General features: G+C 32.4%; 5 protein-coding genes across 13 annotated transcripts in view; 1 reads left to right on the top strand and 4 right to left on the bottom strand.

The window, feature by feature from the left end:
* LOC117689620 (leucine-rich repeat-containing protein 24-like) overlaps positions 1-13,536 on the bottom strand; it is a 20,531-nt gene extending 6,995 nt beyond the window's left edge. Inside the window, exons 1-6 of the mRNA XM_066069948.1 lie at positions 13,471-13,536; positions 13,305-13,376; positions 11,478-11,549; positions 10,935-11,006; positions 3,358-3,429; positions 3,019-3,090 (exon numbers count right to left, since the gene is read on the bottom strand). Coding sequence (XP_065926020.1) covers positions 3,019-3,090; positions 3,358-3,429; positions 10,935-11,006; positions 11,478-11,545 — 284 coding nt within the window. The 5' untranslated portion in view covers positions 11,546-11,549; positions 13,305-13,376; positions 13,471-13,536. The remainder of the gene's footprint in view (positions 1-3,018; positions 3,091-3,357; positions 3,430-10,934; positions 11,007-11,477; positions 11,550-13,304; positions 13,377-13,470) is intronic.
* Positions 13,537-19,436: 5,900 nt separating this feature from the next.
* LOC105335681 (A disintegrin and metalloproteinase with thrombospondin motifs 6) lies at positions 19,437-34,102 on the bottom strand. Of its 2 annotated transcripts, none has more exons than XM_066070231.1 (23): positions 34,016-34,102; positions 33,209-33,269; positions 33,041-33,101; positions 32,424-32,640; positions 31,227-31,371; positions 30,867-31,045; positions 30,662-30,748; positions 29,962-30,065; positions 29,668-29,790; positions 29,424-29,564; positions 28,860-28,927; positions 28,056-28,135; positions 27,665-27,772; positions 27,279-27,436; positions 26,958-27,027; positions 26,711-26,846; positions 25,920-26,107; positions 25,340-25,463; positions 24,927-25,016; positions 23,823-23,995; positions 21,784-21,847; positions 21,373-21,441; positions 19,437-19,633 (listed from the first exon to the last, which is right to left on the bottom strand). In XM_066070231.1, the coding sequence occupies exons 1-23, from the start codon at positions 34,070-34,072 to the stop codon at positions 19,473-19,475; spliced, it is 2,664 nt and encodes an 887-aa protein (XP_065926303.1). In that variant the 5' UTR covers positions 34,073-34,102; the 3' UTR covers positions 19,437-19,472. The 2 variants fall into 2 exon arrangements, with proteins under 2 accessions (XP_065926303.1, XP_065926304.1); XM_066070232.1 differs by having other exon boundaries at positions 29,451-29,564.
* Positions 34,103-37,020: 2,918 nt separating this feature from the next.
* LOC105335682 (A disintegrin and metalloproteinase with thrombospondin motifs 6) lies at positions 37,021-49,346 on the top strand. 4 transcript variants are annotated; one of them, XM_066068044.1, is made up of 23 exons: positions 37,021-37,172; positions 40,121-40,181; positions 40,272-40,332; positions 40,748-41,003; positions 41,244-41,391; positions 41,597-41,778; positions 42,382-42,468; positions 43,465-43,568; positions 43,919-44,044; positions 44,308-44,424; positions 44,557-44,642; positions 44,900-44,979; positions 45,114-45,218; positions 45,456-45,613; positions 45,838-45,907; positions 46,305-46,440; positions 46,730-46,908; positions 47,107-47,224; positions 47,308-47,397; positions 48,399-48,568; positions 48,681-48,744; positions 48,840-48,923; positions 49,149-49,346. In XM_066068044.1, the coding sequence occupies exons 1-23, from the start codon at positions 37,116-37,118 to the stop codon at positions 49,301-49,303; spliced, it is 2,694 nt and encodes an 897-aa protein (XP_065924116.1). In that variant the 5' UTR covers positions 37,021-37,115; the 3' UTR covers positions 49,304-49,346. The 4 variants fall into 4 exon arrangements, with proteins under 4 accessions (XP_065924116.1, XP_065924117.1, XP_011438011.3 ...); XM_066068045.1 differs by lacking the exon at positions 37,021-37,172 and adding an exon at positions 38,145-38,215; XM_011439709.4 differs by lacking the exon at positions 37,021-37,172 and adding an exon at positions 38,904-39,037.
* A 180-nt stretch (positions 49,347-49,526) lies between these two features.
* Positions 49,527-59,730, bottom strand: LOC105335684 (protein IWS1 homolog). Of its 4 annotated transcripts, XM_066068046.1 has the most exons (18): positions 59,575-59,730; positions 58,744-58,805; positions 57,474-58,452; positions 57,333-57,369; positions 56,988-57,039; positions 56,692-56,749; positions 56,013-56,124; positions 55,424-55,574; positions 55,129-55,211; positions 54,875-54,926; positions 54,477-54,554; positions 54,186-54,303; positions 53,497-53,605; positions 53,004-53,027; positions 52,355-52,411; positions 51,590-51,704; positions 51,304-51,330; positions 49,527-50,598 (listed from the first exon to the last, which is right to left on the bottom strand). In XM_066068046.1, the coding sequence occupies exons 1-18, from the start codon at positions 59,594-59,596 to the stop codon at positions 50,473-50,475; spliced, it is 2,262 nt and encodes a 753-aa protein (XP_065924118.1). In that variant the 5' UTR covers positions 59,597-59,730; the 3' UTR covers positions 49,527-50,472. The 4 variants fall into 4 exon arrangements, with proteins under 4 accessions (XP_065924118.1, XP_065924119.1, XP_034330013.2 ...); XM_066068047.1 differs by lacking the exon at positions 51,304-51,330 and having other exon boundaries at positions 59,575-59,729; XM_034474122.2 differs by lacking the exon at positions 53,004-53,027 and having other exon boundaries at positions 59,575-59,729.
* A 9,905-nt stretch (positions 59,731-69,635) lies between these two features.
* LOC105335685 (cell division cycle-associated protein 7) overlaps positions 69,636-72,089 on the bottom strand; it is a 15,644-nt gene continuing 13,190 nt past the window's right edge. For both annotated transcript variants that reach the window (XM_011439711.4, XM_011439712.4), the window contains exons 7-10: positions 71,911-71,997; positions 71,337-71,399; positions 70,928-71,064; positions 69,636-69,912 (exon numbers count right to left, since the gene is read on the bottom strand). In XM_011439711.4, the coding sequence (XP_011438013.2) occupies positions 69,894-69,912; positions 70,928-71,064; positions 71,337-71,399; positions 71,911-71,997 (306 nt within the window). In that variant the 3' untranslated portion in view covers positions 69,636-69,893. The remainder of the gene's footprint in view (positions 69,913-70,927; positions 71,065-71,336; positions 71,400-71,910; positions 71,998-72,089) is intronic.

Raw genomic sequence — 72,089 nt, 5'->3', positions numbered from 1 at the left:
TATTTTTTTGGTGGGCTTTCAAATATTTTTTATTCATGTATATCTCTATATACATTTGCTTTGTTTTGTGTCATGAATTAGTTTATTGCAAATGTGCATTGTTTCATTGTTATATTTTTGACTCAGGAAGAGTGATATCTCTTTTTATTTTGTTATTAAAAAATAAAGTTGAACTACATGTAATTGTTTTTCTTATTCATAAAAAATAAACAAAATTCTCATAACAACAAATCTTGCATGGCATCATAAGTGAATGATTCGGACTCTAGATATGTGATAATGCTCTTGCAATTTGAAGTCTTTTGAGTGACCCTCTGTTCATCAAGACCTGGTCGTATTCACCTGCACTGGGCATGACTTGAGGAACTTGTTCATCTGTCATCATATCCTTGAAATCATCATTGTTTAGGATGCATATATTGTGTAATATACACCCTGTCACTATAGTTTTTACCATTAATTTTGTATCATTTTGATCAAGGTACTTTAATCTGGTAAATCGTCCTTTTAGTAAACCAAACGCCCGTTCGACTGTACTGCAAATGCTGCTGTGGGTGTAATTATAATGTGTTTGGACTTCAGTAAGATGCCCATTGTCTCTAAAAGGCGTTAACAACCATGAAAGATTAGGATAAGCTGATTCACCTAACAAATGACCATCTCCACATAACTCGGGTCCATTTTCAAACAATTTTGAATGGCGAAAAACTCGCGCATCATGGACCTTTCCTGGGAAACCAGCAAAAATGTCAATAAAGCGAAGATCTTCTCGTACAACAGCTTGCAGTACTATTGAATAAAAATCTTTACGGTTGTAATTGTCAATTCCCCTTTCTGATGGTCTTTTAATTGGAATATGTGTGCCATCAATGAATCCAATAATGCCAGGAAAACCTTTAAGTTCAAAATACATATCCTTGATTTCTTGCATTTCTGAAGGTGTAGGCCACAGAATAACTGCATCTAATAAATAGTCATTAATAAAAGTTATGAAATTGTGTATTGCGTATTGTGCATATTGAAGAAATTTTCTCTTTCAGACCTTGAACACTCACTCTGTCGACTCTAAAAAAAGTCTTAAATTCATCTAGGTGAAAGTGGGAAACAACGTTTCTGGTATATTTCTTTTGTCTGTGTCTTTCTCTAGGTATATTTTGCCATTTTAATGATGACCTACAACAAGGAATAAAATGTTTAAAAACTGTTGTAGAATGATTGGGGGAGGGGGGGGGGGCTTATGTTAAATTATTATTTTCATTGTTTGTGTGCGCGCGGTGGTGGTCATTATCAAAATAAAAGGAGACCCATAAACAAGAGATTACACCCCACCGTTTTCGAACCACTGTTGTTATTTATCGATTCACAGACATGCAATTCACGTTCACCTGTAATTAGGCGTGTGCGTTCGGGGAGGGGTGCGTGCATCTTTTATACACCATTGCACAAGGAGCAGGACCCTAAGGTTAACCCGGGTTGAAAATACGTTTACTCTATGATACTATTAACCAACAAGTTGATTATATACCTTTCATTTGTCATAGGGAATTTCCTTTGAAGTTCGTAAAATCTACGTTTTGTAACCAGAGACATGTATGTAGTTTCTACCCCTTTATCTGTTTAAGTTTATACTGTTATAAGCTAAATTGCATTTATACTTACGAAGCCAATGACAGTGGATATACGACAAGATCATCTTCCTCACTATCATCACTGTCACTGCTGTCATCAAAGAAGACTGATAAAAAAGCCACTTGTGCTATATATTTTCTGTTTTCCATTTCTCAACCGGAAGTGATTTTACTTCGCTCTCATTTCATTCGCCTGGTACTTTAGCGTAATTTTTACGCATTTCTCATATAATACATTCGACTGGCACTAGACTGATGAGAAACTTCTGATCGCTGCGCATGTGGGCGGAGCCTATTTTTACTCATCAAAAAGTTACCAGTCGAATACGCCAAATGCTTAGTGGAAAGGGGTGCGTAATAACAATTGAAGATTGTCGGTGGGGTGTGTATAAATTTTCATGAACGCGGATGTTTAAGGCGAGTTAACAATTGGATTGATACCTTGGATCAAACAAATCTGATGCAAATAAACACGCATACGCTAGCGTTTTATAATTTCATTTTTATACCATGACAGACATCTTCCCAATTTAAGAGATTCTGATACGCTCCGCTATATATAAACCGATTTTTGAGAAGCGTTGCGGATCAGAAACCCTTGAATTGGGAAGATGCACGACAGATTGGTAGTTAATACTTATACTTAAGTTGTAAACAATGAACGGATTGTGTTCTACGTCTTTACAAATAAATGATGAATGCCGAAAAAGGAAAGTTGAATGAGATAACCCCCTCTCTCCCCAATTGCTTTTTAATTTTGCTCCCCAATTGCTTTAAATTCCTATTTGGGATAGTAATAAAAAATTATAGAGAAATTTGACATTGGAACAAATTGAATATATCATCCATTTCAGTGTGAAATGTTTAAAACCCTGCCAGCTCCTCTAAATATTCAGCCATGGTTTGGATTTTTTATTTTAATTTTAGAGAATATTTTTTAAAAAAAGAATTAAGAAACATTTCGGTCAAAAATGAACAAAAAACACAAAGGAAAAAAAACCTTGATATTAATTATATACATGTACGGTGTTTATTCACACGCTTGCGCGGATGATCTTTTAACTATGCACACATTTAGTTTCATTGGAGTTTTAATATTTCAAAGTTCATTAGGGTATCATTAGGTGTATTTGGGTATCATTGGGGTAACATTGGGGTTCATTGGGGTATCATTGGGGTTCATTGGGGTATCATTGGGGTATCATTGGGGTTCATTGGGGTATCATTGGGGTTCATTGGGGTAAAAAGACGCACCGCTAATATATTGTTTATTCTCGTATAATGAATTATTGATATTCTAAGTTTGCCCACAGAATAAAAGATTTTTTTCTTGCTGCTCAGTATAAATGATTTGCTAACAGAATAATTAGAGTGTTTTACAAATCCTCACAGATACTGTAAAGTCGGAGTCGTCACAAACATATCCATAGTCAAAATCACGATATTGTTTCTTGTCAATGACCTAAGTACACAGTTTATATTCATATACTGATGGCGGTATCTTTTAATCTATATTTCACATGCAATAACTATAAGGGGCATGGTCACAATTTCACAGTTTATATACATATATTGATAGCATTGTCTTATAATTAATATTTAATAAGCATTAAACGTGTCTTGCCAAATGGGTGTTCACTCTACTTTGATAATTAAGGAAGATAGATACTTCAAATTACCATAACAGTAGGTTTTTTAATCCATAACACTAACACATTTCTTAACTTACAATTTTTGTAAGTTCAAAAGTCCTTCGAAAGCATCTTCGTCTAACGTGGCAATTTGGTTTCCATCCAACAATCTGATATATATATATATATATATTTGTTATATTCAGTAGTATATTCTCACTATATATCTCTATATAGACGAATAGTCAATATTTGTAATATTAGCTCGTCCGAAAAATATTGACCGGTCAATATTTTTTTGATATTGACCGGCTGGGAATAATATCTAGTTAACATTCCCTCTATTTCAAATAATCGCTTTTGATTTGTTGATTCGTTAACGATGACGTATATAACTCTTCGCAACTCCAAAACAAGGTGACGTCATAATAGACAGCCAGTCAAGGCAAGTAAACAACGGACGCGCAATGCGACGGTTTGCTATCATAACGGATGTAAGGATATTCGAATTACTGTGAGGTAAAATCAGGTAGCACATCTGTATGTTAATTTTTACGGTCGGCGGAATATCACCAGTGACCGTTTGATGCTGAGGATAATTTGGTAATGAACTTTACACAAAATTGAATTCGTAAATTCTTTGTTGAGATGAGAAAATAACGGTGATCTGTTTTCAATTACTTTCTTAAATTTTGGTTTGTTTCTTCATATAACAAAACAAATGTTGACTGTGTTTTCGGACAACATTGATTACATTAGCCCCCTTGGGACAAAAATATTGCCCTCCGCTTCGCGTTGGGCAATATTTCGTTCCTCAGGGGCTAATATAATCAATGTTGCCCTCAACTCCAGTCAATATTTGTATAATATATATTATACATTTATTTCAGGAACAAGAAATCATTATTTAAGCATAATGAGGTGATAATTTTGGTTGGGGCGTGGTCAAATCCAATAAAGCATGATCAGGGCTTTATTACATTATAGATTTGACCATGCTACGACCAATATTATAACTTCATATTATTCAAATAATAAATCCGTATTACTTATTTTTATATTTTTTTAATTTGTACACCTAAAAACAATATTTTCTGATGTTGCACATGCTATGTATTAATAACCGACGCAGCTAATACCGTTTTTCGGTTATGATGTATGACACGCCCATTTTGTGTCGCTCATTTTTTATGACATTTTTGAGCTATATAGGCCTCAAAATTCATTCATAATGTTATCACAGACAAAGACAGTTGAAAATGTAAATATTTAAGCTTGATGTGTCTCGACACATTGATGTGTTTCTTATGAATCTATCAGTTATCTTTTTGAGTGAAAAAAAAATCACAATTGAAAGATCGATATAAGATCTCTATTATTTAATATCACTTTTATTAATAAATATGAACACTATTCGTAAAAGGCAATGTCCATCACATTTCTCTTTCATCACCGATATCCCTACAACCTCTATAGCAGACCTCTTATCATCAATTCTCTGTAACTACCAAAAATACATGGCCACGCACTATCATAGAATTGAATTTTATCTCTCTGACTTGAAAGAGTGTTCCATATGAAGACTCTCTGTGGGTATATTTTTGACAGTTCATTGTCAGTTTCCATAGCAACGACATTGAAACATTTTGCTTCTGGCCAAAATGACATATAGAGTACCATTATATAAAAAACTCCTATGCTCCCTAAATGCATGTAGGTTTGATAATGACATTGGTTTAATTTTATAAGCAAGTAATCAATGTACTTGTACACATTCATTGTTTTCAGTGAAATGTACAGATAACAATACCATCGGTTTGTGTTTCATAGATTTAGCTTATAAAATAGTGAAAAACAGGCACATTAAATAATATCAATTTAATTTTAAGCAGGCAATTGAAAGCGGGAATAAACATTTTTTTAATAAGATAAGACCTTGGTCTAAGAAATACAACCAAAATTGGCTTGGGTTTATTCACTGGCTTCAACATACAACTATTTGAAGTTACCGCTTTCCACAAAATCCAACTTAACGAGGCCGGGTCTAATTTGTTCTGCCCTAGATTTTTGGATGAAACTTTTTACATGAATTTCTACCGATATAATTATTATTTTAAGATTAAAAAATAAGACATTTACCACACCGTTTGGTTAGGGGGTCATCTCAAAGTTTGTTAATCTTTAACATAGGACCCTATGGGATTTTGCTTGAAATGTATCAATTTTGCATATTTTTTACATTTTTTCAAAACTTCTGCCCTAGGGATTTCCTTTTCTGTTCTACATATTAAAGTTATTGCTAAAAGGCATCAAATGGTCAAATAAAAAAAACCTTTTACCTCCTGGTTTGTTCCACGGGTCTTACCAAAGTTGATTTTTGTATGCCCAATTTCACAGATTCGTCAGATAATGGCTATTTTTATTTGACAAAGGCGGAAAAGGTGATCTATATAGTATTATTAAAACATTCAGACATATTTAAGTAATAAAAAATATATATAATCACATATTAAGGGTCATTAATATAAAATACATGGTAACTGTCTTGAAATATATGAATTGAGCTATATTTAGGCGGGTTAAGAAAACTTGACAGAGGGCTAGGCTTGCTGAACCCTCTTCACGTTTTCGACCCGGGACAAATATAGCTTATACTTCGAGACATTTATGTTTATTCCACAATATAACATTATTTTTACGCATCAAACGAGATATTTTCAACAATTTTCGCTGAATATCTGCAGTTGAAACTATCACGCCATGGCGTCAACCAAGCAAAAAGATGACGTCACAATACAATTAAACGCTGCGCGAAAGCGTGCGTACTCGTTCTGTACTCGGCTTCGTTAAAGTTACTTCCCTTTATTGACTCTTCTGTATTGAAGTACAAAAAAAAGACGTCACAACAACATGGCAAAAGCAGACGTTTAAAAACATAGATCAAATGGGGTGGAGAAAGCATGTGATTTAAGTTTAAGTATATTTAAAGTTAGTCTCTAATCAATTGGTGAATATGACATGAACCATGCTCTATTGGGATTTAGCTTAATTACCGATCTGTGTTGTATTAAAACCTTTTGTAAACACTGCACTTCACTGTCTTGTACAAAATGATCAAGTGAAACGGACAGAGATTTCCTCTACATAAGTTTCGGTAATCTGACATACGAATCCAGCACTCAACCAAGCAAGCGAATGAGCTACCAACCTGCAACACTTATATAGAAGTGCAATACTATTAAACACCCCCGCCCTGAACTGATGGTGTGGTCCAAGATGAAACAAAAAGCAGGTTGTACTCTTCTAGAGTGTCAACCCATGATGAGCATAGTTCTGAGGTACCCACAGCGATTACAGAAATCCATCATTGCCATGCATTTTATATGAAAGTCAGATCTGGTGTCAGTGATGTGGTTTGATTAAATTAACCCCAAAACTCTGGAATATATATGTTTAAAACCTCATGAACAAGCGAAAAAAATAGGATCATAAAAAGGCAGTCTATGGAGATTAGATGCAGTCCATAGCAGTCCTTATTCCAACTGGTCAAGGTATGTATATTCACATCCAAATCAAATAATTTTCAACCAATCTTATAGTCTGTTCAAGCTTCCATGCATCGCTTGTTGATTTTCTCAATGAATACACCTCGGGTCTAAATGTACAGAGTAAATTTTAAAAATCAGGCATCAGATTCCCCTGGCAAACAAAATTACCCCCCCCCCCCTCAAGCACCCTCTCCAATCATTAACAGTATCACCCAGATTCTTCATGTTATTCGCAATGTGAAATTTCAGTGGTTATTATTTTGTTTTTAAATTGATAATTTTAGGTTGTCTGTATATTGATACTTATTAATAAAGTAATAGAAAATACAAATACTCCCCCTCCAAAAAAAATGTTTTTCACCTTTTTGATTTATATTCTTCTTTTGCATCATGTTATATTTCATACCTAAGTTGTTTTGGGCTGGGTTTTTTTTTTTTGCTGATTTGAGCCATCTTGATTAAACAAACAGTGATGGAAATGCAATTTGGAACAGACTACTTAATTTAGATTAATAATATACATGTAAAGATAACAGCATTAAGTAAATGTAAAGGTAAAGGTAATTTGGGAATTTGTTTAAAATGATTTATTTTGTTATAAATTTGCTGTAAATATATTAAAATGCAATTGTAGGATTAAGTGTAAGCTGCAGAAATAAATGAATTTGGCTCTTGTCATCACAACAGCGAGAGTCTGTCAAAAGGGAGATATAGAACAGAAAATGTGAGTTGATGATTTTAAACAAAATTAATCAAAAAGTGATGTCACATATAGATATTCAAATCAGCTGATAGTATATTATCTATCATGCAGGGATCAACAGTTACACTTGTCCAGTTTCTGTGTCCAGCTGATTTTTGCATTTGGACAAGTCAATCTACACAAACACTTGTCTGGTTTACAGTTCATTTTTCTTGAACAATTATGATATGATGATAGACCTCAAAAAATGTCATGAAAAATTAGAACATTTTGTTTTCTTTGTAATGGAACAGATCAAACTCTAAGTATAAAAAAAAAAAGAAATATGAAATTTCAGTGAAGGTTGAAAACCTATATCCAAACTATATAGTAGCTTAGTTACTGAAATAAATGTTCTAAATCTACTTGTCAGTGTCATATCACTAGAACACACCAGCAGATTGAGTAGAATGTTCTTCTTTTGAGTGATATGATATGTTTTAAACCTTAATAATTTATTTTAAATATTAAAAAGATTTTTTTATACTGACCCAGTACTGAGATACACTGCATTTGCTAACAACTACAATAAGGATAATTTTTAATGAAATATTTTGTGACAGTAAATAATATGGAGACCAATCATACCAATACCATACCCTACCTCTTATCAATTTCTATCATTTATTTTATATCCTATTTATAATTTTCCATACTTTTCAATGACAAATTACAATTTAAAATAGCATTTACACAAGTAAGCAACTTGCCCAAAGAACAGTTTAATATTTTAGTCCATGGCGGGCCCTGTTATGCTATATCTAATTCAGTTGCAGCTATTAATTAGTGCATGCAGCTATAGACTAATATTCCAAGTGAAAATAACATTAATCAATATAACTTGAGATAATAATTAAAAGCCATTTCCTCTTTTTCACTTTTGAAATTTTGTACATGTAAACATAAACACATCAGGATTTTTCTTCTTATTTGAAGAAAAAAAAAACATTCAGTCAAATTTTAACATGTCTGTTGTGGTGTTTCATGCGAAATACATACATGTAAATGATTTTATTAAATGATCCATACATGTAATATTTTACTTTTTCAACATTGCAGAATGTTGAGGAAAATGATCAGAACAGTCCAGTGAATACCCAGACCAGCAAGACAGTCAGCCATACAATGCTAGATGAATAAAAAATAAACAAACTCCCTAAAATATTGAGCAATTCAACATTAATTTATTGTCACTGTGTTGTGTATAATATATTATTTTTATAATATTGAATATATTTTGAATATTAATTTGAAGAATTATTTATTAGTTTTTAAGTAAGTGTTGATTTTTATTTCTGGAGTTGCATTGAAAAGATATATCATTTTCCCCTTGTGCTGATATCTGGAGTTATCTGCCCTTTATCATACAAAAAAATCCATTTAAGCCTTCTTAAAGTGGTAAAAATTATAAATATTTTTATCTAATCTATTCAAGCAGTTAACCTATTGCATTAATGGAAATTATCTAAAATCAGAATTTCATTCTATTATTATTTGTTAAGACTCATTAAATAAGGTTTTCTTTCTTGGAGTTATCTGCCGTTTGCGAAAAATATATAGAAACAATTCTTATAAAGCCAAATTTAATTATCCTGATACATTATATATTTAAAATATTTTTGAAATATCTAATCAGTATCTGATTTATTTAAGCATAAAAAGTATTTTAAAGGAGTTTCATGATCAACTTATTGTTTAAAAAATGTTTGATAATTTTTTTAGGGGGTTGGGAAGGTGACAAATTAACAAATTTTGGAAGTAAAATAAACAAAAACGAAAAAGATACCTGCTCTAGTTTTTATAAATAATATTTTATATCAATATGATGTTTTAAAATGTGCAATTGATTTATTTTTTCTTTGCCTGCAAATTTTTAGAGACCTTCAAAAAAACAGGGTGAAAATTGAAATATCAAAATTTAGAAATTTTGGCCATCTTTGAGCCACCAGCTTTAAAATGAACAAGGACATTGAGATTTTTTTTTCTCTTGTTTTTTTTCTCTTGCATCATGTACATCTATATTTGTACTATGTATAGTATGTGTGAGATATCTTGAAAATTTATAAATAAGCCTGTCCTGTGACTTTGAGTTTACCTTATTTTCCAACTCAAAAACTGTGTATTTGGGCTCTAAATGAATGAAATTGGTTACCATGGCAACCAAGGTAATAGGCATTATTTTGATGGTAGATAATGTCATACCTTATGAGTATCAATCACCTCAGAAAGTTTCATAAATATCTGAGATCATGCGTGCCATGACCCTATAGTAAAACTTTGGTTTTTACAGAGAATTGATGTTAACAGTTAAAAGTACTTCGCTGTAGAGGTCTTTTTTTTTGGTGAACCTACATCTTACATCGCCCTGTGACTTGGTCGAAATGAAATTATCAATTTTTTACGTACTTTTCCAAGCCAGGATAATACTAACATCATATGGTAATACGGTCAATGTATTATTTACAAACAGCTCCACAACTGCAACCGAGGTATATATACCGGTCGAAAAAATTACAGTCGGTTGCTTTTCCGATAGAGGCATTAAAGTTACACGGACGTCTAAAGGTATGAATAACTCTTTGTAGTAAAAAGCGTAAGAAAATAAAATCAAAGATGATACGATCAATTAAAAAAAGAACTTCGGTCCCCTGTATACTATATGAACCGCCTTACTTCGCGTGTGTTGTTCATCCAGAATTTATATAACGGTCTGCATCGAATTGTATACTCTGGCAGCACAACACCAAACATAGTGAATAAGCGATAGTAAATCACAGAAAGTAATAACATGATGTAGTTTTTATCAGTTTACTGCACGCTCTATATGCTTTGCACATAAGCGATGATGTAACAGTATGACACATGGAAACGTTCTACAACTATCAAGGATTTTCGAGATATGTGTTCTTGGTTTAATGTGTATTTAATTTGTTTTGTTCTGGATATTCATTATCAGAGCAGTGGTTGTCATCTTTTTTTTTTCAAAACACGTTACTAAAACTTCTTTCTGTTATAAAACGTGTTTGGGTTAATAGAATACCTGAACGCAAAAAAAGCATGAATAGTGCCTTATATATAGGCGGTGTGTACCAATGATTGTAACAATAGAAATGGCAACTAATATGACGGCAGTCGTAAATAAAAGGGAAATGGTTTATGAATTCAGGTCAGATTTAACTATATATGATAGACATGCTTACTGAAAAAAGCTTACATGGGATTTTTTTTTCAAAAACAGGTACTTTTTGCATTAAATATGCCTTAGCTGAGGTATGTGTAGCCCTCTTTTCACACCACATTTAAGCATTTTTGTCGACATATCTAAACGAGTAAGCATCTATGTATAAGCATTTTTTTCTAAATAATTAATAAAAAAATTACTTACAGTTCCATTAGCTTGGGTAGATCCGATAGTATTTTTCCAGTTATTTCTGATAATCTGTTCTCGGATAGATCTCTATAATAATTAAGACAGAGACCAGAAATTAGATATTGTTTGCATGTTGCCTTGAAACCACTAGCCAATTTATATGTATGTATTTTATAATAATACATTTCACTAAGATCATATTATCGGTGCTTAACATTTCATAGGATATGTGAATTTTTGTAATCCAATTCTTTGATTGTCCACTATTCTGTTCAGAATTTTTTCGAAAGTGTACCATTAAAGTATTCTAGGAATGACATTCATTTGATCTCATTTATCCATTTATGGTAAGTTGTAATGTTAAACGGGCATGGTCACGATTTTGGTCAACAAAAAATTCCTGGCTCTCAAACATTTGATCAGTAGAAATGCATTTCTAAAACATTATAAAAAATAAAAACGGAAAGAACGACAAAATCGTGACTATGCCCCTTTAACGCCGAGAAACATCATACCAGAAAAAAAACAATATAATTATTTCACTCTATGTATACGTACAGAATTTCAAGATTTGATAATCCCTCAAAACTATTGATCTCTACCGTGTCAATCTGGTTGTATCTCATAAACCTAAGAAATAATAAATTACATGTTCCTTTTTTTATCATAGGAAATAAATTACAACTGTAAATATACAGCAATAAGTTAATCTTAAAGCAAACATAAATGCATAGTGGTATTTGGTCGCCATATTAGTTTTGATCGTTCCTCAAATGCTACAGGGGTAAAGATATATGCACCGGTCGAGAAAGTTACGGTTTGTCGGTCGCTTTTTAAACAAGCTATTTAGGTTGCACGAGCTTGTCATTGAATGAACTACACTTTGGAGTATAATATTTGAAAAAGAAACAACAATCAATAGATAAAAAGGAGTACGATATTTCAATTGATAAATTGTCAATGTATCTCAAGAGTTGCCCAGCTTCGCGTGAAGATCCAACACGTGCTTGTCATACAGCTGGCATAACGTCTTGTTTAAATTGCAGACCCAAGCTACGTTATATCCAACATAATAGAATAAGCAATATAAATCCAAGGGACAACGTTTTGTCTTTTTTTTTATCAGAAACACTAGTCCGTGCTGTAACCGCACGATCTACAATAGAGTATATTATGGACACAAGTTAGACATAGGAAACCGTTATTAAATGATTTAGTATTTTCGAAAATATGTTTGCCTTGATTTAAGCATGTTTTGTTTTGTCTTTCAGTGGATATTCATTAAAAAGGCAGCTTTAGTTGTCGTAGTTTCTTCAAAACGCGTGTTTACAAATCTTTACGTTCTTTGTAACGTGTTCGAGTGAATGAAATACCTAATATGGTGGTAGAAATAAAAAAGAAATAATCCATATAAATTTATGAATACGTGTCAGCTTCAAACAAGAGTTCGGTTTTTCTTGTTTTTGTTCTGGAGGGGGTTGTATTTACTACCTGGTATGTTTTGATCAGCCAGAAACATTTATATTTTTAATGTTAAAAAACAATTGCAAAGTCTAAAAATAGGAATAACAATAATGTGATCACGAAAGCAATTACGTTTATCGACTCGATTTATCTAGGGAAACTACACATTAACTTCAGAAAATACTTGTATTCCTATTTACACATAACAAATATTTACTTTTCAGAGATTTGATTATCGGCGAAGGATTTTTTTTAACAGAAACCAAAGTGCATGTCATTATATTTATATTGAAATGTAAATAGTAGAATAACAGGTTGTTATGGAGTGTTTTTGATTGTTATTGCAGTTGAATTTATTTTGAACGTTACTACAGGATGCATTTGAAATTCGGCACATCACACAACATTTATTTCTATTTCAGAAAACGATGTAAAGTTTCTTGTTGTTAATCTTAAATCAAGATTATTTTCATCATATATAATCTTCAACAATACATGCAAATCATTTAAACTACTAATATACAGGATTATTTTGAATTGAATAATTATTTTGGTATGCTTCAATACTTTTAAATAAAAATAAATAAATAAAACTTTTAAATATAGCTAACTTCTGATTCACAATTAATATTTGTCTCTATTCTGGCATATAAAGCAATTAATAACAGATGGAAATAGCATATAAACTCTTTACGATTTGAACAGGAAATAAAATCCATTTTTGAATTAAATCAATCATCCGAGCTAATTCTTTTTTAGTAAAGCAGGCAAATCTAATTGTATAAAACATTGCAGATTGCCTTTATTCATCGTTATTGTTTATTAGATTATTTTTAAGAAACAAAACGTGGTTTATTGCATTAAATTTCGTTCATAGACTCATCAATGTTAGTACCATATAAATCAATTTAAATAACTCACAATGCTCTTAGGTTTAGGAGACGATAGAAGGATTTTGTCCCAAGTTCAGATAAGGTGTTTACAGATAAATCCCTGTCAAAAATATTTTGAAAATAAAAGAGGTAATGATTCCGCACATTAATAGTTTAACTGTACGAAGATATGAAAATTCTCTCGCATCACTTACAGTTCCTCAAGCTGTACTTTGTCTTCAAAGGTATAGCTGTCTATACTTTCAATTTGGTTGAAACTAATGTCCCTTAAAACACAATATGTTCACAATATAAATTTGTAAGAGTTGACGCAAACAATCAACGTGTATTTAAAAGGATGGTCTTTAAATTGTTAAAAGGTATGGTACTTATCTTTTAAAAGTTGTTTATGCATACACACCTTGTCTGTATGAAGAATAAAACTGTCAACTTAGGCTCAAAATATCAGCTAGTTTTCCAAAGGTTCTAAAGGTTCGAATGTTGCATACACTGACTGTTAACTAAAGCATGCAAGAGATATATCTTCGTTGCGGACTGAACTGATGCAGAAGTAGTGTAAGCTAATCTCTATATTAATCCCGGGTTTTTTTCCGAAAGCGGTAGTTTAAATAAGGTTAAAATGGTATGGGACATATCCATTTTGTCACGTTTTTCTTACGAAATAAACAATAACCAAAAGTGATGCTTAACAGCGTAGCGCAATTGTTGATTAGAGCGTGAACTACAAATCTATAAGATTAAACCCCGCTAATCTGATATGATTTAAAACGTTTACAAAATTTTTAAAATATATTTTTTGGTTCAAATACTATAAAATCTTAAATTTCTAAACCGGTGGAAATATTTTAATAATAATGAACTTTTATCAACATATATCGATAGGTGGCCCCTGCAACTTAAAGTGAAAAACTTACAGAGCACACGTGTCATTTGGAAAGCCCATAGGAACATTTTTAAGACCTCTCCAAACACAGACTGAACTTGTTCCATTGCCATAGCTACATTTTGCTAGACTGCATTCGCAGCGATCTGGACATCCTTCAATATTAACGTTGGAATCTACTACATTTAGTTGAAACATCAAAACTAGAACATAAATTCCATAAATCAAACAATCCTTTGAACTGCTATCCATGAATGCATACACACATAAACCAGATTGTTCCAAAGAGGTTTTACAAGCTTCTAATGGTGTAATTTTGGTTTCTTAAATTAAATATCACTACATATTGAATTTCACATTTTGGATTATAAGCATTTCCGGGTTTTTTTCCAATGCCATTATATTGTGATATATAAAGAATGAATATACGTACCATTAATATCATTTACCAAGAAAGCGGATGTTTCAATCCTATTCTAGCTTTAGCGGAGACGGGCGGAAGGGTAAGATGTTATTTAAATCCTACTGTGAGACACAAAGACCAGTGGGTATTCACCGAAATAATATGTTTAGTGTCTATGTTTCAATTTCCTCATCACCTAGTGGTAGTTGAAGATATTATTCAACTTTATTTAGCAGTATAGAGACATAACAGATATACAAGTGATTAATATTTTTGAAAAGTATATCTATTTAAAAAAATAAAAGCAGGGTTTTTCTTTCAAAGTCAATTTGACTTTTTTAATTTAGATATCCAAAAACGTAATTGTTAGATGTCATTAACAGAATCTGATCGTTTATCCACGTTGAACAATACCTATACTCTGTCTCAAAGTGTCTGCCTCCACCACTTTTGCTTATTATTTCGATAATCAAAATTACCTTTGTGCCAACGGCTACAATGAAACATTCCACATTTTCTAGAAATGTCCCTCTACCGCCTCAGGTTTCAATACACAACCAAAAATTAAAATGTCTTTTGTACATGGTATTTACATGGTAAACAACATGAAATGTACCCGGATCAGACAAGTAGCATCGACCCCCACTTTTTTATATTAACATGAAGTTCCCTTCATTTTTTTTCTGGCTTGTCAAGATTTTTTAGGAGGAGTCTGCCCCCCCCCCCCTCCCCTCTCCTGAATTTGGAAAGTTCTCTTCTCTTTTTTTTTCGGCTTGTCAAGAATTTTCGGATGAGTCTGCTCAGGCCCCCCCCCCCCCATTTTCTAAAACGATGCTACGTGCCTACAATAACAAGATCAACTTTTTACTTCACCATAATTGATATACATGTAGCAGTGATGCACAACAATTTCACAACACAGTTTCGGTAAGCACCAGTATACAGTGTTTAGGAAAGTAAAAAAGACGACCCTTTATAAGGCCTCATTGTAGCCTACAATAAGGGCAAATAACAAGTTAAAAACTGATCAAACTTATTTTTGAAATAAATAAGTCTGGTAAACATCGCTTTAATTCTTGTTAAATAGATTGTTACTTACAAATTTGATATAAACACTGTAAAATATTTGAGTAGAAAGACAATAAGTATGTATATGCAATTTGTGTAATCATGGATAAATTAGATTATTAAGATTTTGATTAGCCGTTGACTTTAAGTTTCCTCGAAGTGATTTTAAACAATTTTATCTTATTCTTAAAAAAAACGACCTTCTTAATGATTTGTCTAAATCTTAGTTAGAAATTTAAACTGATCATAAACTCACTCTACAATGATTGTTTTTATTCATGTTAACCGACCGGCTTTCAGATTCTACGAGGCGATGCCCTTCAAGTTATGTGTCTTAACCACGCCAAAATATTGATATATCTTTTTAATGTAAATAATAGGTAAATAGATATTATTGAATTTCGGTAAAAAGTGGGAGCTGTATTACATGTATTTGTTATGGCATTATGCGAACACATTTTATAGATAATACTAGTATACTATACGAAAACCTGCATTGCCTAGAGAGGTTATTTCCATGTGTATGTGCATAGATGGGTTCAACAAACAAACTAAATCTTTTAGCTCACCCCCACCCCCGGTAAATGTTCTGTATCAACGCCTGATGTCAGAAGCTGATTAGACTTTCATATATGCGTATCTTTAATGATTATAAAAATAAATCTCTCTCTCTCTCTCTCTCTCTCTCTCTCTCTCTATTTGTCCGAATAAATAGCTAATTTTTTTCAAACAAATAAGCTATTCGTCCAAACAAATATCTAATTTGTTCGAAATTCGTCCGAACAAATATCTTAATCGTCCGAACAAATAAGGTTTATTAATTTTTTTTTATCTGGCCTTTCCACGCCGACGTACGTAATAACTGTCGTTTAATTGAATTACAATTTCGGTAGAAATTATGCAATTCAATGCTTGATGACCATCAGGGGTAAAAAAAAAATGACTTCGAAATATTTCTGTTCGTCCTTATAAAAATTAATTTCTTTTTCTCTACAGTGGTAATTTACGTTGTTGATTGGGATTGGCCAGTGGTTTGACGATTTATTTACAATAAATTCTACGGTCGGATTACGGGGTAAATGGAATCATTTGAACAAAATTAAATCCACACAACCTGAGGATGGTTTTAGTTTCATTCTTTTCGGCTGTATGGTTTCTTGCAAGAATATTTTCATCACTAGAGATTTTTTTTCTAATCGTCCATGTTTTGTAAAAGCTTGAATTTACACTTCCTGAGGAAGATTCAACACAAGTTCACAAGTTTCAGCTTTAATTTATGGCCTCATAGTTTTTGAGATGATTTTTTAAAATACCAACACTATTTCAGTAAATTTACTTTATCTTCTAGTTTAAAAAAAGGCGAGGATTCTTTGCATAAGAGCCAAGATTGGTTGAACTTGACCTAGTTGTTTTGGAGGAAAAGATTTTTAAAAATCTGAAAATTTTAGGAAAACAAAATTATCGACAGACAACTGTCTTGTTGTAAATTTTGAATTTACCCAATCGCAGTAAATACTTTACTATTAAATTTTATATTTACTACCATCCGGTAAATTCCCGATAAGACAACGACCACATTGTGATCAGAAAATTTCATCTCAGCATTTGGCTCTGGTGGAAAAAATGCTTTATGGAGTTTTGCAAAAACGAGGCATATACCGATATTCAATTAAGAACACAGAAGAGCAACATTAGAGAGTTTCAATAAATACTTTTAAAACTCAGGAACATGTCATTAAGATAATTAACAAAAAGGAAAGTAAATTAGAATAAAATGTAAAATTATATTCTTCCCTTTCAAAATATTACCTTTTTCTCAAAAAAGTGGTAATTTAAAAATTAGGACATCCTTTACGTATTTTTTTCTGTGTTCTTCAGATGCATGTAAACATTTATTGTAAAACCTGTATAATAATTTGATATAATATGAAATTGATATATCGAGGTTAGGATTTAAAATGCTTTTATTTTTATTTAAGTTTTAAAAAGAATTGATGATAATTTAACATGTAATTTCTAACACAAATGTTCTTTTTCAATGAGCTATCATTGATAAAAATATAAGTGATTTAACATCAATCGCTTTTTGTATTATTATTTATCTATAATTGAACAATAACGTCAAAAGCTAATAGGGTGTAATCATCAGTACACTCTGTTTTATTGAAATTTTAAGATTTAACTTTTAACACTTTTAACACATCAAAACTGAATGGATAGTAAAATGAGGAAAATCAATATCTTATAACTGTCCAGTAGTCATGAAGGTTACACTACAAAAATAAAATTACAAGTTTTCAAGTGCATTTAATTTATGATGAACATGTGTAATTGTAATCAGCAACATTTACACGGAACGTGAATGACACATATAATTGATTGTTGCGGGGAGGTATGTCGATGTTCAACCCGATATCGACAGCGTCTCTTGTGGTTTATATCCATCAAAATGTGGTACTAGAATGCTTGTACTCTTCTTTCTATGTGATGCATACTTGTTACCCAAAAAGGTAAGGCCATTTTCAAAATAGTACCTTTTTATATCTTAAGTTTAAATACATTTTTTTTTACAAAATATAGAAAATAATACAAAAACACCTAGGAATCTATATTCAGATAAATTTTTTGGCTCATTTGACCTTTTTTGTTTTAAATAATGTTGTCATTGTTGCTCCTACTCGTTTACTCAAAGAATTTACTCTGTTACATGCAACATTTCCGTGGATTGAAATATTTTGTTCGAACGTTCGTCTTCGAAACCCTGTTCGTTTCATATATTCAGTCCGCATTTCAGCATGCTGATCTCTAGATTTTCTCTATATCCTGAAAATGTTGATCACATATACCATTTTTCACTTGAAAGAGTTTTCAGGTTTTTTAGGAACACGCAGCATACAGAGTTCATTCAGTTATTGGTCAAGCTATTTCATGATGAAGGACTACAATGTATAGATACCGCTTCATAACTATATCATCAGTAACAATGTTTTCCCAATTTCAATACTACTTGGAAACATTATCTATATGTAAATGTGTCAACTGACTTCATCAATGCTCAATTTTTGTTAATGTCGGCAGAAAAATTATAGATGTAAAGACAAATAGCTTTGTATAAATTACTTGAATCATTAACAGCGCAAAATGCCTTGCATAATACGCCTCTCAATATTTTTGGTACATGAGTATACAGCTATTCTTTCGTGTATTTGGAAGTATGTAGGTCTACATCGCATCATAGGTTAAACACCAATTTTTTCAGAATGACTTGACTGTTCTTTTTCGGATCATTTTTCTTTTGTCGAGGTAAGAAAAAGTTTGGAACACCTGTATTCCACTCGATATGTGTCATTAACTTACACTTTTGTTAATAGAATCTAACTTTTTATTCAGTTGCATTGTGTATCTTAATATTATCATGTACAAGGAACGGAAAATTGGTAGTGTTAGGGGATTATCATCAAATAATGATTGGGGGGGGGGGGGGACTTGGTAACTTTATTTCCACAAAGTCGAGATTGTTTTGTTAATGAGCCATGAGCGAAGGTCGAAGTGGCCCATCGAACACTACATTGAACTGTGCTTGCTTACATTTCGTGTAAAAATAATTCATAAAGACACAAGAAGAACAATTTTTAATTAATTGACTTTATGATTCTCCTCTTTATTCCATCATGTAATAATTGGCAAAGATTTTTTATACGTGTTATACGGTTTCTTTTTATTTGGATGGTTCTGCTCCAACACACAAGCTACTTCACAAGAATCAAGTTAACTTTCATAGGCAATTGAAGACAAAAAGAAGAGCCAAAGTCTACATTCAAATTTTATTCAGACAATGGTAATTATTCACTTTTTTTCTCCGTGCAGTCTTTCCCGGTATATCCTGTTTCACACTTACAATAACTTCCCGTCTGGTGTTCCTTACACTGGCACGTGCAAGTGGACTCGTCCAATGCCGCGCCATTGAAGCAGTAAATATTACAACGACTGTCACAGTCAGCTCCTGTTAATACAACAGAAATATCAGGTGTCATTATATTTACTTTAAGAAGCTGGATGGGCATCAAATTAAGGTATTCAATATATAACATCCACATTTTGTACCTAATAAATGAATGGCCCTATATTCTTAATTATGGTATCATTTGTGGGTGTTATCAAATAAAATTACTCTACCATAATTTTGAGTATGGTCTAATTAATCACACCTTGAATTTGCACTGAAGTCTATTGGCAAAATATGTTTTATTAAGATATTCTAAAAAGGAACTTAAAATCCGTAAAACTCTTTTGGTTCATACATGCAGAAACTTTTTCTTTATCAAAATGTGAAATAAATCGCAGATAGTTTGACGAATCTAAAAAACAAATAATTCATCTAGAGGAAATTACTTTGTTTTTAAAATTCAACTTCCAAATGACCGGCCTCTTATATGTAGTCAGACATGTGAATTTAGTTTATTTCAATTTCATTGTTATCTAGAAATACATATTTAACTAGTGTAAAATAATTCTCATTGTTCAATATCCCTTCATTATTCATTGAATTCCTTTAAATCTAGACACAGGTGTTTGTGTTTTTAAACCTCTAATTAAGTAACAAAGAATTCATTACATTTTGCCTTCAATTTTGATGATTTTTTGATATTTAAACAAAGCTTATCTTTAAGAGGAAATCAATATGTAAGTTCTCCAAAACCAGGTCCCAGATTTATGAAGCAAACTTAGACTTAAGTGAAAAATTATATCTCTTGATTAAAAATACTGACAAAATTGAAATGCTATTAAAAGTGTCTTGATAATGTTTTGAATTATAAATTTTCATTGTCATTTTATGATAAACCATTATTTTATGACTGGTTGAAATTTTGACTTAAGTCTGAAATTTCTTTATGATCCCGAGGCCTACAACGTTTATCCTACCATCTAACGGTATGCTAATATTTTATGAATAGTTACGATGAAGTGAACTTTTTGGGTTTTAACATTTTTGAGATGCAAATGACAAATTTCTTAAACAGATCTTCTCACATCAATTTTCTGATACCGAATAAAATTTGGATTGAAATTGAATGTTTATTTTGAAAGTTGAATACTTTATATAGGATCTTTCATGATTTGGGTGGGTATATGATTTCTATCTAGCGAGTTGTGTTATTTCTATTCCCGAGGCTTGGTGAGGGGATAGTAAACACAATACGAGTTTGATATAAATCATTAACCTTTGCAGATCATAAGAGATTTTATTACCACATGTTTACTACGTCTCTTGTGAAATCTTATTTTTTTCTGTAAAAATTATTAAATTGTGAGCCCCACAGCATATTTACTGCAAGACGTCAACAACTTTACGCAAATTTTCCTTAACGATTTAACAAAGATACTTTAACATTTTATTTTCGAAACTATTTTTTATCATTTCATGAATAAAACGGCAAAAAATGCTTCACAAGTACAACTCCACACTTTTCAACTAAATAATTTTGGTACTTTTATTTTACGTCCATCAAGAACCATAACCATGAGGTCACATGACGTAAGAAAACACAGTGTAATATCATCAATTAATTACATGAGTGATATCCACCGCAAACTGAGCTAAACATGTGATAAAATTATCTATATAACGTAAAATATGCATCAATGTACAACATACATGGCATCATTCTCGCATATATCCTCTCGTTCTATTTTTGTTGACACAACTGTAAAATAAACAAAATATCCCATATATTTAAATACCGTAAAATCCAGTAGGACAGTCACAAGTACGCAGTTTAAGGTTGTATGTCCCGTTATTCTTACATTCACCTTAAATAAATGTTAAAATAAATCTTGTAGAAATAGTTTTATTTAAAAATACATAGACAATGACCTTTGTCACTCTAAAAAACTTAAACCCTTATTTACTAAATATGTTGTTATCATTCTGTACCGTTAATATTAATAAAGGTTAATAGCAATAAATTGTCTTTTTAACACTTTTATACACGATTTGCAAAGGAAATTTGTTCTACAAATTGATGGATTATATTTTCAAACATGCATTTTAGACAATATAAGATAACGTATTTTATATAATCTTTTATTCCTATTGATTAAAACTAAGAATATAACATAATCATATTGAATCAGCTGTTTATTAAAACTCACCAGTTTTGGGTAAAGAATAAGCGTAATGAATGCCTTTGTTTTCCAAAGCGTTCTTTTGATAAAGCTGAAATCAATAAAAAAAAAATGCAATTACGGACCATTTTCATTTGGTAGAAAAATATTGCTTTGAAGACTTTTTGTAACCGGCTTCGGCCGATCACTGTTGTGTCCATATGAGGCATCCGGCAAATGCGTACACGTGCGCACACATTCCGCTTGCATAAGTAGTTCTTATTTAAAAACTTGAAGCTTTGGTTTAATTTTTATACAAGTTGCTGTCCTTTAAAAAAGGTCTACAATACGTGGACAATTTGCATGTGTTTCCAACGAAAACGTGAAAGCCTTAAGATTATCAGAGATTCCACCGACTCTAGCCCTCTGCTTTTAACCACTAAATTTGTACGGCGTATTACGTATACATGTATGTATATAGCCCTGACTTTTTATCTCAGAATTTTAAGGGTTCATACTCCTAAAATAATCTATCATAGATCTATCTATGAATGAAGTTTGCATGTATTGTATCAGGCATTCGGTGAATTCTACTATTTGCGCACACATTACGATTCGCACTACTTTGTTAACTATGCAGTGACAGCTTTGTGTAAATTAAAAATTTCATATTTTGACGCATTTTTCTTGAGATTTAAACTTTTATACAGTGACATAATTATTCAATCATACTTAAATGCTTTAAAAAAATTTAATCAGGAAGTTATCTAGCCTCGCCTACTATAAAAGTAAAGTTACATATGTATTCGGAAAACAACAAAACATTGCAAATTATGCTATTTGATTCATGATGTAGTTTCGGCATTACATTAACTTATCTCATAATACTGATAATTCATATCACATGCCAATCATTTCTTTAAAAGGAATACTTTGTTTCTGTGCTGTTTACCGACAACTTTACAATTACAGCGCCTTTGAACTTATGTGTGCATATGGCACGGAATCCCGAACCCGATTCAGATAAACGTGTGCTAGCCTGGTTCCCTGAGCTACCCACTACGCACAGGAACCAGGCTAGCTCCTGCGCAGGCTGAATTTTCCACATAGCATCCGGTTTAACCTCGCTTATATATTTTCTGCGTGGACCTCAGGGTCCACGCAATAATATTTCATTCAGGTTTTTTCCTTCATTCATTTACCTTAAGAGATGCAAACATACATTAAATACAGTTCGACCTGTTTATTCACGAATGCACATTTTGTCTCACGCGTAAGAATTTCGATCAAAATTCATTCAGTAATGCGGTTGACCTCGATGAACTGACCTCGATCATAAGAAGATGCTCCATGAACTGACCTCGATCTATTGATGTTGCATAATAGTAGCTTGATTTATAAACAAGGTTACGTTATAATGCGACCTCAATAGCAAGCTATGGTGGCATTCAATGTTTTTTTCAATCGCATTAAATTATTTTATTACAACTCTTTCTTTGTATACGTATTAATGCTCCTTGAAGAGCCCTACTCAGTATTCTAAAGAAGAAGAAGAAGAAGAAGAAGAAGAAGAAGAAGAAGATACATTAACATTTAATAATTACCTTAAAAATATAAAACTACAAGGAGTTTACGAACGGCTTTCCCCAAATTTATTTCAAAATTAAATTTGCTGACGGTTTATAATGATGAAATTATGGTGTACAGATTTCAAATTATCTATATTTTGTAAAAATACTGTACTTTTTTAATTATTTTACATCAAACGGATCATGTTGCTTGCTTCTAGCTATCTATATTTCATTATTTCCGATCATTCCTTTAAAACCTGTTTCAGAGCTTACCTACGTTGATGAATCGAGGTAATCTTATTAAATAATACGTAATGTCTATGACCTAGTTTAATAACCATGCATATTCCCTCAATATTTCTCTTTATAATCACTAATAAATTAATAGAACAAGTTTGTAAAAATTACCATTTCAAAGTTTCTTGTCACATGGTGATGAAATGTTAATGTTTGAAAATTTTAATCAATTTTTGAATGTGGATTAAAGTAAGTAAGTTTTTTTATGTGTAATTCTACCTTGATGATAGCAGGCTCGGAGATAGGTCCCGTTGTATACAAGTACTCAATATATTTATAATGCCAGTAGGTGTTCGCAAAATTGACCGGATTTTTACTCTCATCCGTGTTCCACACCCAGCTGCTTCCAACATGGCTGACGATAACGGGGACGTCATCTTTATCGTACATCTCTTGTGTAATGAAAAAGTCAAACTGTAAGAGAGAGAGAGAGAGAGAGAGAGAGAGAGAGAGAGAGAGAGACGGGGAATACATCGAAATAAAGAGTAAAAGAGAAAGATAAAATTTAAGGGAACGAGTGAGAGAGAGACATAAAGAGAGAGAATGAGAGTTAAAATGATAAGGAATTTAATCATGACTATAAATTGACAATGCCTGGATGTTAGCTTGACATAGTATCTGAGTTGAACATATTTTATTGACTAATGATGCCAAAAGGATTGGACACACTTTCCAGAAACTTAGAGAGTTCTCTCCTTGTACATGATATATTTCAATTACAATTCCATACAATGCCAGTTAACATTTATAACAGTTATAGAACACTTAGTGAAACACAAATAAATCATTAGTTGTGAATGATGTAATACTGTGCGAATCTAGAATTAAAATTAGTATGGGTAAGAAAGTTATGCAAATGATTTAAAAACTTAATATAAGATAAATCTTCCACACTTTAAATATTTTTATATTTTCATACATCATATATTTCAAATATCATCATAAGATAAAGTTTTGTCACCCCAAAGTACATCAATTATATTCAAAAAGTTCAACGATAAAAGATCATACAGAAATGGTTGTCTTAATTCATAATGAATATTTTTTACAAACGAAGAACAAGCAATGAGCATCTTCCAAACTTCCACATAAATGCATTGGGTTGGCTCATATGTTACATCGATAACGATCATAATTGAGAACACAGCTATGCCTTAATTTCGTTTGAATGATATTTTTAAAAAATTTACCAAAAGAGAAAGTATCTTATCCAGCGTTTTCTCTTTTCAAAATCAATAGGTTAATAGCAGGGAAAACTATCAGATTAATAGACCTTTTAGTATAATAACGATGATTATTGACAGTGAATACATCTTTACTTACCTATGAAGTTATTTTCCATTATCCAATAGTTAAGCCAAATTTGTATATTATATGCTCCTTTCGGTATCTCAATCATTAGAGTTCTATTACCTGCAAAAAATTGTTTTTATCTACATTGAAATATTAGTAACCCTTTTTGGAAATTGTGTACAGGATGACAATAATTTTATTATACTTATCAAAACCCATCAAAAAAGACATTAGAGCATTATATCTGGCACTGGTTAAAAGTTTCAATGTTACAATATAGAATGAATTTGTATCCCATTAGATACGGAGTGGATACGTATTAAAACATAGTAACACTTCCGTTAGGGCTGCAGTATTGTTGTTCTATATTTAGGCGGCAATACCGGCATATTTACATGTAATTGTACTACAAAGGTAACGTTAAATGTCGCGAAACAAGTTACCTTCTCCAGGTATACCCGTGAATGTTCCCTGTATGACGTCACATGTGGACCCATCCCCACCACAAACACCACATTCATCAAACTCTTTTGTCCCTCCAAGGAAAGCATCGTCGCACCCAAAGATCTAAACATAAAGATATAACATAAACATGCAAGCATTAAAAGAAAATCTAGAAACAGTGAAACAGAAAGTGAATTTTAAGTACATTTGTATGTGCTCGCAGTGCTAGGTAATATATAGCCTTTTTTTTGCTTTCTAAATTCTATAAGTTTATCATCTCAGGACAAACGTCTCTCCTGGATTTTATTCCTGTTCTAATTCTGCCCTGAGAAGATTCATCGAAAGCAACTTCCAGCTTTTTTATTACGGAAAATTAAATAATCTTTTACTTTGTAAAATCCAAATAAAGTATGAGTTCGAACCAAGAAATAGTTAGTCTTGAATTCAATATTGCTGATGCCTTTTAGCATCAAAAAATGCACGAGTGGTCAGATCCCAATTACTAAAAAAATATCAAAATAATTTCATAAATAGTAGATATCAGTAGAAAACTTAGAGACAAGATTTTTTTTTACTTGCCCTGCAATATCCCTCCAAACAAATAGGAGTGAGGCCCTTCTTTCTTGGCCAAGGTGAGCTCATGAAATCCATGTACTTAATTATTTTGGCATCGCATGGGGTACCGTGCGGCATTAAGCCGAATCTTGTGAAATATGGCGATTTGAAATCACCCATTTCTTTACATCTAACTTCACACACATAATTTCCTAGTAAAAAGGATGAAATGGGTTCTTACAACATAATACACATACCTGTGAAAGAAATAAAATTGAAATCGATGAAAGGGAATATATCCAAGATATCTTCATTGAACAATTATCCCTTTTCACTCATAAAATTTCACAGGAACGAAAACAATTTTCTTACGGAGATTTGTAATGGGAAATGTTTACATCTTTTCTCCATTCGGAATACACTTGGAATAAATAGCGCGATTTTTTAACGTTATCATCCGGGCTTATTAATGGCTGATGCAATGTAAAATGTCCGTAGACTTTCAATTTTAGGATGTGTATTGAAACCTAAAGCGGTAGAGGGGGCGTTTTAAAACAGATAATATGGATATTTTTCATATTAGTGGATGAACGTAGTTTGAGCACAAAGGTATTTACTATTATTGAAATATCAAGCAAAAAGTGGTGGGAGCAAAAACTCGGGACAGAGTACTCAGTATATTCATTCTGAATTATTTTATACCGTTCAAAAACATGGAAAAAATTAAAGTTTATACGACATATTTATATTACAAAAAGAAATGACGAGTAAATACTAATAAAGCATAAATTTAAGCATGCGTGGCTATTTCTCACCAGAATGACTGTATCTTTCCCCTGTTGAATTATACTCTGACGAATTCAACACTTTATTTTCAAGCATTGTAAGACACGTTTCTGAAGCTCTCTGTTTAATCAGATCTGCCTGTTTTGGACTATCATCTGAACACGGCTAGAACAGAAAATAATTCAAATTATTATAGTATTAGTAAATGGTGTCTCTTTGGTTTTCTTTACTGGTTTCTCTATGCATTATAGTGGCAGCTGGAAATGTTACACTAACCTCAGAATTACAAATCTTGGCTTCATTTGCATTGCTATCCCCTCCTTCACAGCCTGGGTGGTTTATTGGGCTGTCAATTTTAGATAATGATGCATTTACATTGGTATAAACCATGTTTTTAGACTATGGAGTTAAATTAAACTTGAAACTTCATGTAGGTAAAAATCTTCTTTACAGTTCATATATATCAAAGTCCAATGATACGCTTCACTGAATTTAATAAACAGTTGATCAAAAGCTAGTCTGAGCTTTTTATATGTTGTAATACTATTTAGCAAATATTTGATAATAAACGTACAGAAAAATGAGTCAAAAAATCACCTTGGATTGTTGCATCTTCGGCGTCTGTATGTTACCCCCACCCCACATGTTCTGGAGCAGGACTGCCACGCTCCCCAAGGACCCCACCCTCCTGGTCTGATGATTTTAGGGGTTTGTCTGGCATCCGCAAACGTGGTACAAGTTAGTTTAAAGCAAATCTATGAAAAACCACCGATGTTTAACCAATACATAATTCTAAACAAGAAAACTAAACAATCTCACGAGATATGAAAGGATGTTCAACATTTTTTCTTTCAAAATCAAATGAAAAGAAGAGTAAGTGAGATCATCTCCGTCCTAAAAAATAGTTTTTTTCATCTTTTAGACGAAAACATAAATTAAATCAAGCTATCATTTTTACAAGTGAATGCTCTGACTCAACGCACTTTTCCTTCGCCACAGTAGGAGCCGGGTATGTCCTGCCATCCATGGTTAAACATCCGGCCGTATAGGGATCCCTCCGTAAGATTCACACAACTGTAAGCCTCGCAGAGCTACCAAAAATGGGCGTATAAAAATTCTATGTTATATATTCTATATGTTTCTTAATTAATCAATCTTCAATTATTAGTAAGGATGGATGGTCAATGAATTAATCATCAGATCTACCTTGTGAAAAATCTTCCTTTTTTGCTTTAAGATTAGAGTTTTTCCCTAAATCTGTAGACAATTTAAAGCCTTTAAAGCCTTTTTAAAAAGAATTGTATAGTGTGATAATGCCAACGACCGTTAAGTCCTCTTAACTGCGTTAAGGATGAAGAGTTTGTTAAGACTTACCGAGTTATACTCAAACTTTCTTAAAAAGAAGTTTGGACCGTATCTATTCTCACAGATGTCATCTGGACTGTATTCCTGACCTAATTTAAGAATGTTTTTACAAAAAGTTAATTATTTACATATCAAGTTTTAAATGTGGTTGTAGGTTTCTTTAGTAAAGGATAAATAAAATCATATTCGTAATAATACAAAATGTAACTACAAAAATAAAAATGATTATTCTGGTATTAATTAAACAGTAGGAAATCATTTTATGAGTATTATGAGGTGATAATTTCAGTCAGAGCGTGATCAAACCAATAAAGCCCGAGGGACTTTATGATAGATTTGACCATGCCCATTTCCCCCTCCACCGAAATTATCACCTCATAATATTCAAAGAATGGTCCCTTATTACTTATATTAATATAATTTTTAGCAACTGTACGATTAAACATAAGAATATTGACATATTAATGTGATGTCTTTTAATTTTGCAAACCCTGTTGCGTGCCAACGATTCGTCATTTGAATATACTGGACTGTGAATACAAAATCAATTTGTAGTGTTATCACAGACAAAGGCACTGAAAAATGTAAATTATGAATAAAACTTTCAGTAATTGTACGATTTAATATTAGTTTATTGTTTATGCAAACCCCGAATGCGCCCCAACAGTACGTCTTTGGAATTATTGGACTGACAGGTACATAACAAAATTATCACAGACATATACATTGGAAAATGTCAGTATCAGTTATTTGACTTTAGGACCATGATGCTTTATGATATACTAGTTAAGAATAGATAAATTAGTTATTTACCAATCAAAGATGAGCTCAGCTCAGCTAAAGCTTCAGCTTCTCTGAACACACATTGTGCTTTCTCAAGTCTGTATCAAAGAAAAATGATTTTCCTCATTTTATAAATACATAATTTTATGTATACACATAAAATATTTTTATTTTATCAGTTATCGAATTGAGGTTTGAGTTCAAAATGGCATGCATTACACGATGATGCAGGCGCAAAGTGACTTTCAGACAACATGGTAAACGGAAACGTCCATATTGCATACATGTTTAATCAATTAATCAATCACACTATCAATCGCGATCAAAAAATGATCAATCAGAGACTTTTTTATGAACCCCTGTATTCCAGCAGTGTGTTAAATTCTTCGTAAGGAATATGAGAGCTGCAGTTGGCGTTTAAAAAATTGACATTATAAATGTAAGGTTACCGTAAAGGATATGTTTAATAAATTTTAGATGAAGGGTTAGGTTCGTTACGTTACATGAATTGAAATAACAATGATATAATTGTTTGTACACACAATATCATAGGATACGCTCGTTTTGTAGTATTATAGCTCTGTTTATATTTACTTTCTATCTATTTCTAGAAATACCCACTGAAGAAAGTTATGAAGATCGTTGACGCTACATGAACTCCATCCTGCGCCGTATCCTCCCATGATACCTACGTCACTTCCGTAACACCTGCCCGAGTCATGGTTCATTCCCAAGCTAATACAAAAATAAATTTTAAAAATTCCAAAAACATCGTCTGCACAAAGTAAAAGTCGCAGTTTGAAGGTGTATTATCATAAAGGGATAAACTAGTTCTTACTTATGTCCAATTTCATGTGTAAGGGCCCTGTAGCCGGTTAAAGAACGTTCACCGTCGACAGAACATGCATAGTCAGTGCAGGCTCCACCGATATATGCCATTCCACCATAGTCTGCAGGCACCCTGAACAGTTTCAAAAGTACATTAAATTACCAATGATAAGGCATAAGTATACAAACATTGTACACCCGAGACACTTGTAATATTCTGCTAATAATAAAAGATATGTTTTTCTTCAATAAAACATGCTATAACGCCTTTCCAAAATATTGCGTGTATCTATATCGTACTTACGCTGTGTGAGCGCATCTGATGTCATATTTGTGAGAAACGTTTCTTGTACCCTGACAGAAACTGGAGAGGGTTTCATGTAGCTTTTTTGACATATTGTAAAAGCTCTACAATAGAATAAGAGATACATGAAAAGAGATATTTAGAGGCTCAAATGATTACTTTTGTACAACTAGTCATTAAAGGGGCATGGTCGCGATTTTGGTCAAAAATTATTTTTTCGATTTTAATGTTTACAATGTTTACTATCAAGTAAAGTAATCTTGATAGCAACCAAAATTTGAGAGTCATTTTTTGAGTTATAAGCGAGTTACAGAGCTTACAATTCTTTGCTATGTAAACAAAGCTTTTGTTTACATTTTGAATGTTGAAGTTAAAATTCCAGTTTTAGACCTCAAATGAATATGTTAATCGTAAGGAACTGTTTTTTATGCTTAAAATGAATAAGAAGATAGAAAAATAACCTTGAAAACAATTTGTACAGGTATATTGAACCTATGTAAACAAAAACAGGGCACGAGCCTTGTTTACATGACGAAGATTTGTTGGTCCTGTATTTTGCTTAAAACTCATCGACTGGCACCCAAATTTCATTTGATCAATAAAAATGCATTTCTAAAGCATTGTAAATAATAAAAACACAGAAACAAAATTTGACCAAAATCGTGACCATGCCCCTTTAACGAAAATACAGAAGACTTACCGGGTTAGTCTCCCAAAACTCAAGATTCTTGATCTTTAGTTTGATGTTGTATCCAAGTGTCTCAGATCGAGAAAACTCCATTTGCGCCTAATGATAAAAATATATTATGACATAAGAAACGTGTTTTGTCTGTCTGTTTGTATCTTCACTTTTGTTGTGACTGTTTGTTAATGAACCTGTCTGACTGAAATTTCATGAATATTACCCCGTTGTACTTTAAAATCATCAGTTCGACCCTTTTGGACACGTCCGTAGACGGGAACTGTGCCGTAAAGGAGCTATCTGTGTACACTCCTAGTTCTACTGCCACATCCTTTGTTGTCAACTCCCGCTTAGTGGTCCTCAATGGCGGCTCTACTTCATCATTTGTTGATGGAAGCATATCTGTTAGGATAAGACTATGTCAATATAAAGTTCCCTTGTTAAATGCTTCCATCCTTATAGATTTTGCATTAAAAAAATTACAGTTAATTTAGATTCTTTTATAAATAACTTTGTATCTTGTATGTTGATGTTTTATAGTGTTCGTTTACATGAATTGTTATTAAACCCATCCTGATCAAACCTTTGATAAAATCTAGTTGTTCATGTCTCTTTAATTTTCCAAACATAAGAACCGTTTCCTGCTCAGAGAAATTGAAATGTTTATTTTGCTCTTTCGGAACTTCCCTCACGTGTATGGCTCCTTTCGTTGAACTCAATATTCCTTCCTAGGAAATAGAAAATAACAAAGCGGAATACTAGTGTTATTAAAACATACTGGTGTAACTTATAGATGTGGTGTTGACTACCGGTATTACATCCTCTGGCATTTTACTCGAGTTTCAAACATCACCAAAAATCAACCTATATAAACAACTTACCAAGCATTTAGAATTTAGCATACAAAATTTTAAAAAAATGAATGGGTGGAATTTTACACCTTTCATTTCCATATAAATTCAATAATGAACTGGTCATCTATTTTAAAGCTAATTAGAGAAAATATGTACATGATTTTCTACAATGTTTTCCATCTTGTTAAAAAACCACATTTTGTAAAATCTTAAACAGTATTTTTTTATTTCCCATCAAGTATGCATCATTGTAGGTAAACTTTGTTTCAAATAAAAAGGTTTCAAGAGACTTGACACACGCTTTTCCATAAATAGTTTATATTTTTAAAATATAATAATTTTTTCAGCATCTGTATAAATGGCAAGCGCAAAATAATCAAGTACATGTACTTTTATACCGTCAAGGGCATTTTAAAAAGTAAAAATACACATCAAATAATCCAGGCGGTTTATTTTTTACCACTGCAATTTCAAACAATAATCTAATTAAATTTTCTACTATTTTCTGTAACTTGCAGTTCTATTTGACTAGGAAACTATAAACTCCTTGTTTGGTAAGGGAATTTGCACTATTTTTAAATTTGTGATTGAAATAATTGAAGGTTTAAAGTGGCATTATCAGGATTTCAGATGGAATTTAAAGATTTATTTTATTATATTCAAAATTAATGTATAATATTAAAAACCAATTATAGAAATATTGAGTTAAATGTTAGCTTTGGGAAAAATTATCAAGCTGCCCTAATACATATTTTCTGGTACATAAGAGGGAAAAACAGTTAAAGATAGAAAATATTTTAATTTTTGAGTAAACGCAGGACACAAAGTTATTGAAAAGCTACATGTATCATGTTTGTTTCATAATTGCAAATTAAATTTTGGTATAGTCATAAAATAGAAATTATGCAGGAAGATACATAGTTTACCAATCTGTCGCAGTTTGAAAAAGAAGCAATCCCATTGTGTGATGTCAGTTTGCCTGTCAAGAAACAGTCGGGTCTGGGGCCTGTCCAGACCTCTTCCGTGTCACCGTTTCGTGTAACAATTTGTGCTTTTGGGAGCAGTGCCGATTCAGCCTGAGATAATTCCATATGGTAGCTGTCCCCAAATGCCGAGACATGAAGCTTTTTAGGCGAAGAATCCCTAAATAATTATGTAAACTCATGATTGTAAAATATGAGAATTTCTTTACAATTATCACGTTTTCTAGAACATCAATACATGTATCTTCATTCGTTTTAATGTTTACCAAACAAATATGATTCTAACTTCAATGTGAAAACTACCAAAATCAAACTTAGATGCAGAAGATCATTTTTTTTGTGGTATCAATACACGTAATGTCAAATTTTAGTTTCAATCTTATTTAAGTATTTTCGCTAACGTATAGAGAATTCGAAGTAACTCAAAATATGCACAACTATTTGCATTCATTGAAATAGCATAGAAAATTACTTTGATTTAAAAGATTTAAAATATTAATTGAACAAACATATTTTGACTTCATTCGCGCTATCAATACATGGACTATATTTACATTTACCTTTTTCGATAAGTCCCGATGGCTTCCGATAAACTGGAAAAGTCTAGGGCGTCAAAGTTCCCTTGAAAAAAAAATCAACATTCAACAAGAACATTTCATGATATTTTTTAGCAATATTATCCGAGAGGATAAATGTTTTATATATTAAATATATACAATTTCTGTTACCTAATTCTCTTGGAAAAACAGACTTTAATGTTGAATCTTGAACCATTTTGTTTCCATACATCTGTAAATGATAAACATAATTAACTTAATTTTAAAAGCATATATGCAAATAAGTCAATAACATTCCTACAATTTAAAAAGTAAAAATAACCCGTGTTCGTGAAATTACCACTTATTATTTCATCATAACTATCTTATAAAATGTAATGATACATTATTTTATCTTTATCAATGTGGGCAGGTATTCCCATATCGAAAAAATCTTTGATAAATCAAAGGTACTGCTTCAGTAGATAAAAATCTTATGGTCCGAAACTTTTAGTCATATTTTTGTGGGGAAAAATAGCGAGAGGCTTTAACTGAAGCAAAATTACATTAATTGTAAAATTAAATCACTGTAAAGAATGCATCTTAATTTTAAATTATACTAGTATCCTGCAAAAGTATAAATTGTACTAATGGGCTAATTACTATTTATAATTGAATTTATTTTAAAAACTCGTCAAAATAACTGTTTGTAAAATAATAAAGAATACTATGTTTTTTTGAAAAACTTTTACAAACTAGGTATGTACATGGATATCTTTATAAATCGCATTTGATACTAGTATTTCCTTCCAACTGAAACAACTTCTGATGAATTAATCTTTAAGTTCACGTGCCATAAGCCGATAATGCAGCAAATGTAATACTCCATCTTTCTATTATTTTGAAGTTCTATTTTTATTTTGAAGTCAATCATGAATATTTCAATATTCTCCAACAATTGTTACATTTAACAGTGTTTTATAAAGTAAAAAATCTTACCTCAAAAGCGTATACGTATGCTCCACAGAAAAAGAGCACAAATAATACCAACGTCATTCTAGAGTCAGCGTTGTACAACGATCGACTGCAAATTAAAACGACAGTGTTATATCAAGTTGACAATCTTTTATATAGTTTAACACGTCGGAATATTCCTCCTCCTCATTTATAATTAATATTTACATGGTTTTATTGATATCTTTTCATGTAAATTTTGCTTTTTAGAATGGTGTCCGGGTCAATTGGATAGAAAATTGTAAACCTAAAGAGAATGCAAGTCAAATTTACATGATTTGTACATAAAGACATCATTAGAAAGCAAAGAATACTTTTATTAGTAATCACAAATGAATTAGTTATTGATTAGAAGTTAATTTGTATGAACCGCATTTTATGTTTATTTTAATGGAAAATTATCAAAATAATTATTTCAAATAAGTTGCTTACATTTACATTTAAAAGTGAGGTTGTATGATCAAAAAATAATTTTCTTACAGCTGGCCATGAAACACTCTACAAGAATACATCTGTTCTAATTAACTACTTTGTAAACATAGAGTTAATAGAAATAAAAAACCACCTGACTCCCACATTTATTAATATTGAATGATGACAAATATAATATAAGTGGTAATTGATATAATAAAACTCTGTTTTGTATTATTCAAATTCATTGACCTTTTGCAAATAATTAATTCTTCGGTTAATATGCCGGTCTACATGGGTTTGAATAATCGTGGTGTTATGGATCTGTTAATAGTTTTACAAAGAAACAGAAAAATTGGTAAATTGTTTTCAAATTTTAAAAACATTTGTTGGGCTGTAAAGGAAAAATAATAATAACGGTATGCGGTACCACTCTATGTTCTAATTGTATCATTGATTGTTAATCCACGCTTACGCCGTAAAACTACTGGGCCACATCATTAAAAAAAACAACCTAAATTCCCACTGTAGAGAAAAAAGCACTAAATATCAAAAGGACAAACAGAAGTCCTTCGAATGCATTTTCTTTATCGTTGATGACCATCAAGCAGTAAGTTGAATGATTTCTAATAAAATTTGAAATCCAATAAAACAAAAGTCATTAAAATGTGATGATTTTGCCGAGAAATTTTGTTGTTATTGAACACAAACTAAACAATTCAATGCATGTATGTTTGATGAAAAGAAATGAGTTTCATATTTAATATTTACATATCATTTACATTTATAAGCTCAAAAAGACATCAAAATGAGCTGAATGTTCAGTTTGTCTTGGTTTAGATATTACAAAATTTGAAGAAGGGTTCGAAAGTCGGGTTTTTATAAGTCATTTTGATGAGTTAATAAACGTAAATGATAGGAAAATATTTAATATGAAACTCATTTTAAAATAATTACTTCATAATGACTGTGTTTTATAAGATTTAAAAGAATATGGGTAGATAATGCGTGTAAAAGTCCTGTACACGGTCGGTCATGCTACTGAAAAATCAAAATATCAATAAATCTGATATCTTTTTAGAAATCATTTAAAACCATCTATAGTTAACATTTCATTGATTTTTAACCTATAAATATGTTCAAAATTTGGAATATGTTGACTCAAACAGGCGTATACGTATCAAAACCTGCAATTAAAGTCATTTTTTTAAACTTCAAGGCATTTTCGTTTATGGAGTGGGTCTGTGCTCCATATTATTTTCATAGTCTTAATTAGGTCTAATGGATAACAAACCAATTTCAGTCAACAAAATCCTGGAGAGATGACCCACTTTACATTAAAAATTGCATTTTGTACACCAATAATTCAACCTTTTGAACAATAATACAAGTCCGTAAATTCGTTGCCAAAGTCAAACATAATAATTTAACAGCATATTTTGTTGTGTCTGAAATGTCTTATAGTAGTTAAAGTACCTGACATAAGCTAACCTTATATATTAAGGGGTTTTATGTTATGGGTTCGATCCCACCAAAATTTCAGGCAATATGTTTTACTTTTCTTTTGTGAAATATATTTTAAAATTGAGTATAGTTAGCAATTGTGCTATTGCAAACTTGTATTATAATATATTTGAATAGATTTAATTGGGAAAGATTAATTCAAAAATGTATTTCCGACTAAACCGAATGGGCATTTACGCCTTCTTATTCCCCCATCTTCTTTGTTAAATATTATCCAACACACTGCTTGATGGCCATCAACGATAAAGAAAATACATTCGAAGGACTTCTGTTTGTCCTTTTGATATTTAGTGCTTTTTCCCTACAGTGGCAGTTTACGTTGTTTTGACTGATGTGGCCCAGTAGTTTGACAGTGTGGATATACAATCAATTATACAATCAGAACATAGAGTGATACCGCATACCGTTATTATTTTCTTCAGCCCAGCAAATTATTTCGAGTCTGAAAACAATTGATCAATTTTTCTGTTTCTTTGTAAAACTTTTTACTATTGACAGAAATGGCTTAATCTCAGATCCCTAACGCCACGATTATATCTACCCATGTAGACCGCCCTACCGTTAACCGAAGAAGCAATCGTGTACAAAAGTTCAATGAATTGGAAAAAAACAAAACAAAGTTTACTTGTATTAATTGACACATATGATTTACACATTTGTAATAATTCAATGTTTATAAATGTGGGAGGCAGGTGGGTTTTTTTCCCCATTAACTAGGTATGTTTACAAAGTAGTTAATCAGAACAGCTGTTTACAAATGGAGTGTTCCATGGCCAGCTGTGAGAAATTCATTGTTTGATCATACAACCTCACTTCTAAATGTATATGTAAGCAACTTATTTGAAATCATTTTTTTCTGATAATTGAATTATCATATTTTCCATTAAAATAAAACTTCTATACAATAACAAATTCATTTGCGACTGATAAATGTATATTCTTTGCTTTCTAATGATGTCTTTATGTACAAATCATATAAATTTAACTTGTGTTCTCTTTAGGTTTTCAATTTTCTATCCAATTCACGGTTGACATTTTAATAAGCAAAATTTACATGAAAAGATATCTTTAAAAAATTAAAAATATAAAAGATTGTCAACTTGATATAACACTGTCATGCAGTCGATCGTTGTACAACGCTGACTCTAGAATGACGATGGCAATAGTTGTGCTCTTTTTCTGTGGAGCATACTTACACGCTCTTGAGGTAAGATCCTTTACTTTAACATACTCTTTTAAATGTAACAAGTGTTGGTAAATATTGAAATATTCATGATTGACTTCAAAATAAAAGAGAGGAAGATTGATTTTAGCTATGATAGAAAGAGGGAGTATTTTCATTATTGCTACATTATCAGCTTTGTGCCCGTGAAGATTAATTCATCAGAAGTTGTTTGAATTGGAAGGTAATATCAAATGCGATTTATAAAGATATTTATGAGCATACCTAGTTTGTTAAAGTTTTTGAAAGATCATTAGTATTCTTAATGATTTTAAAGCTCTATACAATCTTTTGTTTTTGCTGCTGCTGCAAAAAAGTGATATTTCGATAAATTACAAATTCACTTATAAGTATAAAAAACGATTCACTTATTAAGGTCTTCCGTCTTCGGGACATTACTGTTTTTCCACTATTTCTCATTCCTCTATATTATCTCTAAAGTCTTCTGTTTCCAATTTTTCAATTATATTAATAATGCAACCGTTTATTGCAATCGTCTTACTCCTTACATGTAATCATCAACACCACTGCTCTCTTCCAAGCAGTTATCTGCGGCTTTTTAAGCTATCATTGATACAAATAAAAGTTATCTAACATCGATCAACTTTGTGTTATTATTTATTGTATTGCATAAATGGATAATATCGTCATTAAAGGATGAAATCATCAGTACAATCTGTTTTATTGAAATTTTCATATTTAACTTTTAACACATCAAAACAGTAATCGATAGAGACAAAAGGGAAAATCAATATCTAATTACTGTCTGTTAGTCATGAGGGTTACACTACAAAAATAAAATTACAAGTATCAAGTGCATCTAATTTATGTTGAATCTTATATCATTGTAATCAGCAGCACTTACACCAAACATGAATGAAAAATATCATTGATTGGTGAGGGGAGCGAATATATGTAGATATGAACCCGATATCGACAGCGACTTTTGCAGTTTATATCCGTGGAACCGTGGCACTAAAATGCTTTTACTGTTCTTTCTATGTGATGCATACGTGTTATCCGCTGAGGTAAGACCATTTTCCAGATAATAATATTTTATATTTTAAGTTTAAATATTCTTTTTACTAAATATAGAAAACGATACAAAACTCAATCTAGGAACCTACATTCAAGTGAATGTTTTGGTTCATTGACCTCTTGTTTACAGTTCATTCACTTGTTCATTCATTTATATTATGTGTTTTAAACAATGCTGTCATTGTAACATCTACTAGTATACTCCAAGAATCGATTCCGTTTCCTTTTCCATGAATTAAAATGTTTTGTTCGAGTGCTCTTCTTCCAAACCCCGATCGTTTAATATACTTATTCCGCATTTCAGCATGCGGTTCTGTAGATTTTCTCTCTCTCTCTCTTAAAAATGTTGATCCAGTTACCACGTTAAAGAGCATCCAGTTTTTTTTTTAAAAACACAACACATACAGAGTTCATTAAATAGTCGGTCTATTTTTAATAGTGAAGGACCACAATGTATAGAATTGGCCTCATAACCATCATCAGTTCCAATGTTTTGCTAATTGCAATGATACTTGGAAGCACAATCTATATGCAAATGTGTCAACTGACTTCATCGGCACTCTATTTTTGTTAATGTCAGCAGAAAAATAATAGAAGTATGGATAAATAGCATTGCATAAATTACTATAAATGTTAACAGTGTAAACTGCCTTGCATTATAAGCCCTCTAAATATTTTTGGTACATGAGTATACAGCTATTCTCTCGTGTTAAATTGGGGGTTACATCGTATCGTAGGTTAAACACCAATATTTCAGCATGACTCTTTCTGTCAAACTGTTCTTTTTCGGATCATTTTTCACTTTTGTTGAGGTAAGAGACTATGGTTGGAACATCCGTGTATATTTGAAAATCAAAAATTTGATTAGATCAATCTTATTGATTCGATCAGTCACATTTTCATTTGTAAAAACGATTTTTTTTTCACTGAAAGTTGATAAGTTTTGCAATTACTTGTACAAGGTATATGGAATAATTTTAGAAAACATTTATTACATAGTTTGAAAACCAAAAAAGGCTTTTTAGTGAATAAAACAAATTCAGGTTTTGAAAACAAATTGGGTACACTCGATATGTGGCATTAAATTAACTTTTGTTATTAGAGTCTAACTTTTTATCCAAATATTCATTTGCATTGTGTATTTTGATATTAGCATGTACAAGGAACGGAAAATGGGTAGTGTATGCAGATTGTCATCAAATAATAATTTGTGGAAAAAGAACTTTAAAAAATGTGTAACTTTAAATCCTCAAATTCGACATTATGTTGTTAATGAGCAGAGCTTCAAAGAATTTTCGGGTCAAAAAACGTTTTATTGAAAACCGAGGAAACACCTTTTTTCTTTATAATTTCTGAAACATTCATATCAGTTCTAGCCTATATTTTAAACTGTAGAATGGGGAGATAACTGCTGCTGTTGGACTGATTACACAGTGACTTAGATAAGAGTACTAGTGCACAGTGACTTAGTATGCAGACGGTTAGGCACAATATACCGTTTGGTCGTCATTTTCTGCAAATATGGTATCTGCATTTCTAGTTGTGTTGGTTTTAACGGTATATATTCACAGCCATGAGGTAGGGAAACATTGCTTTGGAAAGAAAAAATTGATTGATCAAGTTCATTGGTTTATGTGTACCTACTAATAATGCTTGTGTTTGTAGTGTTAATGTTATTTATGAGATGTCACCTAATTTATAATATCTATGGTGACCTGGAATACAAACCTCAATGTTTGAAAAAGCGTTAATAATTGAATTATCCAATATATACCAGGATCCATTTACAATTTGTTTTCAACATTTTAATTTAGTTTGAATTCATGTGTTAGCTAAGATCTCAATTAATAATTGGTGTTATCAATATTGAAACACATGTTTTGTCATCATTATAGGTCAATGGCAGTCCAAACGCCTTTGATACCACTGTTAAGTCATTATTTGACAAAAACTTTCGTGAGTATTCAATATGGCAAATAATTCCACTGAGTAGAACTGATTTTTCTGTTTTTATTTTAATTGTATCATTTTGTTTATTGGTGACAGAAAACTTCGAGGCATTCGATGTTTCTACGCTAAGACACGGTGATCATGAACAATCCAAACGGTAAGATGTAGTCGAAAATAACAATCAAAGGAAACAGTTTGGGTAATTAAAGGTGTGAGCTTCGATTAATATATCTTTTGCCGTTGTAAAAAAAAATGTTTTCAAGTAAAGTGTTTTAGAAACTTGAAGAATTTTTCGAAACCAACATGTCATTTTCTTAGATTATGTATTTCTGATAGGATTTTTGATACAATTTGATTGTGCTGTGGTGGTTCGTTATTAATTGCGGTAAACTACGTTTTCTCAATCGTTTCTCGCTCGAAACATGTGACTTATATATTTGTTTTTTTAAATATAAAAAAGAATTTATCTTAACAAAAAATCAATGCACTTTTCAAAAGATTAAATGATTTATATAAAATTCAAAAAACGTTTGGAATATAAGTGAGAAGAGTAAATCTCTCTCTTTATTCAGATCCGATCTCCACGAGTTTCGGAGAAGTGTCTCCAAGATGTCAAATCTTGCTTTCGCTGCATTTGGGAAAGACTATAAAATGAGGATTTTCAAACCCAAACCAGTTTTACATCCTGATATCAAAATAGAAACGATAGACAAAGACCACGCCCGACGCTGGGATAAGGCTGTGCCCGACTGTTTCTCTGTCGGGACAGTAGGCGATGATTGGACATCAAACGAAGGCCATGTTTCTCTCTCACACTGCGACGGACTGGTACCTACACTATAGGATATAATATATCATATAACTAAAAAGGAACGGTTAATTTGGCAAACATGTTCTTAATAAACTAATTATTGACCATTTGTGGTAATATCTGGGCGTAAACACAAGAGAAAAGTATACACAAATTAACAGAATACTCTGTATTTATGACCGGGTCACTTGTGACAAGAATGATTATGGTAAATTAACCATCAACTAGTATTGCTATGATAATATATCGAATTTTAGGAAGGCAGATTCAGCACAAAAGACGGCGATTTCCATATCAAAGAGATCCCACAAGGCTACAATAGACGTCTCAATTTCTCAGATGACGAGACAGTACTTGTAGTTGCGAAAGAAAAAGGGCTGGGGAAGAATACAAAATTAGAAAATGGTGAACTGTTAATGAAATTCATCAACATTATTATATCTCTTCTAATTTTGGCATAAGGCATAATAATACAATATACACTGTACTAGTATCAACATGTACCATTTCAACATCTTGTTACTGATTCATTTAAATATGAATATTTATCGTTACCCGACCTTTTTCTTTGCATGTAGTTCGTAAAAATGCTATACCATTTTTGCTCCAGATGACAACAATTCGGTACTTAATGACTACATGCGAACACTGACGTCACAACATAAGCGGACCACGCCCCACAGGATGGTCATGGTTGAGCTAGCCGTGTACACCGACAGCCTATTCACCAAGCTTATCCCGGCCAAGGACATGGCTAAAAGGATTGAACTGATGATCCTGAAGTATAATGGGGTACGGTCTTAATATATCTTAAAGAAACGTATGAATAGTTAAGATAAATTTTCATGACAATTTTCGACAAAATTTTGTGTTTTTACAATAGGGATGGCAATTGGTGGCAGAATTGCTAGTCAGTTAATCGCAATTCGTACTAATTAACCAGCCACTCATATCGCTATGTGCACACGCAGTCTAATACAAGATTGTGATGGTCTTTCTTTTTTGTTTTTGTTTTTAAAAATGTTTTCATATGTTTGTTCACTTATGTATATATGTTAAACCTATGAATCGTATGGTTCTTGGTAATTAACAATACAGTACAATACAATATCAAAATACGCAGATTTTTTACCAGTCATTATTATTTTCAATAAATGTTAGGAAAAACACAGAAAGCACGATAGGAATATTGGAGGGAGAGTGGTTAATTTAAAAAAAAATCAATCATATGCATTTATAATATTAACAAAATTAGTAATTCCTAAATTAAGAGATAACAGGTGTTTTTTTTAAACTAAATTAGTTTATTTAATGGAAGGGCAACATTTTATGTAATATTTGCAATATTATATAAGGAACTGTGTCTTCAATTAATGCCGTTTTACACCCTTGTAGGTTCAGATGGAATGGTCCCGCTCCAACATCCTCGGTTATGACGTCCACTTTCAAATCAAATACATTGGGTTTTTCGAAACGAATCCGGTAACATTGTTTTTCAGTTCATTCTTAAGAGCTTATTCTTTTTCAGTGACACTGTGTTTTATTTTTGTGGATGTGTATGTTTTTCATTTATTATGATTATCAAAGAGAGGTTATGTCAACTGATTTTTTAAGAAATTGATGTTTCGCTTCAAATTTTTGTTTAACATACATAAAGTTCAGAAGTATGCTGATTGTTTCTATCATTGTGTCCTTCCCCTGTCTATCTCATAAAATGTGAGCCTTGTTGATAAGGCTGAATTTGTTTTTTCAAAGTTGTGTATTTGGATGGGGGAGGAATATTTTTTATATGCAAAATAGCGACAGCACAGCTGATCAAAATCATTCCATCAGGAAAAGGAATTTCTATTCGAGCGACTCAAACAAGTTCAGAGTCAATACACTAGAGTTCACTGCATGTTATAATATAACAAATAAGCAATATATCACCATCATTTTATACTTATCCTATTACTTCGACAGCAAAATGATGTTTATAAGGATATTGAATAATATATAATGATATTAAAATCATAAAGCATTTATATCCATATACATAAGTACATGAGCATGGTCATTATCATAGATGAAGATGATAAACTGCATGAAATTGATGGGTTTTTTTTATTAACTAGAATTAGTTCTAAAACCGCTACCTTAAAAGGTCATCGTTATCAATTTGAAATAAAGAGCCATACAGTTTTGTTTTACAGTAAAAGTATAAATTTCAGTACAATGCTGAAATGTGCGCCACATATACTGATGTAAATGTTGAAACTGTGTGTTTGTCTTGTAAATCACTTACGCTGAAGAAGATTCTCTTTTGTATCTTTAATCATGAATATGGTGCAATAGCAACGTATAATTATCTCGAGTAATATGCATACTTTAATCTATAATTTGCATATTAATTATTTTTTTGCCGTGTTCTTACGTCAGTTTGTTGCTCTCTATTTTGTGAATCCGTTTTATAATGATGATGTTTTTCCTATGTTGCAGTCTTTCTATAACATGTCCTCTGTTCTAAGTGAATCGCTCAGTACGTTCTGTACCGGGATGAGGAACAACCCAATACCATACGACCTCATCTTCCTTCATACGGGGTATGTGAATTAGTGATAGAACAATCCCCGCAGACCTTTGTACCATTTTGAAAATATAGCATACATGTACAACTTTGATCATTAAAAACGGACTTAATGTACCTCACTACACCTACACTTATACTTTTTAAGAACAAGATGGCGATTTAAATGTTTTGTTAAACTGTTTATATCGTTCGATTGGGTTGCATATCGTCGTAGCTCAATAGTTTTAAAAGTATCGGGCTTCTGAACCGCAGACCATGAGTTCCAATCCGCATGTAAACGGAATTAAACTTTAAAAATGTAATTCTTCATCCAAATTGCACATGTATTTTAGACAATGCGTTAAATTAAGTAAAACATTCCAGAATGCATACTGACGTCACCGGAAGAGCCTTCCAGTCCAGCGCCTGCAATCACCTCTACCGGTGTGCTGTGGAAAGTTCCGGGTCGATATTTGAATACAAGTCAACTGCTCACGAAATAGGACATAGGTAACAATGTGCTTATCGCGTGTTGTTACAAAATATGTCAACCATACACAGATACGAAGAGAAATATTCTACATACTAGTACATACATTGTATGTTTGCTATATGATTTACTATTCATGCAAGGCATATCCATGAAGGTGAAGCAACACGCACCGATTTATATTTGATAAAATTATAAAAACATCACAAACTTGAGGTGTGTTAGTAATACATAAAATTAGGTCTTTGCGTCTTTCAACAACATCCTAAACCTTAATTTTCAGTCTTGGAATGTATCACGACAGCACTAGAGGGTGTACCGGAAGTGACGTTGGTTTAATGGGAGGATATGGAGCAGGATGGAGTTCATGTAGTGTCAATGATCTAAATGTATTTTTACAGTATGTTATCATATAAGGGTCGTATTTATTGCTCCTTTTTCGATTATAAATAAATAAATGAATTTTTTGTTTATTTTAAGTGAAATAAAATTTAGATTTTTAATATGCAAGACAGTGTTTAAAACTTTGTAGAAGCAGTAATGCTCGTTGCCTGTTCGAGGAGAATGTTGCTGTGCGTGGAAATGTACACTATGATCCCCTCAAACCTAAATTAATTGGTACGAAACCTGAATCCTTATCCAACAATAATATATTCTTAATCCTAAGAGATTCTTTTAATGGTTTGGAAAATATATATTAACTCAACATTTCAGTTCCGATTATTAACACAAATTAGTTAAGTTTTCGCTTTTTAGTCATTACTACTACTATGTTCAACAACTGTTTCTGATATTTTAGTTTATATACTTTAAATCATAACTGTATGAAAGTTTTTGCAAGACGATTCAAAGAGACAATGGTGTTCTGATTTTAGGGCAGGAGTACAGTTTAGACGAGGTTTGTGAGAAGTTGTATGGACCTAATTTCCGTTTCCGCAGATTTCCATATCTTGGAGTAAGGGATATTTACAAATTATAACTTTCAACGCTTCTTATATACTAGTACACAATATAATCATACATCTAAACAATTAGTTTGTTCACCAAATTATTTTTTTAATTCATTTTACCCGACTCGTTGTTTGGTAGAACTGTGAACAGTACAGTTGCAGTAATTTGAACGAGGGTCCGCTGTTTGGTCAAATATTTACCCAGTGGAGGGAGATCCCGGGCTCTTACTGCGGGAATGGAAAGGTAAACTACTAGCAAAGAAAAACATGGGCTAATACTATGTGGATGTTGTGAAAATGGGCTCGCCCCCGTGTAACAAATAATCAAATGTACAGGGTACGATTCTGCTAGAATACATGGAGATGGATTTAGAATCGAAACATTTCTATTAATATTATAACTTTAAAAAACTTTGGTTATTTGTTTGGACAAATGTGGTGCAGTAGAATCTACTTTATTGTAATACGCTCGTTTCGGCAGATCTGTTTCAACCAGAAGTGCGTTACATTTGCTGAAGCTCGTCAAACCCCCGCTGTGGTCAGGCCTGGGGGTTGGGGTCCGTGGACGGACTGGTACCCCTGTTCTAGAAGCTGTGGGACAGGGCTGACCTACAGAAGAAGAACGTGTAACAATCCGAGGTAATCATGGGTTTGTCAATGAATAGGCTACAACATTCCAAGTGTTACTACAACAAGAATTTACGAAGCATTTGATCCATATTTTTTCACTAACAGAAACAGCGATGTTTTTGTGTGTATGCATCAATATACCATTTTGTCCGAGTCCATTAGTAAAATATATAAACCACAAAAGACGATGAAACGTCTAGTTAAGGCCAGCTTATATTATTTTTCTACCCTAGTCCTCTGAACAGTGAAGGATGCGATGGCGGTAACGATGAAGGTTACGAAGCGAGGACCTGTAATAAGCAGGTGCGTGAACTCCAAGATATGCATATCATGTCATTATAACGGTCGCATTATTACTGTAAAGTGGTGTTCAGCAAATTTTTTCGTTGGTGTTAATATTTGGGGATTTTAAGCTTATGACAGCTTTAATTGTTAGTTATATGAGTGCAGTTTCATCTTGAAATATTAAAGCTCTAGCTACATTTGAGATTGAACGCTAAAATATACCAAAAATAAAAAACCTTAATCCTGTTCAGCAAAGAAACTAAGTATATAAAAATACTGTGAGTTTTGTCCTAGATTTTTTAGCTGTTTTAGTCATCGGCTGTGTATACAAAAATTTTAGAAGCTAAAGAAAATGCTGTCGATAGATATACTTCATCGGATTTGTTCCTAACCACTGTTTCTTCAACTGTTCCAGCCTTGCCCAGGTGACAGTGCGGACACTAATTCACTCGTAAACCAAAGAGCTTCCGAAACCTGTCGCCGAATGCTGACAAATGGCGCCCTAAACTCTACCATGTACACCGCAGTGGGAAAAGCCTATAACTCCCATGGTAAGTTGGTTAACATCCCATCGAACACCTTTTATCCACAAATTGGGGATATGGCTGTACTTTAATTGGTTCTCAAAGTTATTAAAAAAAGAAAGCTCCTAACGCGACTAGGAACATACTAGGCAATATCGACCATATTTATTCGCATTATTCCTGCATGCTTCCGGTATACCAAGTTTCTTATAAAAGTATGGCGTCTTTCTTGGGGAATTAATAAATGATAGAAGGACAGCAAAATGAAGTTTGATCTCTTACAATTTACATATACTTTTATGTACCCGTTGACTAGCTCATGGCAAGTGCGAAGTTTCCTGTGCCCCTGTGTCAGGCTACAAGACGCCAACATTTACCAGGTTTGGTCTGATGCCACAAGGTGCACCTTGTCCTGGAATTCTTGACAGGATGGACCTTAAAGATTGGCCGCGCAGACAGGGGTACAGCGCAGGGTGTTTGGATGGCTACTGCCAGGTAATTTTTTTTTATAGAATTTGCACGTTACCTTTACCCTCGCTTGCATGCGATACTTATATATACCGGTATTACTTTACTACATTTATTTGATCATGGAATTTGTTACAGGCGTTAAATACTCAATTTTTTAAAATAAAAAACGAATTAAAATTCTTTTTTCAATAATAAAAATTGATAAGATTTTGTAAATTGAAGTTGTTTGGCTGTGACGGTGTTATGAATGGCGGTACGTTTGACGAATGTGGCGTCTGTAATGGCGACGGGATGTCGTGTGACGTCGTTGAGGGGACCTTTACAGAGTTATCTACCGCTGGTATGACGTTTCGTTATTGTTGGTTTGACACATGAGAAACAAAATGCCCAGGTATTAGTAGATGAATTTAATTTATCGTCTAGGTTCGAGAAAAGTGATTGCCCAGTTACCTGTTGGAGCATATAACATACAGTTCTGGTTTGATTACAGAGCCATGAAGCAAAACTTTCTCGGTAAGAAGACATCAGAGCATCTTTTTCCATATAAATACAATTACACATACGCAACCTTTGTTGAGTAATTTTACATTCCATATGATTTGTAGTCAAAATATCTTCAGTAAATTTTCACAAGGATCGGGAAAAAATAAATCACTTAAAATTACATTTGAATTGATAACAATGACATTTTACATCTACATAACCAATGACATTTTACAGTTGCCATCGTAGTGACACAATGATTGTTCCTGGCGCATCTGAATAAGGTTTCGGCCAAATTATTTAAAGGGGCATGGTCACGATTTTGGTCAAAAATTATTTTTACGATTTTAATGTTTACAATGCTTTCGTAAGGCATTTTTAATAGGCAACGAAAACTATAGCGTGATTCGTTGAGTTATAAGCGAGTTACGGAGCTTGGAATTCTTCGCTATGTAAACAAAGCGTTTGTTTGCATTTTGAATGTTAAGTGAAAATTTCAGTTTTAGACCTAAAATAAATGTGTTAAACGTTGGAAACTGTTGATTTATGCTTAAAATGAATAAGAAGATCTAGAGAAATAACCTTGATAAAGGTTTTACCGGTATTTTAAACCTATGTAAACAAAAACAGGGCACGAGCCTTGTTTACATGACAAAGACTTGTGAGTCCTGTATCTTGCTTATAACTCTATGACTGACTCTAAAATTTCATTTGATCATTAGAAATACATTCCTAAGGCATTGTAAATAATAAAACCAGTAAAATAAAATTTGACCAAAATCGTGACCATCCCCCTTTAAATACTAGTAGTAATAGCTAGCTAATTAATTTAGCGAGAGTCCGTCAACATTTTTCAGTCTCGTTGATTGACCTTGATACTGGCACCTGAAGTTATACACACTTATATTTTTCTCATACTATAAAAATATAACCATATCCTCTACCTAATAATACAAAGAGAGTAACTATGTGTATTTTGCATTACGAGAAAAATATACAATGTCAGGTGAAATAAGCATTCATTCCTTTAGAGGTATACAGTAAGGATGGTGCCGTTGTTCTGGCTAGCATGATAGGAAGCAGTTGGATCTGGGACACAGGTCGCAACCCTGTAACGTTTGCTGGCACATACTGGCACTACTTCTTTCATGACCAGTTCCTGCACGCCAAGGGACCCATCACGGAACCGGCCATCATCCAGGTCAGACTTCTGACCTACATGTTAAAAGACTAGGACGTACTAAGGCATTGTTTAACTCAATTTTCAATATTAGTATACAAATAGCCAATCTTTTAACCATGCATTTTTTCAGCTTTTCCAAAATAAAGATTTTAACAACGTTGGTATCCGTTTTGGATATTCTCTTCCAAAATCTGGTGAGTAAAAGTTTTTGTGTATTTCATGTACAAGTCTTCACAATGTGCTCTCCATAGGACTGCTGTATAACTGCTGAATCACTCTATTTTTTCAGCGAGTTCATGCCACGGAACTTGCTCCAATGGAGGGACGTTTAATAGAAATCTTTGTGCTTGTGATTGCCCGAGAGGATTTTATGGTAAATCAAATCAAAAGGAATTTGTATTGGAGACTTTTAGGGTCAGCCTCGAGGGACAAGATTTTAAATTTAATGCTCTAGCTGGGAGTGGCTCAGTAGTTTCCTTTCTAATATTAGCCTAGACAAACGTCATCTTCTGTTCATGAGAATTCCTTATCCATTGAATAATGCCGTTTAATTGAATATCTTATTATTAGTGATTTTTTTCTACTAATTCCTTCTTAGGCAATGACTGCACCAGTCGCTGTAACACTTTCTGTTATAACGGCGCGACAGTCGACCAAACAACGTGCGCCTGTCAGTGTAAGGAACACCAGACCGGAAGTAGATGTAAATGCCAGTCCGGATACACTGGGATCAATTGTACAGAGCATGTGTAAACTGATCAAACCTAAATTAAATAAACAATACTATGTGTCACTACTTTATATCTTTTGTTTATAAACTTCACGTTTTTATCCTATGCAATCGTCAGAGTTGAACCAGTAGCATCATTTATGATGTTAGACATCAAAGACTCATTGGCGGTTATATTTGTTGCATACCATTGCATATTCTACCTGGATAAATCTCTACTGGAACAAAAAAGAATAAAAGCTGCAATAAGGTTTCACGATTTTATTATCCAGAAATTTACACAAAAGGTGTCTTTTAGACTGTAACTCACGTACTTGTATTTTCCCAACAAAATCTTCCAGGAAAATGATATTCAACGAACATAAGGAACGCCTGCAGTGTCAATACATTAATATCGGTAATGCAGTTCAGACAATACATGTAAACAACTCAAGTCAACCTTCCATAGTCTTATGGTTTATGAAAATGATAAAAATATAATTCTCTCTCTCTCTCTCTCTCTCTCTCTCTCTCCAAATACACACACACACATTTATCCCACATAACTGATTAATATTGATGACTTTTTTTTACGTATGAAAGAATGGTTTATTTTAAAATGATACCGCTGATTGAAATCTTTAAAATATAATTGATTTTCAGAGTAATTAAATGGAGCTTTCACAGCCACTATTCACTGCAGCCAGTAAAGTCAAAATTGTGCTTTGACTAGGAATGAATTGTCACTTTAAATTTCTAATCCTTCACAAATGTATCAGATCAAACATAAATCATGAAGATTTCCTATAGCATACCAATACATGCAAAAGAAATAGAATGAGATTTGGTGCAAACAAATTGCACAAAATCACAACAATTTTTCATGGTTCCCTATACCAAAAGCACCAGGTAATGATCTTTTACATACAATGTTGCTATAATCTGTGTGACTGATGGTATTTTACTTCTATGCATAAAAGCACTGTAAGAAACACTCCTGTAACCATGAGAGTTCCAAGCTCCGATTCTCATTTCCAGGGTTAGCAAGATCATTCCCCATGGCAACCCACAACTTTACAATTTCACAAATTGGGAGCCTTATACAATAAATCTATTCCTCTTTTAATTTTCAGTTTTTCTCACAACTGAAAGAAAAATGTCGGCTCTCTTGTTGAATGTTTTCACAAAAATGAGAAGTCACTGTTATTTTAAATCAAAGGGCCATATTTCGGCCCTCAATGCTGATTGTTACCGCCCTCTGTGCTTTGCTGAATTTCTTTTTCTCTGCAAATGCTCTCACGTGTTTATCATATCGTGTTGGAGCTTTCTTTCCAGAACTCTGTAATGATAAATGCAAATAATTTGTTAATTTGTGGGGTATATAAATTAAAGGCATTGCTCAAAACTCAGTTCTGATCCGGAATTTGGTTTATCAGATAAAAAATCAAAAAAATGAAATTATAATGGAAAAATACTGAGAAAAACATCTTTAAAGTAAGAAGTTATTAATGAAAACAATGTATTGGGTATTAGTGATTACGAACTTAGAGTCACATAGAAATAATACTTAAAACATGCATAAGACGATCTTCTCAAATGAATGTATCAATCACGAAAAGATATACATGTATTTAAGATGCATTTTTTAACATCAGAGTGATGGGGAAAAAATCAACATTTCTGCATGCCTTTAATGATAAAAAGAATATAATTATTATTATGAAACCAATTTCAATAATTAACTTTTTAGTAAATAGTAAATGAACCATGTTTTCAAACGATTTTAAATATATTCTCTGTAAAGGTAGTTACATTTTAAACCTAGAAAGGAGTACTGGTACTTTGTGATACAAGGTACATGTGTTCCTCTACAATCAAAGATTATCATTTTACATTTTAACTGACAATTTAAAAAAAAAAATTTAAATGCCAGTTATGCACTTACAGTTATTATTAATTAAAGATATTCAACACAAAAAAATCCATTAACAAGGGAACACAATGCAAATAAAATAGACAAAAATGAAATATCCCGAACTCATACTTTCTTGAGCATATTCAAAGATTCTGTCTGCAATTGTATTATGAAAATAGATATACTGTCTACAATAAAAATATCAAACAAATACCATACAATGAAAATCCTTCAAGTTGAGAAGTTTATAAGGAAAGAATTGAGGAAGAAACTGAGCGTAACAAAAATCCACAAATTTAAAAAGGTGTAGGGAGAGAAAGAAAGATACTTAGCAAGACAAAAATCGACAGATTGAAAAAGTTACAAGGAGAGATATGAAGACACTGAGCTGAACAAAGAGAGATGGATGACATACCTTTCCTTGCTGTCCCTCATCCACACCCCACTTTGGGCGTACAACGTAATCTTTGTGCGAGGGCATCGGTACTCTGGCTCTATTTATCCACCCTTTATCTCCAGGTCTTAGTTGACTGTAAAACAAAAATGTGATGCAGTATTGACTATATGGCTGTGTAACCAAAATGTGAAGCAGTATTGACTATATGGCTGTGTAACCAAAATGTGAAGCAGTATTAACTACATGTATATGACTGTTTAACCAAATTGTGAAGCAGTATTAACTATAGTAATACAAATATTTTCCTCCAAAAATGTTGAAACTGTCTTTGAAGCATAATATCTTGACACTGAATACAATTTATTGTGAACAAAGTTTTGTAAATCATACACATCAAAAAAAAAATTAATTGTAGGCATTATTAACAAAAGGACAAAAAGAAATGAAATGCCCCATTAATGTTCAATACTGTAAATTCCTTATTTTACGCGAGTACTTAATTACGCAACTCTGCTGTTTTGTACCAAATCACAGGAATATAAAATTGCAATCACCAATTTTTTGTTATAATTTCCTATAGTTCAAAGCTGTCTAAAAAATAAAAGCAAGGTTTTAAAATCTGCGAGGGTTTCTTCTCACGATTTTACGCACAAGTTAATTCCTCTCTTTTCATTAGGAATCTACAGTATAGGGAAGAATTAAATAAAAATATCTCCTTGTTAACAGTAAATACTGTGTACATTTTGCTATAACTTCTGATCAGTTAGCGAAGATTATACTCACTTATCCTCTCCTGCCAGAGCATTGTTAATGTCTCTTCTAGGTGTCATCCCCTCAGCACTGAAAACCAGAATAATAAAACATTGTTAATAATGAAAGTAAATACCTAACTTATATATGAATAGGTTATCTTTAGGAATTAACATTTCAAATGAAGGAAGGGAAAATACTAGACCCTACATATCATGGATAAACAATTCATTTAATACTTGATACTTTTATGATTTTCATATAAATTTCAAAGATTTATTATCATTTTTATTACAACCTATTAACATATACATGCATCTGTGTCCTTTTCAGTCATATTTTTTCAAAATACTGTTAACATCCAAACTATAACAGTTGTTCAAATTACAGGCACCTGACATTATAAATTTTTGTCATAATAAAAATCAATACCTTATACAATTAATAATGATTAAATAATGTTTAATTATGACAACAATTTATAACGTCAGGTGTCTGGTTCAAATATATTTTGATACTTTGTTTCATGATTCAAATAGTCTAAAATTTCATAAATTTATTTTCATTCCGAACAAAAAGATACTTTAAGAAGTGTAAAATTCAATGGAAATAAAGCAATGTAAATGAAAGAATACAATGTTTTTAAATAAATTCAAATGAGAAATTAAATCAAAGAATATACGCTGATGAACTCTTTGATAGATGTCTGTAAAATTAATGACACAAGCTTAATAGTCAGAATCATAATACACAAATTCTAATAGGCATATATAGACTTCATTTCTATTATTTGATAAATATGTATGAACACTTTCCAAAAAAAAATCAAATTCACTTTGTCCTCAATAACATTTCAAAAAAAAAGTTCTATGGTTAAATAAAAAAGGCTGTTCATTTCAAAACACTTTAACAGTGGTAATCATCTATTTCTACCTAATACCATAAGGTTATACTCTTCAAAATAATTGAAAACAAGCTTCATCACTTGTTAGAGTATCAAATTTTTGGGTTACAAATGACTAAGTCTGCTCATGTATTTATAACAATCTATGGTGTTAAATTGAGGATTATCTTTCATTACTTTTAGAATATACAAGCAAGAACATATAGGTACAAATTACATTATATAATAAATAAAATGTAGATTTATTTTCCATAATTCCAATAAAACTGACCTGACTCTTCTCTTCTTTGGCAACTGTTCGTAATCTCTTTCTTCTCTTTCCTGTTTGGACAACATTTTAAAGTTTGAGGTCAGGTTAAAGATTGGCCTGGACCACTCATCTGAAATTGAAGAAGGAGGCATAAACACTAGTCTTATAAATGTTCAACAAATACTGTTTAGAAATATTCGCCTTCATTTTATTTACGCCCCTTTTGTCCTCATTGTCAGTGGCCGAATTTAAGACTGAGAGAATTACAATGTCTCAAATTATATCTCTCTCTTTCAACACACCTTTAACTGGGCAAATTCAAGATGGGGTGAAACTGTTTGCAAGTGTAGAAGGGCGAAAATTACACAGGGTAAAAATAGCCCTGTATACAGTAATCACATGTAACAATCTTGAAAGAAGTTTAATTAATGTGACCTTTAATACTAGAACAAGTAATGTATATTAATTATGTAAATGTAGACACTGAGGACCCCATGAACCCAATTCTGTCTAAAGTTAACTGTAAAATACAGAGATTTAGATTTATCTGTATTTTACTTTCACTCTGTTAATGTTTATATGGACAATTCAGTACATGTATATACATACGACTTGGTAAGTTTTATTTGCACTCTACAGTATTCCATACAAAGACGAACACCTACATGTACATGGAATACAATGTATTGTTAACAATAAGGTCCACTTACTGATCAGCTTCCCTGCTCTGTCTTTGTTTAGCTTGGTTTCTCTGGGGTGCTTATAGAGGTACATCACAGCTTTACCAATTCCACTGGCCTTTAAACCTTCCTGACTTATTGCTGGGAACTGAAGGGGAAAAGATAGGCTAGATTCTCAAAAAGTTAAATACCTCAAGACAATAACTCCACCACCTGAGAGAAATTGCTTTCTGCCTCTTCTCAAGTAAAACCATTAGGCCAACGCTTACATTTGCAGCATAAAAGTGTACATACAAGTATTTGAAGTGAACCCAACTATACCTCATGAAGGATTCGTAAAAACTGTTCTCTGATCTGTAAATGGGGCAGGCTTTTGTCTGGAAGAGGAGCTAGCCATTCCTGAAAATGACCCCAATTTATTACTCATTTAAAGTGAATAATATGCATGTGCATGCACATAAAATCTGTTGTTAAAGGTAAAATTCTTCTGTAAAAGATTTTTGCTTTGCCCTATAGCCTTAAACTATTAAAATTATACATACTGATAAAATACAAATAACAGGTTTTGTCACTTGTTTTTGTTTTGATTTGTTTTTTCATTTTTTGTATCAAGCATTAATGGCAAGTAAGAAACCCAGTTTACAGCAGGCTATAAAGCCCAAAAGCCTTGTTTTGATACAGAGTTTTGATGTTGATGTGTTTACAGAGACTTAACTTACCGTCATAGCACTAAGAACCCCACAATCCAAAAAAGCAGAGTGAAGATCTGCTCTATAAAATGAAAAATCAAAAACTTGTTGTTATATAAGCTTGATATAATGTTATTAAAAATCATAGAAAATTTTTTTTTTAAACTGAATATATTTTCATAAAATATCTTTACATTAATTGATCTTATAGCAGGTACAATCTACATTTTGATGTTATCACATTTTTTGAATAATTCAATTAACCTGACCCCATATCCACTTACTTTTTCAGTTGAGATACAACATGACCAAGCATTTTTAATTTGGTAATTGCTGGTTTCTTTCTCATATTTAATTCACGGTCATCCTAAAATTAAACAAGACAGCAAAATCAGATATAGCTGTAACTTAAACAAAAAATCTAAGTACTTGAGTTTTAATATAACAAGATAACCGTGTGCCAAGATCTAATCAGACTGGGTACAAATTGAAATGAATCACAACCTTAATGATACGATTATTAATGTAATAGATCGGATTTCGGCAAACAACCAAATATAATGATTAAACAATAGTTACCTCCGCTGCCTCCTTCATCTTGACAATCATGTCTGCAATAAGATCGTCATTGTCATTAATGATGTCCACATCTCTTCTCCTCTTCTTTCGTTTTCTCATCTCTTCCTTCTTTCTCATCAGCATCAAGTCAAAGTCAGACACAATGTCATCTCTAACAACAAAATGTAACAATCAATAGATACCTTATAAAAAATAAGTTCTGATTGATAAAACAAAGTTATAAATACTTTGGAAGGAATTTCCAACTTATTCTTATGTGATTAAGATAACGACTATAACTGATTACTGTAGATTCCTAATTAAACGCAAGGAATAAATATCTGCGTAAAATCGCGAGAAACACATCTCCCAAATTTCAAAATCTTGTTTTTATTTATTGGACATACATGTATATAAACTACATGAAACTATGATAAAAATTTGGCACTTGAAATTTTATGTTACACAATTTGATGGAAAATGGTTGAATCGCGGAATTAAGTACTCGCGTAAAATAAGGAATCTACAGTAATAATAAACAAGGCCGTGGACTTGATGCCCTTTTATACCAGGTGACTACTATGACAGTTGACCAGAGGCCTATACTTACTTGTTGACTCCCTCTTCGTCGGATGAAATGTCTGGCACTACCTCCTGGTTCTCCACCTGTCCTGTCACCCCCGCCCCATCCTCATCATCAGACACCACCGCCTTAGACTCCTCTGTTAAAAGTTAAAAAAAAAAAAACATATGTCACAAAAACTTTATCTAGCATTATTATTACACAAGAAAACAATAAATATTTGTAACAATACTAAATATGGCATATATTTCTCTGTAAAATGTTCAAATCTAACATCTGTAACTCAAGTCTTGGAAATACCATTAATCAAGTAGTCAGATTATAAAATTTATTACAATACTAAATATGGCAATATGCCTCTATCTCCTCTGTCAAAGAACAGTTATTCACCTTTTATAAATAGAATCTTATCATCTATACAACATATACAAAACACTGGGGGGGGGGGGGGGGTTCCAAGCTCAATTATTTTTATATTTTCATATATACATGTATATTTTATCATTCGCTTAAATATTTTACTTTTGCTTCAATATCAAGCCTATTGTCTTTTTTTTGTTATGTTTCTCTGATTTCAACTTCTACTTCTTTTTTGTAAATAATGATGACCACAAACTAAATCAGACTTGGTATGTCTGTGTATACTGAATATGTGTATACTAATCAAAATAGAAAGAATCTATCCATATATAACATGTATACTCACTTCCTTTCTTTTTCTCTTTTTTCTTCTTTGCTGCTTCAACATCTGCCTCTTCAAATCCCTGAAAATTATTACCAAAGATGTTGATACACACATTCCTGTGTGCAAGTTCAACTCAATAACATAAAACTTTTCTTAAATACATGCATAGAAAAATTCAAGATTTAGTAAATGTCCAAAATTCCAACAAATTTAAAAAATGAATCCTTTAACGTTGCTTAATGACAAAAGAAATGCAGAAGGGCTATCAAAACAATCTATAAACACGATGTTCTCTTTATTGTCTTTCAATGACTCACCTCAAATTCTTCATCTTCATCACTTGAACCAAAGATGTCTGCTATCAATTCACTGAAAGACAAATAATCCAAATATTTTAGTGAGATTCTTCTCCAACTCACGCAATGTGATCTTGTTTTGTTTACATATGGTGTAAATACCAGTACCAGCAATGCACTGTATTACACAGGCCCCTCTTCCTACCTCGAAATATATCAAAATTCAATGAGGGTTTTTTAATTCTATTTGGAGATTTCAATTAGAAAAATTATTGTGATCAAATCAGCTCTAAGTATTTCTATTGACAACTTGAAACTTTACACAGTACCGATGTGTCAAAAGGAGAAAAGAATTAAGCAACTTACTCTTTATCTGTATCATTTTCATCATCACTGCCAGGAGCTAGGGAGAAAACAGATCATAAAATTAAATCATGGCTGAAAAAAATTTTCCTTATAAAAAATATAAATCTTTTGGTATAAATTGAATTTTGCATTAACCTATACCTTTTTTCTCCTTTTCATCATCACTTCCACCTGCTGGGGATGCTGATCTACTACGTGGAGATCCAGAACGGCTTCTTGAATGTGACCTACTTCTTGACCCAGATCGGCTCCTTGGAGATCCAGACCTTGAACGTGAGCGACTTCTAGATCCAGATCTGCTTCTAGAACCTGACCTACTTCTGGGAGAGCCAGATCGGCTCCTTGGAGACCCTGACCTACTTCTTGCAGGAGAACCAGAACGACTTCTTGGAGAACCAGAACGACTTCTTGGAGATCCTGACCTACTTCTTGGGGAACCAGACCTACTTCTTGGAGAACCAGACCTACTTCTAGCTGGAGATCCTGACCTACTTCTAGCTGGAGATCCTGACCTACTTCTAGCTGGAGATCCTGACCTACTTCTAGCTGGAGAACCACTTTGACTGCGAACAGGTGAACCACTTCTGCTTCTGGTTGGAGATCCACTCTGACTACGCTGTGGTGACTGACTTCCACTCCTGTTGGATCGGGGTGATTCTGGGGATCTTGGTCCATCAGGGGAGGCAGGACCACTCCCTTCTGGAGATGCTGGCCCCTGGTCTTCAGGTGATGCTGGGCCGTCAGCTGGAGATGGGGGTGGAGACAAAGGTCCTTCTTCATCAGACCTGGGGGGACTCCCACTGCCTGTTGGGGATATAGGTCCTTCAACACTACCTGTAGGTGATGCAGGGCCTTCTGGCTCTGGAGAGGCTGGTCCATAGTCGTTGGGAGATCTGGGACCATCACTTTCTGTGGGGGAGAGGGGGCCTGCAGGGGATGCTGGGTTAGACCCATCTGGGGATGCTGGTCCACTGGCTGGGGAGGCGGGGCCCTCATCATCATCTCTCTCCACTTCTTCCCGTTCTACTTCCCCTCCATCACTAACATAGTCGTCATCCATCTCTGCATCTCTGTTCCTGGGAGATCCGATATCGCTCCCTGCCTTTTCTACATCCATACCCTAGGTTAAGAAAATAACAACAAACTTAATTGCTCATGGTTCTAAAGACAAGAAAAACTTCAAAAAGTCTACTTTTCAAAAATATTGGATTAAAAAATATTTATGAAAATTTAAGATTAAGAAAAACTGATTTTTGTACACGATTGCTTACTCGTATTTCAGGATATAATACATTCAGTAAGAATGGTAAAGTTATACTCGTTATCTATTTGATTTTGAATGTGATCAAAGCTCATCTGTCATTTGAGCTCTGTTTCTAAGTATATTAAGCCAAAAATAACACATTCTAACCTCTTGTGATTCCTCTTCATGGTATGTTGGTTCATCCATGACAGGAGTACTGCCTCCACTACCTATATATACGCATGCATATATCAATAATTACAAACTGGATGCATAAAAGCTTCTCATCCTATGCAAATCTACTTTAAATAGAAAACTAAGGTATGAATGGAATCCGAAAGTTTATCAACAGGTTTAAACAAAGCTCAATCATTCCAAGCCTTAAAGGATCACATCAGATCCACCTATCTAAAGGTGTAAATCATCTCCTAATGCTAGAACTATATTCTTCTGATAAAAAATAGTTTCATTCAGATATATATAACAATAATCAAAGGGTCAGCAGAGGAAGCGTTTTTTTTTTTATGAGTTTGGATTTTTTAAAATAGATTTTATACAGATTTTTGTGCGGTTTAAGGAACTAATGTTCAACTTTCTATTCATCCCTTGTTAAGAACCATCTATACATGTACATGTAAGCTGAGATACTCGTAAGCAGATTTTTAAAATCATTCAAGCTTTTTTAAGGTTTTATTTTTTGATAACTAACCATATGGTTTTCAACAATCCTTTTCATGTGGTTATATGCATATTGCTTGAGAAAATTCAAGTTAAATCTGAACAGTTTTCTTTAAATTAAATTATTAACATTAAATGTGATATAGACGTGAAAACGTTATATATAAGAACAATGTTCGTCCTTCTATATGAACATAGTAAACATAATTCATAAAATTAACAAAACATACATTTTTTACTGATTTGTAAACATTTATATTATACGTTTAACTATTTTCACAATAAAGTAGATTACAACATATATAAGAGTCAAGTACATACGAGGCGAATCATCTATATCCATAGCTAGTTGTTAACAGCCAATGTAACTGCCTTTTATTGAAGTCCTGTGACAAAAGCTAACAGTCGGATATTTCACACGCGAAATTCTCCATTTCTAGTAAACAGGAAGTATGATTTTAAGCGACCCCTAGCGGCAGAAATCTAACGTTTCGGCATTCGGCAAACCTCGGTTAATTTCGCCACTTGGACCAAGGGTTGTCGATTCGAAATCTATCATTGATATCCTGTCGTTTTAAATAAATTAACACATTTTTTCTATTGACTAGATTCACCAGTAGTATAGTACAAGTTAAACTTAACATTTGTGTTGTTAAGAAATATAACAAATAATTTTGTTTTTGTACCTGATAATTTTATTGTCATTTGTACCTGATAATTTTAATTGTCAGCCCTCAAGTTCTAAGTAAAAATGCTTTTTATCGCATGCTAACTATTTTCTTATAAGTTCACTGGTATATAAGGTTCAGCATAAGTATAATTATACAAATGAACACAAAAACAGGCAAGGGTCACAAGTTTATATATATAAGCAGGGTAAGTGAGTATCCCCGAGTACCCAAACTCCGTTACCATAAGCAGAAAACATCCCGCGTTTCTCTGTAAATTATTTTTTTGCGGTTTTTCTCATTTGCAATCAGTAAATATAACCTGAATTGTTCTAATCTATACAATTATTAACAAAAATATTTTTATTATTATTCAATAATTAAGCCCTCTGAATACGACGTTTATCACACGTGCTATCGTAACTTATGAACCTAACTCCGTCACCCATATGATCTATGATACGCCAGGGAATGAAGACACATTAACAATTTAGTTTAAACTGAACTTGTATCTAGACCAAGTTATAATAAGTAAAATCGGTGTGTACAATTTAAATTGTATTTAATTTTATCAAAGTGAAATGATCGTCAGAATTAAAAAATGGGTCCTTGTAACAACAATCACAATTACCTTTTCAGAATGTATGTGTGCCGTTTGATTTCTGTCCTTACATATTTCAAAAATATCATATCAATAATGAATATATAAATGATTACATTATTCATTTATTACATTTTTAATAAATGTAGCATATTCTAAATACCGACATACTGTATATCTGTAACCCTGTATAAGGCAAAAATTACAGCATGAGCGATTTGACGTTATCATCAAGTGTATTGCATAAATGCATATTGCGGACTGAAAAAAATGTATTAATAACCTTAATAAAAAATAAATAACATGTGAAATGTTTCACCTTGACATCTCTTATTAAAATGAATGACCACCGTAAATCATCAAATGGGCCCGTATGTTAGAAATATCGTTATTTTAGTGCACACCCGTGAAAAAGTGTTAGCTGATTTTTAGCAATTATTGTTACATAAAATAAACTAGAACTGTCCCAATGGGACTAATACCCCCGCAAGGCTAATTTCAAATGGGACAAATAATTGAACAATAAAGGTTTGGAGCACATACAAGTTCAAGTTCAAGTTCTTTATTCCAAGAGACAAATGTCTCATAGGTTATACATATGAACATATACATATTAAATAAACAGTAAGAAAAACAAAGTGTACATAATCAATTTGGATAATTCACATGGAGAGTTCGTTGCTTGTTTGCATAATATAAATATTTACCTAAATTACACAGTTCTTTAGTATTAGAGGTAGATAATAACTGTATAACTTTATAGACACTTGGTTTTCGGGAGTAGTATTTTTTAATATACTTATCTCTTAAACTACAAAGTGATGGACAAATAAGTAAAAAATGGAACTCATCTTCAATTACATTTAAGTTGCAAGATTCACATTTTCGAAAATCACGTGTTAAATTATCATACCTCCCTGTTTCAATCTTTAAGTCATGTGAGGACAACCGTAAGCGTGTAATTAATTTACGATATTTTACATGAATTGGTTTCTTTAGGTAAACTTGTAAACAAAAATGATCAACAACATGTTTATATAATATACATTTTGATGCATTGCTTATATCGTTAACAACTTTTTGTTTAAAGACATCACACATTCTATTAAATATAATATCTAAAATAACAGACTCTTTCATAGTACTTTGATATAAATCGGCTAAGCCTAAGATGGACAATTCTTTCCTAATATTTGAAATCCATATGTCATTATTTTTCACCATGTCTTCGTAGCATGCTTTTAAAATACAGTTTTTACTGTTTCTTAATTTAAACCAGTATTTAAAAATTTTTTGTTTCCTGAAAATCTCTAATGGAAATCTACCTACTTCATAATAAACTGCACTGTTGCAAGTATTTTTTCTGACACCCAAAACCTTCTTACAAAAATTTATATGGACTTTTTCTACATGTTGACCTTTATGGAATCCCCAAATTTCAGCACCATAACTAAGTACACTTTTTACATAAGTATCAAAAACATTCAATTGAGTTTCAACATTAAAATTCAAATCTTTCATTTTACTAGATATGCTGAACATTGCTTTATTTCCCTGTGCTGCACAGTGCTTTTGTGTAGATAAAAATTTACCATTGTAGTTAAACAACATACCAAGATAGTTAAATTGATTCACTACTTCTACGTATTTGCTATTGTATTCCCATTTTTCATTATCTTTAACACATTTTCCGTTTCTAAAAATTACAATTTTGGTTTTTTGTACATTAACAGATAAGTTCCATTCATCAGTATATCTGTGCAATGTGTTCAGCATATCCTGTAAACCCTCGGGCGATTCTGCCAAAAGGACAGTATCATCAGCATACATAATTAAAAACATATTAATCATTTGTAATTCAATTGATGTACAATTACTATTTATAAAATATCTTTCAAAATCATTAAGGTACATTGAAAATAATAATGGAGACAATATTTCACCTTGTAGAACTCCAGCTGAGATTCTAAATGTTTCTGTAAATGTACCTTTATGTTTAACACATGCTCTTACATTTTTATATAGAGACTTAATAATACGTAACAATTTTCCTCCAAAACCCTCCATTTGCAATTTATACCATAGTTTTGATCTATCAATTAAGTCAAAGGCCTTTGTATAATCCACAAAACAACAGTACAATCTTTTTTTGTTTTTTAAAGTTCTACTTATGAGATTCTGTAGTACAAATATGGCATCAATTGTACCTACCCCTGGTTTAAAACCAAACTGAGCATCAGTAATGATATTATATCTCTGGTCCCATTCTAACAATCTAGTATTTATAATACTTGTAAATAGTTTTGCCAAGCAACTAACTAATGTGATACCTCTATAATTGTTTAAATCTTGCATTTCACCTTTTTTAAAAATTGGTACAATACAACCTTTTGACCAATTGTCTGGGTAAAAACCAGAGTCGAATATATTATTAAAAAGTCTACACAAAATAGGTATCATAACCTCTTTACATTTCGAAAAAAATTCATTAATTACACCATCTTCAGCATTACTCTTGTTACTTTTCAGTTTCAAAATAGCTTTCTCAACCTCTAATTCTGAAATACACACATCTAACTCTTCATAACATGGTAATATTTCATAATCATCACTAGTGTTGTCATAAGTAGTAGTTTTTACATTTTCAAAAAGGTTCTTAAAATGCTCAAAAAACTCTTTGGCACTTACATCACAACTGATTTTTTTATTATTCTTAAATAAACGAAAAAACTGCTTTGGGTTACATTTTCTTAGGTATTCCATTGTGTCTCCCTGATATCGTTCGTAGTTATGCTTAAACTTCTGGACTGTTTTTTTATAAACCTTTTTCTTTGCACAAAGTACAATTCTATTTACATCCGACTTGCATACATTAAAATTATGCAGTGCACCTCTATAATCACGGTATTTTGATTTACAAATATCATTAAACCAGGGTTTATCAATACAACGTTCTGCATCTGTAACTGTATTTGCCAGTCCACCAGTGATAATACAATAGGGCTTCATTATTTTACAGAGTGTCTTACTAAAATTCGCTACACAATTGTCAACATCTTCTTGTGTATATAACTGGTTTTCTACATATGACAAAAATAAATCATAGTGTTCACTTATTGACCACGTAGCTTCTAAATCAGCACCTTCTTTCCATCTAACTGAAGTACATTGATTTATACTCCCGTTCCCTTGTGAAGTGTTTGCACAGCACAAGGCTTTTGATCCCCCATCTATGTAGTTAGTTTTAATACAAAAAGAAACAGGTGCATGATCGGAGAAGCAGTTAAAAATACCTGTTGAAAAATAAGCAATATTGTCAAAATTGTACACATCTGTAAGTAAATAATCTATCGTACTAGTTCCATTGGCGTTATAAAAAGTGATATTACCATTATAGTCATTTTCATTTCTTCCATTAACAATTTTCAATCCTGTAGTTCTACACAGATTAATCAACTTTTTACCAAAGTTGTTAACTCCTCTGTCTGCATTATGTCTACAGTATACATTGACATTATTGTCATAGTCTACAAATGACTGTAAATTATTTTCTACTGACTTTTCAAGCTTGTCATCAGAAATAAAATCATCCAAAGTTCCACACCGGGCATTAAAGTCCCCTACCACATATATATGACCTTTACGATGAAAACTACAATAAGATTCTTCTAAATAATCAAAAATATCATACAAATTAAAAAAACATTCTAGAATTGTAAAAAAAAAAATTAATTAACAAAGAAAAATTAAAATCAAAATTGTCAGAATTTCACTGTAAATACAGATGTATAACAGTAATACATTTACAAATTCATGTATCTGATTTAAAGAAAAACCAACATGCAAAATGACAATTATCCCCTCCCTTTAGATTGCAGTAAATGGAAATACCGGTAGCCAAGCAACGCATGCTCTTCTGTTGATAAAACTTTGAGTATATCTTTCTGAAAAGAGTCTTGACAGATGCAGTTAGTTGTTTGAAATTTTCCTCACTTTCTCCTATGATTTTCTTTGATGAGCTTGTTAAATTTAATAAACTCCCAAAACATTACCATAATTACTATACTATACCATAGCGGAAAAAAGAAACTGTGAAATATTTAATATATGAAAAAACATTTAAAAATTACAATGAACAAATTTTAATTTTTGTAATACTGTTAACACATGTATACGTAACAACATCTCATAACACATTAATGTCAACGTCGAATAACGTCAATTTCAGCACACTCGAAAGTCACTGTTATTTGAAATTGAATTAACAAAATCAATAACGCGTGTGACCACCATTTGCGTTCACGCATGCTTGACAGCGACGCCTCATTGATGCCACTAAAGTGTTCAGAAATGCTTGGAGGATGTTGTTCCAGATGTTGGTTAAAGCCTGGCCTAAATCAGCCAATGTCACTGGCTGATTTGGTAAACGGCGTAAACTTCTTTCCATTTCATCCCAGACGTGCTCGAAATTGCGTGCTCGACGTGCTCGATCGGCGACAAATCGGGGGAAACAGCTGGCCAAGGCAAGACATCGACATTCTGTTGAACAAACAAGTCCCTTACTACACGTGCAACGTGTGGCCTTGCGTTGTCTTGCTGCAGAGTGATGTGATTTTGATGCCGCTGTATGAAGGGTATCACATGACGCTGAATAATTTCATCTCGATAGCGTACGCCGGTGAGATGTCCATTTACAATTTGTAGAGGGGTCCTTCCACGTGCTGATATTCCACCCCACATCATAACGCTACCTCCACCAAATTGTCGACGTTGCACAACACAAGCGTCCTGGTAACGCTCCCCAACGCGACGATACACCCCACAACGGCCGTCACAGCTATCCAAATAAAATCTGGATTTTTCAGTGAACAGAACATTGGCCCAGTCCTGTATTCTGAATCGCAGATGTAGTGTGCACCATGCTAGTCTGGCGATACGATGACGTTGAAGAAGTACTGGGCGCACCGATGGACGTCTTGGTCTGATGTTTTGCTCGTGCAGACGATTACGCACAGTTCTTGGACTGCATGTAATTGGTCGAAGCCCTGGAATGATACGGGCAGTCAAACTTGCTGCCTGGAAACAATTTCTCAGATGCACAAATCTAATGTGGTTGTCCTGTTGACGTGACGTCACACGAGGTCGCCCAGAGCGCGGTCGATCCTGAGTGCTGCCAGATAGCTGAAAACATCTCCATAATGACTGGATGGTGTTCCGATGAACTTCAAAGTGTCTTGCTACAGTATTTTGTGCTATTCCAGCTTGCAGCATCCCAACAGCACGATTACGTTGGTTTTCGTTGAGTCGTGGCATGCCATAGGGGGAAATTTTGTTGAAATTAAAGTGTCAGATTTCCTGAACAAAAAAAGTTTAAATAAATCCTTTACAGTTCTTATTCCAAACAGTATTGGCCCGTATAACTCGTGCGTACAAATTCTTTAGTAAACAACAGGTGCTCACTAACCATGAAAAAGTCCGTGCACCCGGACGGTTACCATCCGATATTGTCAAAAACATTACCATTATCGATTGTTTAAATTTTATAAATACAAACAATAGATATAGAGAAATTATACTAAATTTTATAATGCACATTTTCTTTTTTCCGCTAGTATATTATTTAATTAATAAAATCTGTAAGGATAACCTTCCTTACTTTTCAACATCAGTGTACAATATATACAATGAGAAAAATGAAAACTGTCATAAAATCATTAAATCTTGTCTGATCTTAAAAAAAATTGCAGGTGCACATCTTCAGATGGTGATCAACCTATGTACAAATTTTCAGACTGCGTCTACAGACAGACGGACAGACAGATAGACGGACAGGGTGAAACCAATATAACACTCCTAAGCTTCGTTTGCGGGAGTATAACAAGGTGTAATTTTGTTATGTTTGAACACATTCTTAAATTTAATCGTTGTAAATTGAAGTTTTTTGACATGCAAAAAATGACGTCATAATCGCACTTGATTTCAAACGGCGAGGAGTTTTCCAAAAGTGACGAAGTTAAGGTAGTAACGGAGTTAAGGGGCTATGCGATACTCCTGGTACATGTATATGTAATAAAGATTTTTTTTAAGTTGAGTATAGTTATAATACAGTAGGTTGTACAGGTTTGTTTTAAGGAAGAGCAGACTTTAAAATTTGTTAAATTAATTTGTACAGTGTATTTGTTTTTTTTAATCATATCAAGTTTTCGTCAAGATGTCGTGTACAATAATTAAGATTCTTTAAACATATAGCAATTGTATATAATTTGCGTTTCTTTGATTATAAATATTATAACTGACTTATAATTCCTTATTCCTTAATAACACTCAATGATAACGGTATTCTAACGGCCACCAGTCTCGTCAATCCATTGGATAACAAGAGGGTGATATATACATGTACGTATACATATACAATGTTGGATGCACTTTGGAATCATTCATGTCAATTATTTATTAAGTTTTATTACCTATTCAAAGGGATTTTGTTGTTTTATTTTCATAAAATATTGAATATTTTCGTCTGTTTTGTAAGTGTATTAATTCAGGTTTGAAAGTGATCTATTGGACCGGCAACGTATTTTAGAAAAAGGTTAATTGCTACAACATTAAAAGATAACTATATTGTGTTTGTTTTACTATGTTCTTAAAAATTATCTTTTATGTCATCTTGGCATTGATTAACAATGACCCGAATGCATTATGGTATGAAAACCTTCTTAAATACGTATATACGTCCCTGTTTATAATTGTGAACACAAAGTACTTAAAACGGAATTAGGTAATAAAACAATTATTTAATGCCTGAACAGTTAAGGTGGCTCTATACACCACTTTTTGATGACGCAGTACGCAAAAAAGTAAATCTGGAAACATGCAATTCCGGTACTGGCTGATTTAAACTGTGGCCAACTGTATGGGAACCGCTCTTTTTAAAAATTAGTTAAATGAATAGATTTAATTTGATAATTGGAAACTTCATTACTTACAAGTAATGTGGTATATGACACCTTCACGTTGTGTGGTATTATTTATCGAAATAAACAATAAAATCAAGTATAATTTTTTTAAGAATTTCTTTACCACTATCGATAAGTTGCAACGTAGCGCAGTGGGTTAGTGGGATCACTAGAAACCTAGTGGGTTCACTAGAAACCAGTAGGTCTTGAGTTCGATTCCCGCTGGGAACAATAAATTTTTTAACTTTCCAAAAAAAAATTCCAAAAAATCCAAAAAAAAGAGTATTTTTTGGTTGAATACAGTGAAAGAAAATTCTAAACCGGTGATAATATTTCAATTATAATTTACTTCAATACACATTAATATCGACACCTAACGGGGATGAGAGGGTTGCTTTGAATTTCTCTCAGGTTGGGATACATAAATCCTATTAGCCTAGTCAATGTTCCCCTTTATTTATTTTACTTAGTTTTGCATTAAATCGAATATACTTACTTATACAGGGCAAAATCTATAATGAAATATGTATGTATTTGTCATCATTCCAACATTATATTTAGGAAATTTTCTTCAACTCAGAAATGAAAAGTCCCCAAGGCGTTTGGGCCTTGGGACTTAGGAACGATAACCCTTACCTGAGGAACTTTCATACCAAATAAAATAAAAAATATTTTTTGTGTTTATTTGCAATGGTTTTCATTCAATTTTTTATGTCACATTTATTAAAATATATTTTCTTATAACATCAAGCAACTTTTTCAGATGATTTGTCAACAGAGTACGAAAATATGAAAAATTATTTTTTGGAGAAATACTAAAAAAAAATTTCAATAATAAAATTTTTGAATGTTAAGAAGTGTTATATTTTTTTTTATGTGTCCGAAGGAAATATCCATCATATGACAAACAAATTTCTCTCAGTTTGTTATTAGCTGTCTTTTTAAAAAATATTTTACAAAAACACGAAAAAACATTAAAAAATTCTTTTAAAATACCTATAGTATCCCTATCATCATTTTAATATTTGATAAGTATATGTTTTGTGGCCTTCTATTGGAAAGTGGAATAAACTGTGGGTGTATAGAGCCACCTTAATAGACCCAAATATTTTTCTGAGGTGCAGTGAACAACTCATTATGATGTTGGTCTCGGGCAATGGATCATACTGAGCTGTTCCCAGGAATTGTCTCATATTCAGGAGGAATCTGTGTCTTACAAGTACATTCAGTGGGGATGTGGTTGGTTTGTCGTATTCTATTTTTGGGTCACCCGAGCTGACAGTTAAAGATAAAAAAAAAATTTAGCAATAACATAAAACAATTTATCATGAAATTAATTCTTAGGTAAAGGGCTTTCACGTTAATCCATCAGCTGATTACTATCGTTCAAGGGGAGATGATGATGAAATTTATTCTCTATTGAAACAAGATAGCCAGCAATATCAATTTAACAAAAGCTCTCTTGTAATTATAATGTCCATCAGAAACGTCACAGATGACCTTGGAGGAACCTAATATTCCTACTCATCGGTTTTTGACCAAGTATAGAACTAAATTGTCCTAATGGGACTAATACCCCCCACAAGGCTAATTTTAAATGGTTCAAATATTAATATGAATTTAATTAAAGTTTAAGAGAATCATAAAGGTTTATGACACATTTAAAAAATATATTCTAAATTTGTTAATTCTCTCAAGAGAAGCAAGACCAACTGGGGGTTTCCATCTTACCAAGTCAAGGGTTTCTGATCCGCACTCTCCTGTTTGTGGGGACAGAGTGGACCAAAAACGCTTGGCTAACTAAGATGGGGGTTTCCGACAATGTCTTTAGGGGTGCCTTTTTTGACAGCAGCCCACCTGCCATTTTCACCATTTCAATAACAGGATTTTTCCTTTGGAAAAGATGTTAAAAATTTTGCAGGTGCACATCTGCTGATAGCGTTCAACATGCGTACAAGATTTCTGACTATTCTATGCAGAAGAAATTCTCTAGAGGGACAAAATTGCGTCTTTATACAGAGGGACAAGGTGATTCCAATACACTGTATACCTCCCTAACTTGGTTTGTGGGGGGTATAAAAACCCGTACAGACTGATGGACAGAGGACAGATTACAGGGCAATGGACATAAATAATGCAGAAATAAAACAAGACAGAGAATTTTAACATATTTAATATTAATATATGTATACATCTTTACTGCCAACGATGCAAAGTGAATTTGCTTAAAAATTTGATTTTCAATTAAAACATGTAATTACTATAACAGCACTAAAACATATATTTATAAAAAGCCATTCAAACAATAGTTCATCTGTTATTTTTTAATCAGAAAAAATTTCCATCAAAATGCAATTCTTTCTTCATAAAGCAGGTATCATGCACTCTTTAAAAATCTTTTTTTTTCTCCTTTCATTATTTCCTCTTGGCCAGACTGAAAGAAACAAAATATTGTGGCTTCAGTAACTGCCATTAGATAAGCAAATAAATTAACATCCTCATTAGTATGTTTAATAATTTGTCTGCACCCCTGACAGGAGAACATAAAATGTTGCTTTTTACATTCATTTTGGTAGAAGGTTCATATGGGCTTTCCCTATTGCCTTATCCCATTGAGATCATCAATAACATAGATGTGACTGATCAACAATTTTTGATGTTAGTTCTTTTTAAAAATCCCTTCTTCTCAATTATTCACCTATGGCTGCATGATCATTGTTTCAACAAAGGACTATGTGCGGTATTTTGCATTGTTCGCCCCCAAAATTAAAGTTTAATAAAAAGCTTTCAAAAATAAGGTGGAAGATAGTTGAAATCATATTGAAAATGACGTCACGATGTAGAAATGACGTCATGAAGATTGTCTTGTTTTGAAAAATTGATGATTTGTAGCAAAGTATGGGTGTTTTTCGACTGGGAAACATTGAGTGCAGGCTTGCTCAAGTACCATTTTTTAGTATAATGTGTAAAATTTTATTAAGAAATCGTACTTGAGCAGACCTACGCTCTATACTTCCAAATGCAAAATTTAAAGAAAAAATGAGAATATTTTCATTTGTTTGTAAAATTGCCGGAATTTGGTTACTATTAAAGGTGACGTCATAGATAAACAGCAAATGAGCATTGGTGACTAAAATCAAGATTAAACTGATAGGCATCCTCTATACAATGATTTATGAAGATTTGATATTTATGTGATACTATTTAAAAATGGATTTAATTTGGGGGCAGATATTTGACCATACCAAATATAGTCCTTTGAATCAACATAATATCAGGATTTCTGAAATTTACAAAATATGTGATCCGAAAAGCAGACTTGAGCTTTCAGCCCAGCTAAAATGAGGAATGCAAATATTCTATTCTGTATCGATAATTTAACAACAATTATCATTTACTCATCTTAATATAATTGAAACCATAAGATAGTCATATTTGCCAAAATTCACCTCTGGAGATAATCCTTAACACTGTCAAATCCATGAAAACGTGCCATATGGATCATGATCCCGGTGCAGGATTTCCCCTGCTTTTTACGACAGAAACTGCAATTACATATTCCTCTGCATGGTGGACAATGCCAGTTCTACAAAACAAAAGAGGGATTATATGAATGAATTTTACAATGGAACATGTACATTATGTTCGGTAGGATATAGTGCTGTTGAATTCAAAGAGAATATACAACCTTCCTTGTTGTAAGCTGTTAGTTCTATACGTAAAAAAGAGGCAAATTTACTTTACATATATTTCCAGGAATTTTATCATTTTTTCCCAAACTCACGGATTATACATGTACTTAATACATCAAATTTGATGTATTTTATATTTCAGGTTTTTCTATTATCAAATACATGCCTCATCCTTTAGAGCTTCTTTAGCCTCTTCTCCATATCTGTTCCTTAAGCATGGTCCACAAAACTGCAAAATTTTTTATAGATAAATAAAAGTAGTATAATACAGTTTGATTTTATTGAAATGACCTTATTCATGAAGATCACGACTAAAGTTTATTCCCACAATCTTCATACACACAGGTGCCATTGAAAGTGTAGAATTGATGATGAAAATCAGAAATAACAGTTAAGGATCTACGCAAGACATACTGTATCTAATTGTACTCTTTAGACATGATATTCATTCAAGTTAAATATTAAAGAAAATAAACACCAATCTCTGTAAATATGGATCTGACATTCTACCGTGCACCATAATTCGGACACTTTATTCTCATCGTGATAAAATATGCGACTACAGTCATATCTTGTTGCACGACTACCCCCAAACAAAGAAACTGGCATCACAGCCCAACACATTGTAATGTACATGTATCACTATGAATAACCTTGAATAATTCCAGAGAGTTTTCACTGCAAATGGTCAATTATGGCCCTCTTAATGTATTCACAAATTGTAAGAACTTGGCACTTACCTGCCCTCTGACACCAAAACAGGCACCAGACCGACAAATGGTCTTCATGTCATTCGTTTTCTGCCTGCATTGGTGACAAGATGTTCCCTGTAAACATTCATTAGCATTATAATTAAAACAAAGATATTATGTGACAATATATCCATTGTTAATATGCAGCAGCAATACTTTTACTTTGG

The sequence above is a fragment of the Magallana gigas genome, chromosome 8 (assembly GCF_963853765.1).
Source record: "Magallana gigas chromosome 8, xbMagGiga1.1, whole genome shotgun sequence".
NCBI lineage: Eukaryota > Metazoa > Mollusca > Bivalvia > Ostreida > Ostreidae > Magallana > Magallana gigas.
This window is presented reverse-complemented; position numbering and strand designations above follow the sequence as displayed.

Coding starts and splice junctions, on each gene's coding strand:
- LOC105335682 (XM_066068044.1), top strand. CDS start 37,116: ATGACGATGGCAATAGTTGTGCTCTTTTTCTGTGGAGCATACTTACAC. Junction 40,333..40,747: donor GATCATGAACAATCCAAACG/GTAAGATGTAGT, acceptor CTCTTTATTCAG/ATCCGATCTCCACGAGTTTC. Junction 41,779..42,381: donor TGATCCTGAAGTATAATGGG/GTACGGTCTTAA, acceptor ACACCCTTGTAG/GTTCAGATGGAATGGTCCCG.
- LOC105335684 (XM_066068046.1), bottom strand. CDS start 59,596: ATGGATATAGATGATTCGCCTC. Junction 55,575..56,012: donor GACGAAGAGGGAGTCAACAA/GTAAGTATAGGC, acceptor TTTTGTTGTTAG/AGATGACATTGTGTCTGACT. Junction 50,599..51,303: donor CTTTGAATATGCTCAAGAAA/GTATGAGTTCGG, acceptor TTATCATTACAG/AGTTCTGGAAAGAAAGCTCC.
- LOC105335681 (XM_066070231.1), bottom strand. CDS start 34,072: ATGACGTTGGTATTATTTGTGCTCTTTTTCTGTGGAGCATACGTATAC. Junction 31,372..32,423: donor TTTCAAACTGCGACAGATTG/GTAAACTATGTA, acceptor TCTATTTCCTAG/GAAGGAATATTGAGTTCAAC. Junction 27,028..27,278: donor CGAAGATGCAACAATCCAAG/GTGATTTTTTGA, acceptor TAAAATTGACAG/CCCAATAAACCACCCAGGCT.